The 72,089-nt window shown below is 38.4% G+C and overlaps 2 protein-coding genes across 2 annotated transcripts; one reads left to right on the top strand and one right to left on the bottom strand.

The window, feature by feature from the left end:
- Positions 1-38,767: 38,767 nt before the first annotated feature.
- Positions 38,768-50,988, bottom strand: LOC145140030 (cell differentiation protein rcd1-like). The gene is made up of 6 exons (XM_079073651.1): positions 50,824-50,988; positions 50,264-50,332; positions 39,431-39,563; positions 39,231-39,340; positions 39,053-39,157; positions 38,768-38,971 (listed from the first exon to the last, which is right to left on the bottom strand). Exons 1-6 carry the CDS (start codon positions 50,986-50,988, stop codon positions 38,768-38,770), a joined length of 786 nt encoding a protein of 261 aa, XP_078929777.1.
- A 3,417-nt stretch (positions 50,989-54,405) lies between these two features.
- On the top strand, positions 54,406-54,975 carry LOC145140029 (uncharacterized). Its single transcript, XM_079073650.1, has one exon. The coding sequence runs from the start codon at positions 54,406-54,408 to the stop codon at positions 54,973-54,975; it is 570 nt and encodes a 189-aa protein (XP_078929776.1).
- Positions 54,976-72,089: the final 17,114 nt, after the last annotated feature.

Raw genomic sequence — 72,089 nt, 5'->3', positions numbered from 1 at the left:
GTTAGTAGTCTAACGGTAAAAAGACAGACGAAAACGGACATCGGATGAAGAAGTTATGATTTTATAACGGAGTTTTTCCTGTCCCGGCCTACTAAAAATAATATAATAAAAATAAATTCAAAATTAGCCAACGGAGTCTAAATGAAAGTTGTAGAGCTTAGTCTCACCTACGCGTGAATATAAAGAACGTCAAAAACGAAGTTCGTATGAGGAAGATATGAATTTCTGAAGTTTTTAAATAATTAAAATATATTTATTTAATTATAAAATCGGATAATACCAAACCCGTGACTCATCCGGCCCTATCCACCCGGTACGCCCAGCGTACATGTCGACGGAGGATTACGCCCAGCATAATTTGGGGTTACGCCCAGCGTAACTCGGGGTTTCAGCCCCTACAAATAGAAGTCGAGGGTTGCCGATCTTTTTGCCAAATTTCTTCCTTTCTCTCTCATTTCTGCATCGTTTTGCGTGCAAGAAATACCGCGAAGCCCCGATATCAATACCGAGACCCGAAGCAAGTCCCGAAGCCCGGAAGATCCCAAGAAGTAAAGTTTCCGAGCCGAAACTCTACCCGTGAGAAGCCCGGTTTTCAAGAAAGCTTTCCGGTTTTGTCGGAAAAGATTATTTTAATAGACGAGGTGCTGTCCGATCATCTTCTGATCAAGTGAGTGTATATTCGTTTTCTTCTAACACATAGATATGAAGTATTCTTTATAAAATACGTGCTATGTGTTTATATATTATTTGCTTATTTGAACTAGTTGTTGAACGGATTTTTTGTACAAGTTTTAAGCTGTATATAAATGTATATATTTTATCTACTAATATGTTGGGTAGAACATGGGTAGACAGTTGGTGTGTGATGAAATAAAATGATGAGAGGCCTCGATGTGATTGTGATCTAGTCATTCAGCAGAATATGGATGACGACCACGGACTTTTCTAGACAGTTCTGTGGAATGCTGGCAGGCTCATAACGTGTAGGTGTTGGTGAACTTGGGTGTTCATTTGCTGTATTCTATCCCCCTCATGGTTACCTTAGGACATTCAATGCTGAGGAAACCCATCTGCAGTAGTGTCTGTCCCGATGAAAATCCTAGATTAGTTCCCTTATAATAGTTGTTGTCATAGGGACGTAAAGTGAGGATAACGGAAATGGGTAATCGGGTTATTGTTGGTTGGTGAAATTAAATATAATTATTTATTATGGGATGAAAACCCTATATGCTCACCAGGCTCCCAAGCCTGACCCAACTCAGTTTCTTTGTATTACAGGTAGTGGCGCGAGAGCATAAGTTGGAGAACTTGTGAAGATGTTTTTGTTTATAGACCAGTAGTTGTATAAAACTGTGTAAGGTCTATGTTTTATTGTTTATGCTTTTGTATCTGTATCGGAACATGACATCCCGAGTTTTGATATATAATGAAAATACATTTCTTTAAGAAATGCTTTGAAAACCTTATTTTATCATGTATTGTTTTGGGACAAATTCCACAACTCTTTTAAATCAATGGATTTACTCTGAAACTATTTTAAAAGCATAAATGAAACCGGTCTTTTCTGGCCGTGATTTTGGGGATGTCACAGTTGGTATCAGAGCATTAGTTTAAGCGAACTAGGAATTTGTAGGATTTCTAGACTTAAACTTAGAATGCTAAGTGAAACTGTGAGGTGTGTGTCTGTCATGTTTTAGACACGAGCACTAGTTTATTTTAGGAAAATTGCCTAAAATGCTTTTATGTGCTAAATTTTATATGTTTGTCATATATGATATTATTTGCTCGGATCTATGGTTTGTTGCCAACCGGATCTGGAAACCTTATGTGTTTAGGATTCTAAGCGTATGACTACGATATTAGAACTAACATGTAAACGTTTCAGAGTGATAAGGATGATTTAACTATCTATCGTGATTAAGGATCTAAATTCACCTTATTCGGTGTGTAGATCAAAAATGGTAAGAACCAGAAGTGGAGTTGGAAACGTGAACGAAGACAGGAATCAACCACCTGTGGTTGAGCGAGTACCTGTTGTAGCAGCAGCACCTGAGCCAATAACAATGGCTGGTGTACAATTGATGATTCAAACAATGTTGGATCGTCAAATGGAAGAAACGAGGCATCTGCTTCGACAGAATCGTGAAGAACTGTCAATTCACGTGGAAGAGCCCGAAGTTAATGGAGGGCAGTCTGAAGGAGAGAACTTTAGTGGGATAATTGGTCAAGACAACCCACCGATAGTTCGACAAAACAACCAAGATGGAGGGAATAATGGACTGGGATGCAAGTACAAGGACTTTTTGACTTGCAAACCATCGACTTTCACTGGAAAGGAGGATCCGATCGGAGTCATGGATTGGATCTCTGAAATGGAGCTAGCTTTCATGACGTGTGGTTGCAAGGGCAAGTTGCAGACCACTTTCGCAGTACGTCAGTTCAGGGGTGGAGCTGTTCGTTGGTGGAACACTCTGGGGAAGACCCTAAGCCCTAATGAGCCACTGCAACTGACTTGGGCAGAGTTCTTGGTGCAATTCAAGCGCAAGTTCTGCTCGGCCCAAAATCTACCGAAGTTGGAGAACAAGTTCCTGACATTGACGAAAGGCAGCATGTCAGTTGACGATTACACAAACGCCTTCACAGACAAGATGGAGTTTGCCTTGCGCATCGTCCCCGACGAGCTGACAAAAGTGGATCGGTACGCAAAGGGACTCCCATGGGAGTATGCGGTGCCAGTACGTCAGGCACCTATTCTTGAGGCAACTATTTGGGTTGCCAAGTCTGTTGAGGACATGATCAAGGGGAGAACCGCCAGCAAAGTTGAAGTTGGTGATAAGAGAAATTTTGAGGGAACTTCAGGTTCCAGCAAGAAAAACAAATCTTCGAAGTCTAATTCGAAGAAGTTTAGAGACGAATCGAAATGGTGTGAAAAGTGCAAGAAAAAGCACTCTGGGAAATGTAGCGAGGATGTGACCTGCTACAAGTGTGGAAAGACGGGGCATTATGTCAATGAGTGTCCGTCCAACAAAAGAGTGTGCTTTGGATGTAACGAAGAGGGGCACATTTTGAAAGACTGTCCGAGAAAGAAGGAGGCAGCAAAACCCAATATTCCCCCAAAGCCTAAAGCAAGAGCATTCCAGATGACACTGGAAGTTGCGAAAGATGAAGCTGATGTCGCTTCAGGTACCTTTCTCGTAAACAATTTGCCTGCCCAAATTTTATTTGATTCTGGAGCCAACTACTTCTTTATATCGCATGAATTTGGTAGAAAACTAGCTTTGCCTGTTGATAGACTAGATAATGCTTTATTAGTCGAAGTTGCTAGTGGCAAGTTTGTACCTGTTAGCCATCGTATGAAAAACATCTTAATCGACCTGAATGGGAATAAGTTCCACGAGGAATTATTGCCTATCGAACTTAATGGTTTCGACATCGTGATGGGAATGGATTGGCTTAGCGCCAATGACGCCGAGATATTGTGCAGAAAGAAGATAGTCAAAGTAAAACCGCCAGGGAAAGAGTCATTTATGGTGTATGGGGACAAACGCATGGTAAATTCTGGAATCATTTCTCTAATGAAAGCCAGAAAGTGTTTGGCGAAAGGATGTACGTCATATTTGGCATTCGTGATTGACGCAAAGAAAGAGAAAAAGGAGGTGTAGAACATTCCGGTGGTGTGTGATTATCCGGAAGTATTTCCCGAAGATCTTCCTGGATTACCGCCTGATAGACAAGTGGAGTTTAGAATAGACTTGTTACCAAGGACGACGCCTATAGCAAAAGCACCTTACCGATTAGCACCAACGGAGATGAAGGAGCTGATGATGAAACTTCAGGTGTTATTGGACAAAGGTTTCATAAGACCTAGTTAATCACCCTGGGGAGCTCCGGTGTTATTCGTGAAAAAGAAAGACGGGAGTATGAGAATGTGCATCGATTACAGAGAGCTGAACAAGGCAACAATAAAGAATAGATATCCGTTGCCGAGGATTGATGACCTGTTCGATCAACTACAAGGTTCAAGTTATTTTTCAAAGATCGACCTGAGGTCAGGATATCATCAGCTGAAAGTAAGAGAGCAGGATATAGAGAAGACTGCATTCAGAACGCGATATGGACACTACGAGTTCTTGGTTATGTCGTTTGGACTAACCAATGCTCTCGCAACATTCATGGATTTAATGAACAGGGTTTGTAATCCGTTCCTTGATAAATATGTGATAGTGTTCATAGACGACATTCTGATTTACTCGAAAAGCCAAGAGGATCATGGCAGACACTTGCGAGAAGTGTTAGAAGTCTTGAAGAAGGAGAAGCTGTATGCTAAGTTCTCCAAATGTGATTTTTGGATTCGAGAAGTCCAATTCTTGGGTCACGTGGTCAACCAAGAAGGGATAATGGTTGATCCAGCAAAGATTGAAGTTGTGATGAAGTGGGAACAACCAAAAAGTCCCACGGAGATCCGAAGCTTTTTAGGATTAGCCGGATATTACCAAAGGTTTATCCAAGGCTTTTCTTCGATCGCTACTCCACTAACAGCTTTGACTCACAAAGGAGCTACTTATGCTTGGAGTGATAAGAACAAAGAAGCATTCGAGTTGCTAAAGAAGAACCTATGTGAAGCACCGATTCTTTCTCTACCCGATGGAGTTGAAGACTTCGCTGTCTATAGCGATGCGTCTGGTGTTGGGTTGGGTTGTGTTTTGACCCAAAGAGAAAAGGTGATAGCATATGCGTCTCGACAGCTGAAAGAGCATGAAAAGAACTACCCCACTCATGATTTGGAGCTGGCAGCGGTAGTTTTCGCTCTAAAGATATGGAGGCATTACCTCTATGGCTCGAAGTGCAAACTTTTCACTGATCATAAGAGTCTCCAATATCTCTATAATCAGAAAGAATTGAATATGAGACAACGACGCTGGCTAGAGTTACTTAAGGACTACGACTGTGAGATACTTTACCACCCTGGTAAAGCAAATGTTGTCGCTGATGCTCTCAGTCGGAAAGTCAATCTTGAGAGAAAAAGGCCAAGAGCGTTGAGAATAGAAGTTGTCTCGACCATTGTGGAAAGTATAAAGAAAGCTCAAGAGGAAGCTTCTAAAAAGAATGACCGGAAGGAGGAACCTTTGGGCAAAACGTTGGTGTTTGGTACAAACGGTCAAGGACTGAAGGTATTCCAAGATCGTATTTGGGTACCTAAGTCAGGAGGAATAAGAGATCTTCTGATGGAAGAAGCTCACAAAACCATGTACTCAATTTATCCTGGCAGCACTAAAATGTATAGGGACCTGAAACCCTATTACTAGTGGCAGACGATGAAGCTTGATATTGCAAAGTACGTGGCGGAGTGTGTGACAGGTGCGCGGGTCAAGGCACAACATCAGAAACCATACGGGAGTTTAGAACCTTTACCTGTGCCGATGGGTAAATGGGAAGACATTGCCATGGATTTTGTCACTAAATTGCCCAGAACAAAGAATGGTCACGACATGATTTGGGTGGTCGTTGATCGCTTCACTAAGAGTGCGCATTTCATAGCAGCCAATGAGAAATGGTCTATGGATAAGCTTGCGAATTCTTACGTGAAGGAAATTGTGAGGCTTCACGGTGTTCCGTTAACGATTGTTTCAGATCGTGATAGTCGTTTCACCTCGCGATTTTGGAGAACTCTACAAGAGGAATTGGGTACCAAGTTGTGTTTGAGTACAGCTTACCATCCACAGACTGATGGTCAGAACGAACGAACGATACAAACACTTGAAGATATGCTGAGAGCATGTACCCTGGAATTCCAAGGTAACTGGGATGAACATTTACCTTTGGTAGAATTTTCCTACAATAATAGTTTCCACTCGAGCATAAAGATGGCACCTTATCAAGCTTTGTACGGACAGAAGTCTCGTACGCCGTCTTGTTGGCTTGAGGCTGGGGAAAAGCAGTTTATGGGACTGGAGATAGTCCATCAAACTGTTGAAAAGTTGAAAATAATTAGGGAGAGAATGTTAGCAGCTCAGGATCGTCAAAAGAGCTATGCTGACAAGAAAAGACGACCGATGACTTTTGAATTTTGAGATTCGGTTTTGCTTAAAGTCTCGCCGTGGAAGGGACTTATAAGATTTGGAAAAAGGGGAAAGTTAAGTCCAAGGTTTATTGGACCGTTTAAAGTTCTTCAGAGGGTTGGGAACCAAGCTTGCAAGCTGGAATTACCCGAAGAACTGAATGGAATTCATAACACTTTCCATGTGTGTTATTTGAGGAAGTTCACGGGAGAAGTTCCCGATATAATTCCAATTTCTGAGTTAAGAATTGATGAGAACAAAAGGTTAATTGAAGAACCAGAGGCAATCGTTGACCGAAAGACTAAGAAGTTGCAACGCAAGATGGTCGAGTTAGTGCTTGTCCGATGGAAACATACGAATGGGCCAAATCTCACCTGGGAAACGGAGAATGACATGATGAGTCGCTATCCGCATTTGTTTGTTGATGTGTGATTCCGGGGACGGAATCATCCTGAGGTGGCGAGAATTGTAACGCCCGTGTTTCTAGGCTAGGCATTAATGATGATGTAATAGTCTTGGTTAACCTTTGTAACTCTTTTTGAAATAATAAGAATGTATTATTTCAGTATTATGTGCTTATTGCTTAATTGTGTGATTTAAATGAATTAAGGATAAAAATAAGCGATAAAATAAAATATTAGATAAGCCCGATATCTATGAAGGAAGTTGTAGTGGTCGTGGCAAGGTTTTCAAATATATAAAGAATGCCGAAATCCGAGTTATAACGAAGAAGTTATGACCTGTCGAAGTTTCGCGACAGAACCGGCACGACGCTGTATGACGTAAAATATGAATTTAAGATAGAGCGATATTTAGCCTTAGTGATCTAAACGAACGTTGTAGATTTTGTCAAACTGAGAGCGTGCATAAAAGGAACGTCTAAATCTGACTTCGTATGAGGAAGTTATGATTTTTCTAAGTTTCAGCTTAGCAGTATGCAGCCCGAAGTTCGAATATGAGATCGAGTGGTTTCTAGCCGAAACAATCTAAACGAGAATCAGAGATCTCGTCGTTAGTAGTCCAACAGTAAAAAGACAGACGAAAACGGACATCGGATGAAGAAGTTATGATTTTATAACCGAGTTTTCCTGCCTGGCCTACTAAAAATAATATAATAAAAATAAAGTAAAAATTAGCCAACGGAGTCTAAATGAAAGTTGTAGAGCTTAGTCTCACCTACGCGTGGATATAAAGAACGTCGAAAACGGAGTTGTATGAGGAAGATATGAATTTCTGAAGTTTTTAAATAATTAAAATATATTTATTTAATTATAAAATCGGATAATACCAAACCCATGACTCATCCGGCCCTATCCACCCGGTACACCCAGCGTACCTAGATGTACGCCCATCGTACATGTCGACGGAGGATTACGCCCAACGTAATTTGGGGTTACGCCCAGCGTAACTCGGGGTTTCAGCCCCTATAAATAGAAGTCGAGGGCTGCCGATCTTTTTACCAAATTTCTTCCTTTCTCTCTCCTTTTTGCATCGTTTTGCGTGCAAGAAATACCCCGAAGCCCCGGTATCAATCCCGAGACCCGAAGCAACTCCCGAAGCCCTGAAGATCCCGAGAAGTAAAGTTTCCGAGCCGAAACTCTGCCCGTGAGAAGCCCGGTTTTCAAGAAAGCATCCCGGTTTTATCGGAAAAGATTATTTTAATAGACGAGGTGCTGTCCGATCATCTTCTGATCAAGTGAGTGTATATTCGTTTTCTTCTAACACATAGATATGAAGTATTCTTTATAAAATACGTGCTATGTGTTTATATATTATTTGCTTATTTGAACTAATTGTTGAACGGATGTTTTGTATAGGTTTTAAGCTGTATATAAATGTATATATTTTATCTACTAATATGTTGGGTAGAACATGGGTAGACAGTTGGTGTGTGATGAAATAAAATGATGAGAGGCCTCGATGTGATTGTGATCTAGTCATTCAGCAGAATATGGATGACGACCACGGACTTTTCTAGACAGTTCTGTGGAATGCTGGTAGGCTCATAACCTGTAGGTGTTGGTGAACTTGGGTGTTCATTTGCTGTATTCTATCCCCCTCATGGTTGCCTTAGGACATTCATTGCTGAGGAAACCCCTCCGCAGTAGTGTCCGTCCCGATGAAAATCCTAGATTAGGTCCCTTATAATAGTTGTTGTCATAGGGACGTAAAGTGAGGATAACGGAAATGGGTAATCGGGTTATTGTTGGTTGGTGAAATTAAATATAATTATTTATTGTGGGATGAAAACCCTATATGCTCACCAGGCTCCCAAGCCTGACCCACTCAGTTTCTTTGTATTACAGGTAGTGGCGCGAGAGCATAAGTTGGAGAACTTGTGAAGATGTTTTTGTTTATAGACCAGTAGTTGTATAAAACTGTGTAAGGTCTATGTTTTATTGTTTATGCTTTTGTGTCTGTATCGGAACATGACATCCCGAGTTTTGATATATAATGAAAATACATTTCTTTAAGAAATGCTTTGATAAACCTTATTTTATCATGTATTGTTTTGGGACAAATTCCGCAACTCTTTTAAATCAATGGATTTACTCTGAAACTATTTTAAAAGCATAAATGAAACCGGTCTTTTCTGGCCGTGATTTTGGGGATGTCACACACTTTCACCGGCAGGGCCCTTAGTTGATGGAACGGCCACGTAAAATCACTGACAGTCGTCATGGCAAATTCCATAAGTTGGGAGGACTTGAAAACCATGATGCTGAAGGAGTATTGCCCGAGGGGTGAAGTGCAAAAATTAGAGCAAGAACTGTGGAGTCTCAAGATGACGGGCTCTGACCTTGCAGCCTACACTGCCCGATTCAATGATCTAGCACTCGTCTGCCCAACGACGGTCACTCCGGAAAGCAAGAAGGTGGAGCGATACCTCTGGGGACTATCTTCCCAGATTCAAGATAGCGTGTTGGCCTCAAGGCCAACCACCTTTGACAGTGCCAAGGAGTTGGCACAACAACTCATCGATCATCGGGCCAGCCATGTCAATGTGACAACGACCTCCGATCAAGCAAAAGGAGGGAACAACAAGAGGAAGTTTTGGAAAAATAAAAAGAAGCAACCGACGCAGGACCCCGCCAAGAAGCAACAAACTGTTGCCATCCATGCTGCCACTACTCCTTCCACTCCAGCACCACTGAGACAATATGCTGGAACCCTTCCCAAGTGCAACTTTCACAACGGTCCTTGTCGGGAAATGCACTGCAACAGCTGTAACAAAAAGGGGCATACCGCCCGTTTCTGCAGGGCCTCTGCCCAACAAGCCAACCCGGCCGCCAACGCTGGAGCAAGCCGAGCCTGTTACGGCTGCGGGGAAACTGGGCACTACAAGAGGAACTGCACAAAAGCTAAAAACCCAAGCACCGGCGGTGTCGGAAGGATCTTGGCCTTTGGACAGGGGGAAGCAAGGGAAGATCCCACGGTGGTGACCGGTACGTTTCTCCTCAATAACTCATATGCATGCATATTATTCGATAGTGGAGCAGAGAAGAGTTTCGTTAGCCACAAATTCAAACAATTATTAAAACAAAATCCCCAATCACTAAAAGATACATACGTCATAGAAATGGAAAATGGAAAAACAGAAAGCACTAACGACATATACTCAGGGTGTACCCTCACTCTAGACAATCACTCATTCAAAATCGATCTATTGCCGGTTTCAATAAAAAGTTTTGACATCATCATTCGCATGGATTGGTTGAGCTCAAATCGTGCCGACATTCTGTGTTACGAAAGGGACGTTCGCCTTAATCTGCCGAGTGGCGAAACTCTCGTCGTCTACGGCGACAAACCCAGTGCAAACCTACAAATCATCTCTTGCGCCAGAGCCCAAAAGTATCTCCGCAAGGAATACCACGCCTTCTTAGCCCACGTAGGGGATGAGAAACAAGAGGTAAGGGACGTCAAGGACATTCCAGAGGTTTGTAAATTCCCCGACGTATTCCCAGAAGACCTTCCCGGAGTTCCACCCGCACGACAAGTCGAATTCCGAATCGACCTAATCCCCGGAGCTACCTCCGTAGCCAAAGCGCCCTATCGCCTGGCGCCAGCCGAGATGCAAGAACTATCCAGCCAACTAAACGAACTGCTGAGCAAAGGGTTCATTAGACCCAACTTCTCGCCTCGGGGAGCACCAGTTATGTTTGTGAAAAAGAATGATGGATTGTTTCGCATGTGCATCGACTACCGCGAGCTAAATAAGCTTACCATCAAAAATCGATACCCTTTACCCCGAATCGACGACCTATTTGATCAACTCCAAGGAGAATCTTACTTCTCAAATATTGATCTGAGATCGGGATACCATCAACTACGGGTTCAGGAGGAGGATGTTCCCAAAACGGCATTCAGAACTCGGTACGGTCACTATGAGTTTGTAGTAATGCCCTTTGGGTTAACAAACGCACCCGCAGTGTTCATGGATCTAATGAACCGGGTGTGCTGGCCTTACCTAGACAAGTTCGTGATTGTCTTCATAGACGACATCCTGGTCTATTCAAGGAGTAAGGAAGAGCATGGCCAACATCTACGACATGTATTGGAGACACTAAGGGCGGAGAAATTATACGCAAAATTTTCGAAGTCTGAATTTTGGATCCGAGAAGTGGACTTCCTCGGTCATGTGGTTAGCGAGAAAGGGATACACGTGGATCCCTCCAAAATCAAGGCAATCGATAACTGGTCAGCACCAAGAACGCTTACAGAAATCCGCCAATTCTTAGGCCTCGCTGGCTACTACCGGAGATTCATCCAAAACTTCTCCAAGATTGCCAAACCACTTACCACCCTAACCCAAAAGAGTGTAACTTTCAGCTGGGGAGAGAAACAAGAAACCGCCTTCCATACATTAAAACAGGCCCTGTGCAGTGCCCCGATTTTATCCCTGCAAGAGGGAACCGAAGACTTTGTGGTCTACTGTGACGCGTCAAACCAGGGCCTTGGATGTGTGTTAATGCAACGAGGAAAGGTCATTGCCTACGCATCAAGGCAATTAAAAACGCACGAGGTCAACTACACCACACATTACCTCGAATTGGGAGCAGTAGTATTCGCCCTAAAGATCTGGAGGCACTACCTTTACGGAACAAAGTGTACTATCTTTATCGATCACAAAAGCCTTCAGCACATCCTCAATCAAAAAGAGCGCAACATGAGGCAGAGACGATGGGTAGAATTACTGAATGATTACGAGTGTGAGATACGTTATCACCCAGGTCCAATGTGGTAGCCGGCGCCTTAAGTCGAAAAGAATACTCGGGTCGTCGAGTAAAGTCATTAACCATGACAATCCATTCGCACCACTCCATGCAAATCAAAGAGGCCCAGCTGGAATCTTTGAAGCCTGAGAATGTGACATGTGAGGCATTAAGAGGAATGGATAAGAATCTAGAAGTCAAGGACGACGGAGCTCGCTATCTCATGAACCGAATTTGGACACCGAAATTCGGCGGATTCAGGGACCTCGTCCTAAACGAAGCACACAAAACTCGATACTCCGTACATCTCGGTTCGGACAAGATGTACCTGGACCTGAAGAAACTCTACTGCTGGCCGAACATGAAAACTGAAATCGCTACCTACGTGAGCAAGTGTCTAACTTGCGCCAAAGTTAAGGTAGAGTACCAAAAGCCTTCGTGTCTACTACAAGTATGTGAAATCTCTCCCAACTCTCTCCAAGTATGTGAAATCTCTCCCAACTCTCTCCAAGTATGTGAAATCTCTCCCAACTCTCTCCAAGTATGTGAAATCTCTCCCAACTCTCTCCAAGTATGTGAAATCTCTCCCAAATCTCTCTATGTACCTTCCTCAGTCGAAAACAGTCCAAAACCGAAGGAGAAAACCCAAAAGGAACCCTCTTGGTCCGAAACCCTCTTAGTCGGGAACCCTCTTGGTCCGGAACCCTCTTAGTAACCGGAAAATTTCGCACCTCCCTCAGCTTCGGAACTTCCTCACTCCGGAATAAGCCTCTCATCCGGACCACATCACTTCGGAGTCTTCAAGTGCCTCGGAACCTCGCACCGGAAGAACAAGTCCTGCTTCGGAAATTCAAGCCGGCTTCGGTACCCTCCGGTCTGGACCTCCGGAATTGAGCAAATGGCTTCGGAATGCCCCAATTTACTCCAGATTTTTGCTAAGAGGCTCCGGAACTCCCCTAAGCACTCCGGAACCCTCGCAGGTTCGCATCCTTCTCCCGGTTTTCGACCACTTTTGCGTTTTAAGCTCGTTTTTCATGATTTTCGCGTGGGATTTTCACCCAAACTTATTTTTTGACATATAAGACCATATATATATATATATATATATATATATATATATATATATATATATATATATATATTCCTATTTTAATCACATTTTGGGGGAAATCTCAACTTAAGAACAATATCTAGTGGGTGAGATATTGAGTTAGAGTGTTGATTTTTCCATGAAGTGTGACTCAAGCTAACCCCCATACCCACATAGGACAACCCTCAGTCACTATTCATCCATACCTAGTCAACTATTTGTCCTTCCACACCCCTCCTCCAGCTGGATAGTTGATCAAAAGTTGGAAACTCTGATCTCTCCTTCCACTTTACTCACTCTCTCACCAAGAAATAAACACTTCTCTTTCATTTCCCTCTCTAAGAACTCGAGACTCCAAGGCTGCCTTTGAGCTTCTCAACCTCATTCAGTTAGTATTCTCATCCTACATTGAACATTCTTCACTCCTTCACTCAGATTATGAATCTCTCATAACAAATGTCACCATAATTGTTCTTAGATCTTCAACTCTCCAAGCTCCTACCAAGTGTTCTTGACTTGGAAACCCTTTCTCTTCAGCATTCATCTAAGGAAATCACTCAAGGTGAGTTCATACCCCTACATTTTCATGTTTTCTTCAAGTTTTAGGGGGGGGGGGAATACAAGTTAACACACCTTAATATAACTCAAACTCATACTTCAGCTTTTCACAGAAAAGTTGAGTCCCATTTACGGACTGGTTTGTCCATCTTAAAATTAATATCTTTCAAAACTGTTTCATATGAAAGTAGTTCAGGTTTATACCTTTCTAATAACTACTTGCACATCTCCATACGATTTTCCTACAATTTATGATGATTTTTATACAACTGCCTATCACCTCAGAAATGAATCCGGACCAGTCAGTGAATATGAACATTTTCACATACGTTCGAGACTTCTACAAATCATAATAAAAATTATGGATAAACTAGACAAATTTTCTAAACTCTCAGAGTTTACGGATTCAGTTTTCGACTTCGTATGATTTTTCTATGATTTTTCTAAAACAGTGCAGAAAGGTTAAAAACTAGTTCACAGCTTACAACTTTCATAACACTTTGTAACATGTTGAGCAAAGTGTTTGTCTTTGATGACTTCATAATTTACATGTGTTTTCTGTTAAGTTACATTCAAATAACAGAAATTACTCCCTGAATCGTAAGAGTCCTTTAACATTACAAACTTACAAGACGAAACATAAGAAGCATATTTATGTATTACTAAACATACTACATGTAAACTTGTTAATGTAAGTTGTGAGACAATTCTTCAATTGTACTCTTAGAGTACGGGTTAAAATTCCTGAAAGTTATAACCAGAGTCTCTTGTAGGGATATCGTGATAATTGTGTATAGATCTATATTGGGATTGACACCCCACACCTTGCTGCTAGCTACAGCGGGACCTGCAGGTCTACGGGTGACAAAAGTCATAGGATCTTGACGTCTGAAAAACGTTGTAGCAGGTTACTTCTAGTTATAGTATGGTTATAACGACTTACATAGGGAGTTAACAACATTTCAAGTTTACAGGAAAATTCTACCTTAGAAAGGGGTTTTATCTATTTAAAACTGCATACATCGTTTTAAGTACGAAATACGCACATACACTCGGTCTTGGGATTTAAGACTACACGGTTTTTATAAGGAAAATATTGGATTTTTCTTGTGTATACAATACATTTACAAATGAGGGTTTTTTCCAACACTAAAATCAAAAGCTTATGAACTCACCAACTTAATTGTTGACACTCTTTCAAAACTACTTGTATTCTCAGGAAGCCAGTGAAACAGGTAACCAACTGCTTTTGAGGATGGGGCGCAAGACGTCAATTTATACATTTTTGTCATCATAATGTAATTGATTTTGAAACATGTAAACTCATACTATGGTGTAACTTTTTCAATTATATTTATGATGGTTGTTTTTACTATGAGCACTATTATACTCGTTGTTGTGATACTATACATGAAGTCATTTCCACCCCCGGACGTTTCCGCCATCCTTGGTTTGGGGGTGTGACACAACCAGTCACGCCTTATAAGTGTCTACATTACCATCCATGTCGGTCTTCTTCTTGAAGATCCATTTGCACCCGACTGTCTTACGACCTGGTACATTGTCAACCAAGTTCCAAACTTGATTGTCATACATGGACTGTATCTCGCTGTCCATAGCCTCTTTCGATTTAGCAGCCTCAGGGTCTGCCATGGCTTCCGTGTAGTTGTTAGGTTCATCCAGACTTACCAGTGTATTATCACCAATCAGTGTATCACCTTCCGTAGTAATATGGAAACCATAGTAATGCTCAGGTGCATTCCTAACTCTTGTGGAACGCCTCAGAGGTACAGACTCGTCTGTCGGATCAACAGGAGTTTCCTCCTCAGGTTAAATGACTCCAAGCAAACAAGATTCACAACTATCATATGACTTTAGGTCAAATGACTCCAAGACTCCATCCTTTTGGAGTTGGCCTATGCGTTTCTTGCTTACATGTCCAAGACAACAATGCCATAATGATGCTTTATCCAAGCTAGTTGAAGAATCGATACACAATACATTATTTCCTAGGTTATCAACAACCGACACAGTTTCATACACACCATCACAAGGTAATGCTTTAAAATAAAGTACATTATTAAAGAAAGCATTAATACCACCACATTCATTATCAAACGAAAAGGTAAAACCTTGTTTGTACAAACCATGAAAGGAAATAATATTTCTCTCCATTTCAGACGAGTAACAACACTTATTCAAATCTAACACTAACCCACTACTTAGCAACAAAGGATAAACTCTAATCTTGGTGACAGGTGAAGCTTTCCTATTCCTCATGATCAAGTTTATCTTCCCATGCTCCACATTCTTACTTCTTCTTAGTTCATGCAAATCAGAACATATGTGAATACTACAACCAGTATCAAGGACCCAAGAATTAGAATGGGGTGAGTTATTAGACAATATAGTGTAAATACCTGCATGGTTGGGTTTCACTTTCCCATCCTTAACATCTTGCAGGTACTTCGGGCAGTTTCGCTTCTAGTTCGACTTTTCATGGCAATAGAAGCATTCAGCCTCTTTAGGGTTAGCAGAAGGAGTGACAAAACCTTTCTTGGTTCCACTTGAAGAGGAGCCATCAAGGTACTTTCCCTTGGTACCCTTCGAAGGGCTCTTCCTCGTCTTTCCTTTGCCTTGCCCGATTGCCAAAACAGGGGCTGCGGTAGGAGTAGGAGTATTAACAACCGACTTACCTTTAAGACCACTTTCTGCGGTCTTCAAAAGTCCTTGAAGCTTGCTGAGTGTAACTTCCTCCTTGTTCATGTGGTATGTCATTCGGAATTGATCATAACACGAAGGTAAGGAGTGCAAAATGATATCAATTGCCTACTCCTCTGGGAAGTTCACATTCAGTTTCAGCAAACGGTCCACATACCTTTGTATTTTCTGCATGTGTCCCGTGATGGGTTCATCATCCTTCATTCGATTTGTTATCATGGAAGAGATGATTTCATACCTCTCTTGACGAGCACTTTGATGGTAGCGATCCATCAAGTCCTTGTCGAGGACATATTCCTTGTCCTCATACCGAGTGACCATCCTGATGTTCCTGATCCAATCCATAAAGTTGGATCCATCAAAGATGACTCTCCCACAAAGGTTCATGAGAGAGAAGGAGTCGGTAGGGTTTGAGCCAGAAGCAGCATTGTTGGAAGACATCTGAAAAGAAGAAAGACAAGTTTAGATTAGATATAAAGATAGTCCTTAATAAGACACCCAAATGTAATATTAAGGCTAGGACCCAACACAATATTTTATAACTTAGAAGAGGGATGCCGTAATCCAAGCTATAAAATATTTGAAGGTAGGTGAATGACGATTCACCAATTTTCACCATGAAAACGAAATAAATTATTAGGTTTTAATTGGTTTTGAAACTCCTAGATTCTTTGAGATTCATTGAACTTTTCAATGGCATGTTTCAATCTCGAGTGTACCCTTCAAGTTTTGTGACTAGGATGCCGAGGATCACAAAACAAGGTGTGAAGTAACCATGCAAATTACTTGCTACTCTTAATGTTTATCACTCAATCGATGTGCCGGTTAACCATACGCGCTCCACCGACCTATGATAAACCCTAAGCCACCCTTTGCCTACCTTGTTAAGTCCAAGTTAGTGTGCCGGTTACATACTCTCCACTAACGACTTAAACAAAGTGCAAAGTGTAATTTCATGGGTTAGCACCTTATTCACATTTTCCTAAAGTAACTAAGATTGGGAATTTATAAAAACATTTAGTTACTTTACATTCATCATACTTTTAATGAGCATTAAATTCATTGTCCTACCCGTTCGGCTAACGACCCTCCACCAGTCAAGGAAGCGGTGGGTGAGAGTGGACACCCATTAAGCTGCCATTTTATAGGCAACAACCTTATACCCCCCCTTATAGACCGGCTTCGTGAATGAGGCCTACTAACGGTAAAATGACTTGTTCTTATACATATATATATATATATATATATATATATATATATATATATATATATGTATATATTATTAACTTATAATATTATAAAGTATAATGGTTGAATTTTAACTTTTAAAATTCTAGAGGTTGGAACTAAATTTTTTAAAGTGACTTTACATGTTCCAAAACTTGAGGGCAAGTTTTGTAACTTTCAAAACTTTTCATCTTTCGTAACTTATGATTTAATGGTTTATTAAAATGAGAGACTTTTCATTTTATGTAACCTATGTGTTTCTTTAATGGACTTTAAAAGAGTGACTTTTGGTAATCCATAACTTGAGGACAAAGTATGGAATCCATTAAAACACATAATGATCAAGAATTAAACTAACAAGCATGTTGCAAATAATTCCTATGATCTTCTAAACTCATAAGTGTATGAATGTTCATATCAACAATTTCAAGAATCATAAATAAACCATACAAGACTTGAAATTTTTATAATAGCCATTGAAAATGGATTAGCATAACCATTACACCATCTAAAACAAGTTTTATAAGACCAAAACAGTTTAGGGTAATGTTTCTAGTCCATTTCCAGCAGCAAAACTCGAAAATATGCACTCTGGGAATTCTACTCGTCGAGTGCATGAACCTACTAGACGAGTAGGATGATTTTAGGCATGGAATCGTCGAGTCCCCCCATGGACTCGGCGAGTTCACTCAGTAGATTGCATATTTTTCGACTTTTTTCAACAATTTGCATCAAGTATCAAGAAAACAAGCCTAGGCTCTGATACCACTGAAGGGTTTTGAGCATTCTAACACTCCTAAGGTGTACATGCAACCCTAGAAACCTTGGATCTATGTTTTACTAAGATACATGCAAATTTGATTTCCAAGGTTCTTAACCTATCTAGCATGGCATGGGGAACTTGAATAAAAGGAAGTAAGAAAACATACCTTTCTTGTTTCTTGGATTCCTTGAGAACCTTGTGAGCCTAACACCTCAAGTGTGATGCCTCAAATGTCTCACACAACACCACAACACTTGGAATAACCTTGAGAGAAGACACTTATCACTCAAAATCATCTAACCATCTTGTTCTTCACTTAGTAGCCGATTTTGCTTACCATAGGGCTTCTTATATAGTGTGCCACATGTAGGGTTACTCCATGTAAACCCTAATGTGCATGGCTTTTCATATTCCATGATCCATGGGTTTATAACCTCCATGGACTATCCATGGAGCACCTTATGGGTTTTAACCCAATTCATATAAACCATGGATCATTAGTCCACTATACAAGAATGGATGATTTACACAATCAACCCCATATATTTAATTAGTCTCCTTTTGATCACTTAATTAATTCCAAATTAATTCTTGATCAATACTAATTAAATAATAATATTATTAATATATTAGAACTTATAATATATTAATAAACCTTAGGTGTCCTTTCTCTCATTTGGTCTATCCAAGTATTGCAATGCCATGCAACCCAAATGGACCATGCCAACCGGGTTAAGTACATACCAGAAATAGTTATGGACTTAGACACCTTATCCAACAATAGACGCATCACAATACACCATCAAATCATCCAATCCCACGAGTAGTGCTAAAATCGGGGCCTCACATAATCTCTGTCTCAGGGTCTCAAAGGTCAATTGTTGATCCGGGCCCCATCGAAAAGTCACATTCTTCTTGGTCAAGCGAGCCAATGGTACGACGATGTTGGAGAAATCCTGGATAAATCTCTGATAGTACCCCACTAGGCTCAAGAAGCTATGGATCTTAGATGCATTCTTCTGTATTTCCCATCGCATCACTGTCTCAATCTTGGCTGGATCAACCAAAATGCCCTATTGGTTGATATGTGCCCCAAAAACTGCACCTCACGCAACCATAAATCACACTTTGAGAACTTGGCATAAATCCTTTCCGTCCTCGGTGTCTCCAATACCTCTCTCAAATGTTGCTCGTTCTGCTCCTTGGTCCTAGAATAGACCAAAATATCATCGATAAAGACGATCACAGAGCGATCCAACATCGGTCTACACATCCTGTTTATGAGGTCTATGAACGCTGCTGGGGCATTGGTGAGCCCGAATGGCATCACCACAAAATCATAGTAACCGTACCGAGTCCTGAGAGGTGTTTTCGTTATATCCTCATCCCTAATCCTCATCTGATGATACCCCGACCGAAGGTCAATATTGGAAAACCAAGATGTACCCTAAAGCTGATCGAACAAATCATCGATCCTCGGAAGTGGATAACGGTTTTTCACCGTTAGCTTGTTCAGCTCCCGATAATCAATGCACATCCTGTGTGACCCGTCCTTCTTCTTCACAAACAGGATCGGTGCTCCCCACAGAGAGCTTCTTGGACGCATAAATCCTCTGTCTAGCAAGTCCTGAAGCTACGTAGACAGCTCTTGCATCTCAGGCGGAGCTAGCTGGTATGGTGCCTTGGCTATCGGTGTAGCACCCGACACTAGATCGATGCGAAACTCTACCTGCCTCTCCGGAGGCACCCCTGGAAACACCTCAGGAAAGACATCCTGAAAATCCCGTACAACTGGTACACTGCTCAAATCTATCATGGTCTCATCCCTCGTGTTCGAGATATATGCCAAAAATACCGAACAACCTTGATGAAGTAGTTTCCTAACCCTCGCAGCTGAACAGAGGGTTGTTCCCTGCGAGGCCCTCTCCCCAAGAATAACCAGTTCTCCCCCACTTGGGGTTCGAACTCTCATCAGCTGGCGTTCGCAGTCTATAATATCACCATTCGCCCCCAACGAGTCCATTCCGACGATCACCTTCAGTCCTCGCAATGGTATCGAAACCAAATTGACAAGGAACCTCTCCCCAAACACATTTAGGACACAATACCGATATACTCTCACAACACTCATGGTGCGGTCACCCATGATCTCAACCTCAAGTGGGGAAACCACAGTCCCCGGAGCATCCTGGAATTTCTTATTGTGCGCAAGAGACACAAACGATCGGGTATCTCCTGAATCGAAAAGGACGTGAGCCAACATACCATTGACCATGAAGGTCCCTATACAAGCTCATATATATATATATATATATATATATATATATATATATCAAATAAATTTCGACAGGAAAGAAAATAGGTTATGTACCAGCCACGACATTTGGTGTTGGCCGAGCCTCCTCGGTAGTCAGCTGAAATGCACGACTCTTCACCGCAGGGGATTCCGCCTTGGCAGGGCGGCCATCAGTGATCCTCATTGTGGCGGGCACAGGCGCCGCCACTGCTCCTCCTCCTCCATGCAACCTCGGACAATCGGCCTTTTTATGGTCGGTCTGGTTGCAGTGGAAACAAATCAAGCCCTTCTTGGGGCAATCCCTGCTCAGGTGGCCCAACTAGCCGCACACGTAATATCCCGAGCCTACTGTTAAACGAGCCCCACTATGCGGCTTACCGCACCTAGCACATCGACCCCGGCCCTGCTGGCCCCTGCTAGAAGAATCAGAGGTCTTAGGCCTTTTAGCCTGACCCACAGCTGTCTGCACCTGCTCTGGCTTCCGCTTGGTGTGGAGCTCTAACTCAATCTCCCGTTCCCGGGCCTTCTCCACCATCTCATTAAGGGCTTTGCACCCTGTAAAGCTCACAAACTCACGGATATCGTCCCTCAGCATCGAATGATATGTCGTCCTCCTCATATCCTCATCCGCAGCATACTGCGGGATCAAAAGTGCTCACTCCCAAAACTTGGCGGTGATCTCCGCCACAGTCTCGGTGGTCTGCTGCAAGTCCTGGAACTCCCTCACTCACCGTTACACCTCAATGGATGGTGCGAACTCCTGATCAAAATGGCTGACAAAATCTTCCCATGACATCTCAGCCACTCCGGCTGATCCCACCTGGTGGGTCACTTCCTCCCACCAGTCCCTGGCTCGGTCCCTCAACATGCATGAAGCAAACCCCACCTTCGCCACCTCGGGGCAAAAGCTCGTGCGTTGGGCATTATCCATGTCTGCCACCCAGCGTCGACTAGCGATGGGGTCCCGGACCCCGAAGAACTCAGGTGCCCCACACGCCTTGAACTCCCGGAACGAAGGAGTTCGGGCTTCCACATGGCCCGCAACAATCTCGGCTCGGAAAGACCTGAGCCGATCCTCTATGATCTCCATCATCCCCTCCTTGACGGTCCCGAAAATCACGGGAGTAGCTTCAAGGATGCCCCTCATAAGCTCGACTGCGATAAGCTCGCGCAACCTCTCGTCAATTGGCTCCGTACCGTAGCTTGACCCGGATCCTAATCCTGATCTCCCTGCTCCATGACGCGTCACCACCATTCTGAACTGAAAAGAAATACCATACCACAGAATGATCAAAATATTCAAAAAAGGGGATCCCTCCACACCGGTCTCCTTAGAGCTTCAAGATCTAACATTGGTTCGGGTACAGGTTCTATGCTTTCAGTATTATGGGCCCACTACTACCTTCAACACCTAAATGTACCTTCCCAAGGCTCTAGCTGATAACTCTAATTTATTCCAGACAACATATCTCATAAACTACAACATAACTCAATCTAGGCTATGTTAAGATTTGCTCAGTCCCAATATAATCAGAATCCCAGCAGTCATAACAGGTTGCCCTATGCATGCAAATTATACACAGAACAGGATCAAATAGACTGTCGAATAACATACTCTACCCTAGGACCACAACCAGACAAGGAGCAGGAAATAAGGCCAAATCAATTATTCTAAGGCTATAAGATCCTAACCGTATACAATTTTGAAAGCATACACATAGCAAAATCCATCCAATTATCAAATTACGAATATCAGTATAACATGGCTAACATATTGGGGAACCACTTACTTGAGCTCGGCCGATTACACGCATTGCACTCTCCCCTTTTCGGTTTAAGAAGTTTTAACTGTTAATTTTTGAAAATAATTTTTACCATTTCCTCAGTTTGAGTTCTGACACACCCGAGAGTGTGCCCGAATCCCTCAAACCAAGGCTATGATACCAACTTGTAACAACCCAAATTTTCACATAAAATTTTTCATTTTAAATAGTAACCCATAGCCATAAATCATAAAATTCCAACCATGTTTATTTTCAAAAATCAAAAACATCATATAAATTTATTTACAATATCAGCGTGTCCCCAACAAAATGACAGAGAGTGCATGCCGCACTATCAGACCGGGCTCTTGCCCTTAGATCCTGAAGTACCTGAAACAATCAAAAAACTGTAATCTAATGCTTAGTGAGTTCTCCAGAGCATACCCCACACACCACACAATCACATAAACCATATCAACCACTTAAACCATGCATACAACATACAAGGATGTCGTGGACTCCTTGCAGGGTCTTACTCCAGGATGTCGTGGGCTCCCCCAGGGTCTTATACTTATGTGTCATGGGCTCCCCCACATGGTCTCAACTACTTGCCATGGGCTCCCCCATGGTCTTTACCTGGAATACCATGGGCTCCCCCTATGGTCTGATATCTAACTGTCACAGGCTCCCCCCGGGGTCTTCACATATCTAGTGAATAAACTACTAGCACATTCACAAATACATGCATACCAGACATATCTGTAGTGAATCCACAATAAACACTACAACTAACTAAATGGACCGGCCTTGGTGCCTTAGACCCATTGGTATGGTGAGGAGACTCACCTCAAGTGTGAACTGTAGCTGAATAGGTCCAAGCTCATAGTATCAACTCTGTCAAATCCCTAAACATAACCAACTCTTAGATTCAACCCAACCTTCCAAGCCCTTAAAGTCAACCTTGGTCAAAGTCAAAGTCAAAGTCAAAGTCAAAGCTCCGAGTTGACGAAATTCATTTGAGTTACCCATCAGCTCGTCGAGTCCACCCCAAGGTCAGAATCACGATTTGCAATCCAACTCGTCGAGTTACCCATTAAATCGTCGAAGCCACCCCCAAGGTCATAATCACAATTTAACGATCCAACTCGCCGAGTTCTCCTGGTGAACTCGCCGAGTTCTTCAGTTTGCCAACCTTCTTTACCCATTAAGCCATTTTGCTTGCATCCAAAGGCCCCATCTTCAGATCCTTATCCATAGGGACGTCTAGAAGGGTAAAGTTTCCAACTTTACCCTCAACATTCATCCATGAGGCTACAAACTCAAACCCTAAGTCCTTTAAGAAGGGTCTTGCGCCATTAAGCCCTTAATCTCTCATTTCCACATCCCAAAACACAGATCTGATGTCCAAGGGTGGACAAATCACGTAAAGTTCCTATCTTTATGGCCATGCATGCTTGAAACATCCTCTAGGGTCCAGATCTACCCTGTCAACCCCCTAGAATCCTCCTATTCATGGCTAACTCGATCCAAGACCCAAAACCCAAACCAAAGCTACAAAAATGAGATCTAATGAGTTTCATGACAAGGTTATAGTTTTATACCTCCAAGATGCAACCTTTGATGTAAGATTTCTAGATCCAAGCTCTCTCCTCCAAGCTTGATGCTCTTTTCTTCATAACTTCCTTCAAAACCTCCAACAAGCACTCTAAGAATCAAAGCACAAGGGAGAGGATGTTCTAGGGTTTCTTCTGGACAAGGGGGGCTGGTAAGGAGGCCAGCCCTAAGAGTTAATTTCCTTAAATAGGGTGCAACACCCGGAAAATTAGGGTTTTCATTTCAAGCGTTAACTCGTCGAGTTGGGGCTCCCCAACTCGTCGAGTAGGTATCCTCCACCGCGTCCAAAAAGATTCCTACTCGCGAGTTGGAGTTCCAACTCGTCGAGTTCCATTCCAAAACCCTAAAATGTTGAATATTGAAATAATACCTGAACCAAGCATTACAGTTTTGGGATTTGTTAGGCCACTAGCCTTTTGGAATTTGGGCCATTTTGAGGTTTTAGGCCTTCTCGGATTTGGGTCCATATTGGACTTTGGGTTTCCTTTAGAAATTGGGCCACTATTAGGCTTTTAGTTCCATTGAAGTTTGGGCCTTGATTATTAGGCCAAGTGAGGGAGGGGTAAAGTGGTCTTTTACCCTGGGTGTTGGAAAATGTTGCAAGTTAGCAATGTTAATTATAGAAAACAAAAGTTTCAAATCACAAGTTGCAGGGTTTGAAAAGTTGTTTTGCTATAATTAAGGGAGAGGAATTCATACTTCATTTTAATTCTAAAAAGCTTAGATTGGGTTTTTAATCAATTTTAGTCAAATATATATGAATGTTATGTTGGAATGGTTCAACATAAGGAAATTCTATATATGGAAATGTTAATTGCGTTCTCAAATTTTGATTATGATTACGGCATCCCTTTTCATAATTCGAATTGTGAGAACATGGAAAATATAAAAATTTATAGCAAAAGACTGATTAAGTATCGTGTCTTTATGTTATACATTATGAATCATGTCCCATATGCTTCGGGTATAGGATCGATTACATATGCTATAATATTCTTGTGTTCTAATTTTCCAAATGCCTAGGGCATTAAGAGGGAAAAAGGAATAGAACCGGATTTGACTAAAGTGGTTAAACAACTGTTAAGGACAATCGTGTTCTAATTTTACAAATGCCTAGGGCATTAAGAGGGAAAAAGGAATAGAACCGGATTTGATTAAAGTGGTTAAACAACTGTTAAGGACAATCTAAGGTTCGCCAAAGATTGGTCGCTTAAGGACAGTTGGAAGTATAGTAATGGAAGGACCATATTGAAATTATTATGAATAGATAGGAGTCTATTAATAATAAATTGTCGTATGAAAAATATGGAATGTTTCCATATTGGGAGTTGAAGAATAGATGAGAAAGTTAGAAACTTTTATGCAAGAAGGATGTTTAAAGGAATGTACTTTGAATTTGAGACTTCATTTCCATGGAATTGTCCTGTAACAATCTCCAAAGGAATATTTTGTAATATCATTGGTCAAGTCTCTGTGACTTTTGGTACCTAGAAATTACAAAAGAATCATGGCATGATAGTTTAGAATGTAACACTTTCTAGCAGTGACAAGAATTTGGAATTCTTACACTTGCAATAAGGATTTGAAATTGTGAAATGAGCATCATTGAAATATTTTTCAATTGATCTATTTCACAAAGTAAGGACCATAGACAAACATAGTGTGCATGCTTGGAGCATGGCATGACTATGGTTTTAATACAAGTATTAAGTTGATTATTCGAAACATTATACAATGAATAATGAGTAATCAATATGGGAATCAAAAGTTTTGGGACCATATAGGATTAGTATTATTCTTGTGTTTCACTTTGCATGTTTTTACTTCCCGAATAACTAGGTTATTCAAACCATCCACAGTCTATCATACTTTGGAAGTAGGTATTGAGGCAAGACTGTCATGAATGGGTCTGTAGAGGTGTGTTTTGGTCATAGCACAAGTTTGCTACAGTGTTCATGAGTGCTCCTGGAATAAGATTTGAGTATTGGATTCAACCCACGCTCATTTGAATCACTTCATGGATATTATCACGAGTGATTATGAGACGATAATATCTTATATTCTTCAAACGGAGACATGTGAGTTGTAGTTGTAAGTCGGTTGCACATTGACATATGTAAACGCACCAGTAACTTGGTTGTTATAAAACATATATCGTTGTGTGTAATTTGATGAGTAAGTATAAGCGAGCATTTGGTTCGAAGTTTATCCGTTCCTTTTACCCCATGTGGATAAAAGCGATATCTGTGGGCCCCTCGATGATTTACTGATGACACTCCTAAGTGCTTGGCCAAGCCTGACTGATTTGATTTGTTCAATTAGTCGGTCGTCATAAATCAAAAATCGGGAAGCAACAGATGGATAGAGAGAATGATTATAATCCATGTCTCAGCCCATATGATATCCAAAATGGAGGAATATACGATCCCTTATCTAATGGACACGTCGTTGACTAGATCAGAGTTCGACAGCGGCTTTTAAGAGCTACGATTGCTAGTCGGGTTGGAGTCATGCTTGCAATAATAGTTATTAGACTTATCCAAGTGGGAGACTATTGGATTAGGTGTCTAAGCCCATAACTATTATTGGTATGTACTTGACCCGAGAGTAGCATGGTCCATTTGGGTTTCATGGCATCGAAACAATTTGGATAGACTTTTGTGAGAAGAGGATATTTATGGTTTATTAATATATTATAAGCTCTAATATATTAATATTATTTAATTAGTATTGATCAAGAATTAGTTTGGAATTAATTCTGTGATCAAAAGAGACTAATTAAATAAATGGGGATTGATTTGGTAAATCATTCATTCTTATGAAGTGGGCTTATGATTCATGTTGGGCTAAACCCATGTGGTGACCCATGGATACTCCATGGAGGTTAAAACCCATGGATCATGAGGAATGTGGAAAGTCATGAGTTACATGGTGTAACCCTAATGTGCACACTATATCAGAAGCCTCATAGTTCATGAAATTGGCACTAAGGAGTGACTGGTGATAGACACATGAGGGCTAGTCGATTTTTGAGTGTAAATGATCTTCTCTCAAGTTATTCCAATTGTTGGTGGTGTTGTGTGAACCATTTGAGGTGTAACACTTGGTATCGTGTTTTATGATCATCTTAATGATTATGAAAACCATGTCACAATTGATCCTCTAAGGATATCTTAGTGCATTTGTATGGCTAAGAAGAGGAATCGTGAATTGTTGAAATGGTTAAATCAAGAAGATAAATCATACTTCGTTCCAAAATCGATTCTTAGTTCAACACTCCAAGATCGAGCCTCGAGTGACATAATCTTAAGAAATGTTTATAACACTTATCAAATGTAGAGTAAAATGTTTTCTACTCTTGTACATTTGAAATTAGTAAGTTGTGATGTTTTGGATAAAACAAAGACCAGCTAAGGCCGATTGTGTGAAGTGTTTGTATTGATAAGAAACCCAACTGACTCTTGAATATTTTTTTGTCAAGTAATGTTCCTTGACAAAGTGAATCATATATGTCAAGAGGTCAGTGGGAGTCTTAAAGATCTTGACAAAACCTATTGTTAAACACTAGCACACGACTTGAGGTTTGTGACCTATCGTGTTGACATATTCTTGTTTATGTGCCCATTCCAGTTAAAGTTGACTATGCATATGAGTTCTGAGAGTTCTCAATTGGTTACATAACAACCTGGAAGCAATAGTAGGCCCTTGTGCTGCCAGGTGGCAAGAAATTAAGAATGAACAAGTTTAGTCCATATGAGTTTGGATTTTGTCACTAACCTTGTCTTGTGATTATGGTTTTGACAAATTCACATGGATAGGAACACATACACCATAAAATCTAAGTGTCATAAGGTTTCTCTCCGATTCATGAAAATGATGGTGAGGAAACGTTTTCACTAAGTAGATCTTAAGGAGATGGAATTGTGATATTTGCATTATCAAATTCGATTATGATTACGGCATCCCTTTTCATAATTCTAATTGTGAGAAATGGAAAAGGTCTAAACATTTCAGACTTATAGTCGTAAGTTCTAAAATTGTTTAGACACACATGTGAGATGTCTAAGGAAAGGTGTACAATTTTGAGAAGCCTAGATAAAGTCTTATCGAAGCATCTCGTATCAGAAATCTGAACTTTGGTAAGAGAGTCAACAAATATTGATTTCTAGAAGTCCATCTGATTTCTGAGTACATGTCAAAGCTAGTAGGAGCATAAGTGTTATGCTGGTAAGATAATAATTATAATGCTAGTGGGAGAAGATCATTTACACTCAAAAATCGACTAGCCCTCATGTGTCTATCACCAGTCACTCCTTAGTGCCAATTTCATGAACTATGAGGCTTCTTATATAGTGTGCACATTAGGGTTACACCATGTAACTCATGACTTTCCACATTCCTCATGATCCATGGGTTTTAACCTCCATGGAGTATCTATGGGTCACCACATGGGTTTAGCCCAACATGAAGAACTATGGATCATAAGCCCGCTTTATAAGAATGAATGATTTACCAAATCAATCCCCATTTATCTAATTAGTCCCTTTTGATCACAGAATTAATTCCAAACTAATTCTTGATCAATACTAATTAAATAATATTAATATATTAGAACTTATAATATATTAATAAACCATAAATATCCTCTTCTCACAAAAGTCTATCCAAATTGTTCCGATGCTATGCAACCCAAATGGACCATGATACTCTCGGTTCAAGTACATACCAATAATAGTTATGGGCTTAGACACCTAATCCAACATAAACAAGATTCTCGGTTATGTTTTATGGCCCAATTATTAATTTGGGTGTTATTTGATTGGTTTGCATGGAGATTCTCCGGTTCAGTAGCCCGAGCATCTGTTTGACTAACAACAGATTGAGGTGAGTTTGCTCACTATACTGTAGAACACTAGGATATGTTATGTGCTTGTAGACTTTGTGACTCATACTGTATGTGTTGTATGCATGTGTGCCTGTTTGCTATATGTATGTGGGGTGAAATAGACCAGGGGGTGAAATAGGCTCGGTACAGCCTTGTGCTGACATATAAGTTGAAATAGACTTGGGGGTGAAATAGACGTGGGGATGAAATAGATCCGTCACAGCCTGAAGCTGGCATATGAGTTGAAGTAGACTTAGGGGTGAAATAGACCCGGTACAACCTTGTGCTGGCAGATATGTATGGCATGCGGTATTTTGAGGAACCCACTAAGCTTCGTGCTTACGATTTATGTTTAAAATGTTTTTCAAGTACTCCCGGTTCAAGAGGGAAGGGACCGACTTGATCGTATCGCATCCATCCATGTTTTCACACTATATGATTTTGGGAAATTGTACTCTGATACCTATTTTTACTCTGTTATACTTTTAAGTGAATGAAACGATTAAATGGTGTTTATGTTTGAACTAAAAATGAAATTTTTACCTTATAATTTTGGGGATGTTACAAGTTGGTATCAGAGCTTTGGTTTGAGGGATTCGGGCATACTCTTGGGTGTAACTGAACTCAAACTGAGGGTTTGGTAGATTTTTCAATAAAAAGGAATGTTTTATAAAAAGGATATACTAATAAAAGAAAGAGGGTGGTGTGTGAAATCAGTCGAGCTCAAGTAAGTGATTCCCAGAATACCCATACATGTTTATTATGTTATATGTTATGAGAATTGCATGCTAGATTAGGGCTAAGGATCTGCTTAGGATTTCATACTAAGAGATATTCCTTTATATGCCTGATTGTTTGAGCTTTTATAATTGCATGCTAGTATGGATCTTAGATGATTGGATGGATGTGCCTGAGATGTGTTGCCTTGTCGCCTAAGAGGAATTGGATGTTATACTAGATTTGGAATCTTTCTTGGTAGAAAGTGAGTTTGAGATGTCCTCTGTTTGGTTATGACATGGAATGTTACTGCATGAATGTTGCTTGCTTTGTACTTTGTAGGACTCTTGATGATGTGAATTGACTATTAAGTGAATATGTTAAGTCACCTATTGTATAGGTTAAATAATCTTAGAGTGACTGATTTGACCCTTCTGTGCAACTCTTTTCCGAGTCTAACCGTTGTAGGGATGAGTATCCTACTCGAAGGATTATCTAAGTTGTGTTGCATGTGATTGTATTCATTAAGTAGTTAATTGACATTATTAGGATTTCTTCAGAAGCTGATGGTAGGGTGAGGTCGAGAACCTAGGAGAGTCGAGGATGTGCTGTAGTAGGTTGGCTTGCACTGTTTAGCGATGTGTATTCATTTAAGAACGGGTGTATGAGAATGGATAGGACGGACATGGACATGAGTAGTTACTTAGAGGACCCGAGATGATTCTTGAGGAAAGTATAGATAGGTGTGGAAGGTAGTATTGAGCCCGTACTACTGGAAGCACATGATCCGTACTCGACTTAAGGAAAATTTTAGGGATTCTGAGGAACAGGTTAAGCAAAGATGGCATGGTTTGGCACCATGATTCGTTGTAGTGTGTTTCCGCCTTTATAGGTTTATCAGTTATGGTCATTCAGGCTGAGGATGGGTTGGTGATTGTTTGGGCCTTAGTGGACATGTTTTTTTGGGTTTCAATGGTGCAGACCCATGTGAGTTAGTTGATATCGAGGTTTGGAGGGCCTTGCTCAAAGTAGTGACAGTTGAGTCGTGAAACTCAAGAAGGAAGAGATTGTGATGATTGGCTCGAGGATTGCAACCGAAGGTTAAGTGATTGGCAGATAGATTAGGATGTCACTATTTCCAACAGAGGTTGTGTTCTTCTATCTTTCTGTGTTTGGAGAAAAGAGAGAGCAGTCATGTGATTTTCAGAGTTGGGGTGTAGACCCAACATGGGGTTAGATAGTACGGTTTTTGGCGGCAAGTGTGGAAGTGTGGGAATGCACAAGAGGATTCTTGTGGTATTGTTACCTTGAGACGAGATCAAGGGTCTGATTTTATTGAAATATAGTTAAGTCAGGTGCTAGTTGATTGTTTCAGGAACCATGGGAAGTGAATCGGTAACGACAACCTTCATTGTCTTTGATGTATCCCGACCATGAGAATGATGCCTCTTGTATTTATGAAAATTTCTTGCAATGAATTGGCAGATGGGGATTGGTAGGCGAGGTGTGTGGTATTTCATTCGTTTTCAGATCAAGGATCAGTTCTATGAATGGATTGTCATAATTATTGCTTGTGCACATATGTGGGATTCTTGAAGATTAGAAGCGATTTGATTTGTACGTTTTTGAGGTCTCCGTCTAAGATTCAGAATACCTTTGAGTTTGATTGGTCTATTTTTAGAAGACCATCTTACGTTATATACATTCCAAGGGCCTGGGATGTTATGCCTCTGGGTGAGCCGGTTTGAGTTTTAGTCTGTTTGCAACGTTATTTGGTGGTGGTTCGAACCCTAAGTGGGGGAGGGATGGACATTCTGCTTAGAGGATCATCAATTTCTTCGAGTTATGGTTTCATAAGAATGGGTCATAGGGATTTTTGTTTCGGGTATGCGCAACTTTAGTTCAGGATTTGGTCAGGACGAAGGTGCAGAGCAAGTTTCCATCTAATTTATGTGTTGAAGAATGCAAGAGTCATCTTCGTGGAAAGAAGCTGTTGGATATGGAACTCATTGTAAATAGGTGTTCCTTTCGGAAGTTTCGATAAATAGGTCAAGAGGTATTTGGGCCGCTCAAGTTGAGTATCGGTTGTTAAAGGATTTATCAGCTTGTTGTATAGAATTATATCTATAGTCTAGATTGGGTAGTTGGTGATCAGTCAAATAGTTCCAGAGCTTGGTATGTTTAGTCTCTCATTGGCTTTGTCTAGTAGTGTAGTGGATTAATGGATTAGTAGTCAATGCACTCTCGATCGCTGGTCTTTTCGTTCTTCGTCAACAACATAGGTTCTTCGGAAGTTTAGAGTTGTATCAATTAGAGTTCAATGGATGCGTCGACCTATTAGCAAAATCTGCACATTGTACACTTTTGGTTTCTGAGTATGGGTATGCTCAATGGTTGGTTGTGAAGTTATTAATCATAGCAGGCTCAAGTTTGTTATATGTTATTGGTTGTTGCAAGTTCGGATTCTAGGGCAGTATTATGGTTTTCTTCAAGTGTGTCTTGGGATCTGCATAGAATCCAATTTTGGCGTGTCGGGTCGGCGGGGTTGGTATCTGGATTGACCCGGCCAGAGTTTGACAACATTTCTAATGGCTTTGGAAATTTTATCTAGCTATTGCATATAGGTGGGATCTGTTCAGTTTCAATCGAGGTGTGATATCTTGTATCGGTCGTTCATGAGGATGTTTCTATTAACGATTGAGGTTCGTCATTTTGTTAGATTTGTTGGTACTTCACCCTTTGGGTAAGGTTGTGAGGACGAAAAAATACAGTAGATCATGCATTGGTTATGTGTCTCCCTTTGGGGGTGTACATTATGGTAGTGCCTCGATTATGTTCATGATGGGTACAAGTAGACTGAATAAGATATCATGAGACCAATTGGTTAGTATTATTGGCATGGTTTTCATTTGGGTTATAGCCTTCAAATCGGAACAAGAGTATGGTAGTCTATCTCATTCTCTGGTTGTGTGCGACCATGTTTTCGTCTGATTTTACGTTGGTATCAGCTTGTATTGTGAGAGGAACTGTGCGTGATAGAAGAGTATGGACCATGTTGTGTTCAATTAGCATTAAGAGGGATGTTGATTGGGTTCCTGCAAGTCAGTGAACTGATGGTTGGGTATCTTTAGGCCCCTGTGGTGCTGGTCGCGAGTCTTTGAGCCATTGATGTGATGACGGCAAGATCGGTATAGTACTGTGAGCTTATCATTTAGTGGTTAGCAGGTGTCACGATGTATCGTGAACCAGTGGTTGTATGATTTTTATGGGTAAGAACCTATAGTCATTTGATTAAGACTCTTAGGTCTCGGATCATTAGCTTTCTTGGAATATTTGGGAGTTAGTGCATCATGGGAATCGGGAGGATCAATGACCAGCTGGTTTGGATCATGTTGGTAGTTAAATATTGTTGGGAATAATAGTTGTGCATCAGTAGTCGCTTGCAGAGTGTTTGCATCATGAAACCCGTTTGCTTATGGGTTGTCTATCAGGAGTCTGGTTACCAATGTTGGGTATCAGTTATGGAATCCCGAGTCATGAGGTTCATTGTGAATGTCTCGAGTGATTTTTCAGGTGTGGATACACATAAGCTAATATGGGATTTCGATGCAACGTGAGAATTCCTGGATTAACCATCCTTATGCTCATGGGATTAGCAGGTTGGTGATGACTTGTCAGGAAGTCAAGTGCGTACTTAGGGTTGTTAGGCACAACCTCTGGATTGAGGATTGGGTGAAATTCACTATCGGTATATTTTGAGTATTCCTTCTGCATAGTAGAATGGTGTTCGCAGTCGGAGAATAGGGAGGGTATTATGAATGAATGATCAGTAGTCCTAGGGAATACTTCATGTGGTTTAAATTGATGGGTTCATGTTTTCAAGAAGTTTCCTGCTTTGTGTGGTTATCGCTGTGATTCAAGGTCTTCCATTTGGCAAGAGTAAGGTAGTTGTTTTAGTTCTCAGGCAGAGTAGTTGGGTTTCCTTCTTTGGTTGAGGGCAGAGTGTTAAGGTTCATTCTTTCAGGGGTATAAGTGATTTTGCTAAAATGAGGTTTGGATGGTAGGTTTGGGAGGAAGTCGTTGGTATGGGATGAATCTTCAGTCTTAAAACGGAATTCAAGAATTCCGGGTAGGATCAACTAGTGTGGTAGAGGAACTAGTAATGAATGATTTCGAGGAAGAAATATAACTTAAGTGGGGGAGAGTTGTAACATCCTGTTTCGATTCGTTTCATAATTCAGGGTCGTGACCCGAAGATCAAGTATCATAAGGCTTCGGGCCTTGGGGAAAGAGAGGTTTAGACCCTTTTGGATGTGGATAATGTAGATTAGGTGATTCAAGAGTTCAGTTTGCGCTTCGGAGCCCGAGTGTATAATGGTAATAAGTGGTGGTTCGGGCCTTTTATGAATTTTGGATTTAAGATCAGGAAATTTTAAGGCAAAGGAGAGTTGATAGGATTGTAGAGCTTCTCATTACCTTTCTGTGGCTATAAATAATGTTGAAATCGGAGTTAGAACAAAGAAGTTATGACCGTTCGAAGTTACGAGGATTTTGGGCTAAGCCGGGTACGCTGGGCATACAAGGCTCAAGTTGATTGCGGAAAGCAACCACGTACGTTGGGCGTACGCTAGGCATACAAACTATTGGGACAAACCCTAATCTTTAAGGTTTGGATCCTATTTAAACACTTTATCTTTCTCTTAGACCTTCTTATCATCAGCCTCCTTCCCTATAAAGACTCCCCATGAAACCCTAGCTTGTTCTTGTGTGTTTTTGATCCATGGTAGTAATCTTTTGGCATTTTTGCTACTCTTTGAAGAAGAAAGATCTTGGTAGTGAAACTTTGGTTGGATTAGAGCTTAAGGATCCAGAGTCGTCATCGGCTTTGCTAGAATTTGAAGGTATAAAGCTCTTGATGACTCTAAGTGTTAGATCTAGTTTAAGGCTTGTTTTGAGTTTAATATGGTCCCTTGAGCCATCCTTGTGAGTATGAGCTACTCTTGGAAACTTAGAATGTTAGATCTTAGCATTTATGATGTTGTTAGGGCAAAACAATGTCATCTTGATGGGTTTTAATGAACCATGCAAGAGTTGGTATCCATATTATGGACTTAGATGGATAAAAACGGGTATTGGGTCCATTAAGACATGAAAAGGAGTAATGTTTCCAACTTTATGTATTAAGATTTCATTTAGCAGTAGATATGAGGTATGAGCGTAGTGGGCTTAATGGATTAAGTCATTTGGATTGAGAAGTGGGGACTGACCAGTACGCTGGGCGTACTGGGCTAATAATGAGTACGCCAGGCGTAGGTTTGAGTATGCTAGGCATACTCAGCAGATGTTGACTTTCGTTTACTTTTATAGTTTGGGCCATATTTGGACTATTAGGGTTTTGGGCTTTGTTGGGCCACTAGCCTTTCGGACTTTGGGCCATTGTGAGGTTTTGGGCCTTCTTGGATTTGGGCCCATATTGGAATTTAAGTGCTCTTTAGGAATAGGGCCACTATTGCAGTTTTAGTGCCACTGAAGTTTGGGCCTCGATTATTGGGCCAAGTGATGGAGGGGTAAAATGGTATTTTACCCTGGGAGTTGGATAAATGAACTAGATTCCCGGTTATGGTTTATGGCCCAATTATTAATTAGGGTTTTATTTGATTGGTTAGCGCAGGGATTCTCCGATTCAGCAACCTGAGCATCTGTTTGACTGATAAGAGACTGAGGTGAGTTTGCTCACTATACTGTAGAACACTAGGATATGTTATGCGCTTGTAGTTTTTGTGACTCCTGTTGTATGTGTTGTATGCATGTGTGTCTGTTTGCTATATGTATGTGGGGTGAAATAGACCCGATATAGCCTTGTGCTCACATATGATTTGAAATAGACTCGGGGGTGAAATAGGCTCGGGGGTGAAATAGACCCGGGGGTGAAATAGACCTGGCACATCCTTAAGTTGGCATATGAGGTTAAATAGACTCGGGGGGAAATAGACCCGACACAACCTTGAGCTGGAGGATATGTATGGTATGCGGTATTTTGGGGAACTCCCTAAGATTCGTGCTTCCGGTTTATGTTTAAAATATTTTTTAGGTACTCCTAGTTCGAGAGGGAAGGGTCCAGCTTGATCACAACGCATCCACCCATGTTTCCACACTATATGATTTTGGGAAATTTTACTCTGATAACTAGTTTTACTCTGTTATACTTTTGAATGAATGAAACGATTAAATGGTATTTATGGTGGAACTAAAAATGAAATTTTTATGTTTTAATTTTTGGGATGTTACCAATAAACGAAATGTCTTGCTACATGATGATGTTCATCTTGTGTTTTAACCTTAAAAGAAATTCCCTAATTTCTTTTATGGGGTAGATATCAGGGAATAATCAAGTTGCAAGTGACAAGATAATTCAGAATCAACAAGATTTTGAAAGATTAAGTTGAAACAACACCGCATGCTTTAGATATTCTTGTCATGGTATGCTTAGGATTATAGGCCTAAGAAATGCGTTTACTCAAGAATGAGATTTTGGTTTGACACCTCACTTAAAGTGAATAAAAAGGGATATGGATAAGGTTGGGAAGCAGACATGAACCTGGATGGCATGGTACTTGTTGTTACAAAAGTATAAGATTTAGAGCAATATACAGGGTTGAGTTATCTTATGAGAAAATATAGAAGAAGTACATCATTAGTATGAATGAATTGTCTAGATATCTCCAAGGTAATGTGTCAGTATTTTAACTTGGAGATCAAGTCCAATAGAAAAGAAATTATAGAAATGAGGGTTTATGAAGAGTGATTAGACTTTAAGTACAAAATCTAACAATGGGTTATCTACGATTATAGAAATAGGAATGAAATGGTATGTGTACTATAACGTGTTTTCGCATGTATTCCATATGAGATGATAGTATGTAGACCATGCAAATCTTGTTTTGGCAGGCGTTCAGGCCAAGTTGAAAGTACTATGTTAAGTTTTGGACATTGGTACTATAGGAAGTAAAAAATGCAAGATGAAAAGATATATCTGAAGCTAAGTTCATGGTAATGACTTACTAATGGAATTAGTAAAGAATGGAATGTTGGTGATGTGCGTGGACACGAAAAGGTACACGTTGGCAATATATAATGTCTAAGCAAGGAAATGGTCAAATGGTGACTTATAGGTTGGGGGTACATGATAAGGCTTCTTACATGCCTTAAAACTTTTTAGAACATGATGCGAATGTATGTCTTATAATATTTGATATCATTGATAAAGTATTTTGTTAAAAATATCAAAAGGGGACAAAAAGGTAAAAGTGTCCAGGAGGGTTAATAACCCCTAATGATGTATTATTAATTATTAGGATTGATTTAAATTGTGACAAAATAACCAATATGATATGGATACCAAGGAAGTTGAAAAGTGATGGGATGAAATCCTAATGAGCTGACTCACGAAGTAATTCCGAAGATGAAATCCTTTTAAGGGGTAGATAATTGTAACATCCTAAACATTTAAGAATGGTTCTTAAATAAATAAAGTAAATAAGTTTAAAAAACGATTTATATAGTTAAATCATCAAGGAATAGTCATATCATTAGTTGATATGAAGTTTAGAAAGTTAGAAGTAAAAATAGTAACATTTTAATGTTAAAGGGGAAAAAGTGTCAAATTGGCAAAGTAAGTTGACCAAAGGGTTCAATCAATTAGTATAAGGGACCACAAAAGTTATATAATGGATGGAGAAGGACTTATTATGTCAAAAATTAAGTTTAAGTCAGAAAATATGAGTTTATGGTGGAAATTGGCAAATTGAGCAAAGTTGAAGGACTAAATGATAAACTTTTTGAAAATAAGATGTATTCTCCTTCCTCTCATTCATTAGAATGTATTTTGCAAGAAAGGGAGGAGCTTACATGGTGATTTCATCTTCTTCATCCTCTAGGATTTAATTTAAGAGGTGATTTTGCATCCAAGAGAAAGCAAGAGGAATCAATGACTAATGAGGTATAATCTCTTCTTTCCTACTCCTAAATTTCGAGTTGAATGCTTGGAGAAAACCCCAATGTTGAATTTAGCTTCTTATAATGGTTAGGCTTTTGGTCTCTAACCGCACTTGGGTGATTTCAATGGTTCCAATCTCAAACCAATCATTCCATTAATGGTTTTGGTGAATTGGGTAAAAAGTCAACCATGAACCTAGAATCCCCATTTTGGGAATGTTGTACTTATGTGTAAAAAGTCAAAATGCTCAAGAACATCTGAATCTGACCATACTACATCCGATACTCGTGTTAGTTTCGACCTCAACAATGATGAACTCATTCAAGTCTCACCACCTTCCCGACCAATGGGAAGGGACAAGCAAAAATCAAAGGCGAAGGCAAAGAAACATATTCGGATGAGTTGAAAGAAACTGGTGCCGATATGAAAGGTATAAAAGATAGAATGGACAAAATTTTGCAAATTGCTTCCGAAAGAGAGCTTCGGAAACAAAGAGATAGGGACATGAGAATACTAATGATGGACACATCGAACATGATCGGGGAGGATCTTGAAGTTTCTATAATGATGAAGGTAGATGTCAAAAACCGTTATGCTAAGTAGGTTTAAAATTTCTAGTTTTTTTTTTTAAATATTTTTATTCTTTTATGTGTGTTTTTTAAGGTTATAGGTTTAAGATTTCTAGTTTTTTTTCTAAGCTTCTATGATTTTTTTTAATGTCATGTTACGTTTTTTTAAGTAATGTAATGTACATGATTTTAATTTTTAATTAATGAAATGTTATGTTTTTTATGAAAATTAATTTATTTATTTAATTTTTTTATTTAAATAAAGTGCGGCATCACTCCATGGGTGTGACAATGAACCACACTTTTGTTGTAAAAGCTGACGTGACGCTTACGTGGCAGTGATGAGAGTGTGGTTTCTGTGTGGCACCACTCCCTCCAGTCGTATGACTTTTATGACAACATCAATAGTGATGTCATCTGTTGCCTCTAGTGATGTCACACATGTCCATATTTTTTTTGTAGTGGATGAAAAGTAAAGTGACAGTTTTTTTGTAGTGTTACCTTAAAATTTATAGATTTTAATGAATTGTAGGAAAAATTAAGCTTTTAGAGTTTTATGAAATTTTTTGTATATTTCTTGGTATGTAATGCAAGGTCTCCGCCCATACAGTCACATACAAACCATGTGAGGCATGTAAACAACCATCCATAATATAGTTTTTGAATTTCAACACTTAAAAGTTAAAGGATTACGATAAACATTGAAAGTTAAACTCCAATACTCTCTAACCAAAATTAATGGTTAAAGCTCCATGAGATCGCTTTGTCAATAAAATAGGATTCTTTATACTTCAAAAAAGATCATAGTAGGAGATGTTGCATGAACCGATTGGGCGTCCTATATATGGCCAGCCACGTTGTGGAGCACTTGGTCAGCTAGTCTTCGAACATATGGATCTTCCTATAAATAATAAAGCATAAATCAGTTTCAACTCATATATATCAAATAAGTAATCCTAACTCCTAAGTTATATTTTAGTGTTACAATATCTAATCAAAAAATGACAAGTTAAACTCATAGTATTAACTTATTAAATAATTATATCATTTTACACTACATATGTATGTTTGTTAGTGTGTTTGGCATGCTGCATGCATGCATATAACGTCTTACACAAGCGAAGTTGAGATATCCAGGATCTCTCAGTTTGGCAGGGTAGCATTTGCCCAAAGCATCACAAGCCCTATGCATTTGACACCATGAGTTAGAGCATGAACACGATATTAATGATGTTTAAAAAAACACACTACTAAAGTACTAATATACAAACAATACAAGTTTCCAGAGATCAAAATTTACCCGACTAACCTAGAGACTTCAGATAGTCGCAAGAAACAGTTTAACACATGTTTCAACAACTGCAATGGTGGTTTTATGGTAAACTGGTCTACAACATTGATCAAGACTTGTGCAACCGCATAAAACCTTTCTGGGAATGTGCCACAATATTGTTGCCCCTCTTCGTACAATAGAATCTTACTAACCACAAAAGCTGCAACCTGCATATTGAAAGCAATAGATGGATGGTCAACAACCTGTAAAGGAAATCTATGGAGTAGTCAAGATTATGATTAACATACCGTTTTTGCCAGTTCACCTCCCACTTCTATGCAGCGAAGGCACAATGGAATCACTTCTGTTTCAAGAAGAAAGTGAATGATTTCTGGGCTGTTGGTATCCTCCACCTGCGTAAAAGTAAAATAAAAGATTTGAATGCGGTATTATGAAAGGTACAAGATTGATGTTTTGTGTTTGTACCTTCACAAGGGCACCGATGACACCTAAACTGGTGAGACGTAAGTAGTCGAAATGTTTGAGTCGTTGTTCAGTAGTGTTCATAAAAGGGTAGATGAAAACAGGCATTTTAGCTGCCAAAATGTAAGAATCAAATGAATCCATTATATTAATAATAACAAATTCAACAATGGTGGCTAGCAGAAGCTATGGTTATTTAGTACCTCTCACAATACCCATCTTTGTGTCTGGATGAGATGCCATCGACTGAAGTAAGGCCACTGCATTGCAAACTGTCGTTGCTTCTTTCATACCAAGTGCAGGAGGGGACAGCAACTTGTACGCCTTGCAAAATTCCTGCAACACATGAGTATTTTAGTTTTCTTTATCATTCACCAGCTTTTATATGTAAACAATAAACAATAAAAAAACTGGTTTATTATATAAAGGCAAAGAAAAAAAAACCCGACTACGTACCTAAAGTGAAAAATTGAACTGAAAGTAACTTCCATGAACAAAGAAAATGCCCACTCGGTATACTACCATTTTTATATGGTTTAGTTATTTTATACATAGCAATATATTTTATGTTGGTAATTTGGTATAGTACATTAAATTTAAAATATTTTTTACTCAATTTCTCGTATTCGAAAAGAAAGTACGTTAATTTAAAACTTATATGGCTAGCTAGATTAATCAAATATCTAAAATAATTTTATGGAAAAAATAATGAAAGTTATAGTCAAAATGGAAGTTATGTACATGGGATTGAAATTTATAAAAATAAAAATATATTACATAATTAAAACTAATTTCTTAAGAGGGAAAAAGAAGAAGAGGAAGATAAGTTAGCAATAGTAACTACTGGTTTGAGTAACATAGAGATGGAGACGGGGATATGAAAGGTCCTCACTGAACACAAGAAAACGACTCGACAACAACAACTGGAGGCAGAACCCTCATCAACAAACCATCGATATACCCACAACCTTTTTTTTATTGCAAATCTTATACCAATGTTGCCAACCCATACATCTGGAAAGCATTCCAAGACCTTGGGCATTTAGTGGACGCTTACGTAGCCAATAAAAATGATGTATACAGTAATATCATTGCCTTTGTTGGATTTATTAAAGTCTACAGCATCGATTCCCTTGAGATCATGTTAAACGATGTCAAAATGGGGGGAGCATAAATCCCTACAAATGTAGCATGATTCAGTAGTCACCAATAGAGAGAGAATTAAACAACCAAGTGAAGAAAGCACACAAGTTCAAATGCAAACAAAACAACCAGAACCCAATTAAACTCTCATGTCACTACTTCAATAACATTTAGAGATGTTTTTGTTGGTTCGTTCCCTAGAAGCAACATACTATCAATAAGAGTCTCATCCACTAACGCCACATGCCTTAAAGACTGGATGAAGCGCTCCCTAGCTAGTTGGGGAGGTTCGTAATTAACATGTATAAACTACAAAATATCCACAAAGGTTTAAAAGCTGAAGGACTTGAGAAAATTCACATTCGTTGCAGAGGGGGTTGAAGATCATGCTCAACTTCAAGTGCTTGATGAATGTGTTGGATAATTAAGAATCTGGGATGAATTTTGTACCAAACGCAATTTGGGAAACTTTCCTTATATTAAGCCTTTGAGTTAGAATATGGGTTTGATTCCGTTTAGTATAAATAAGAGGTTATTTAGAAGTAATTTTTGTTAAGTTTCGATTCTTGCTTCTTAATAAAAGCTTGGAGCCCAAGCAACTTTCCAAAATATTATTTTGTCCCCTGTTTGTTCCTTCTTCCTTCCCTGTACTTGAATTGTTATTATGATCATAACAAGTTTCAAATTCAACCGAATGCAAGAAAATTCCTGGAAGAATGTGAGAAAACTTGGAAGATTTGGTTAAGTGAATTAGAGGTTTGGGATGGATTGCCACACAGTTTTCAATGGATAACATGTATGAAGATATTTGGTATTCCTCTACATCTCATGGAGGGAGGATTCGTAGACAATATCAATGGTGCTATACATCTGAATCAGTATTACATATTGTGTTCCTAGTTTTGACCTTAAAACGACAAGATATTATTGACACCATTTGAGTAGGGTAATCCTTAGACATCAAGATTGGGAATTTTGAAGATCATGTTGCCAACCTAGTACTTTTCGGTGATAGAGAAGTCGATCTTATCCCATTAATTTGTTAACTATCAATATCAGGGGAGTGATTGGTTCCTACAAATCAGAATGGATCATAAGATTGAAGAGGGAACCTAAATTTGACTTCTTTTCTATATAGGAAGCTCAATTTAGATGCTCTTCAAGAATTTAGGTCATTGTACTCCACATCTGAATTTTATTGTGTTGATGCTAGTGGTCGATTGGGATGGCTTTTTTGCGTTTGGGGTGTCTCTTCACAGCTAAGCAAGTAATTAAATCACATAACTTTTTGGAAATCTTTAGTACTCTTTGTATACATCTTTTTTTGGAAACGGCAAACGAATTAAGTAGAGCCTACTCGCAATATTTTAACGAGCACCCCGGGTTCGAGCTCCTTCACAGGGCAAACCCAGCCCCCATAAGGATTTCCAGGGAAAAATTCCCCACATGTGGCACCACAAGAGGTAGTTTAAGGGAATAGAACTCTCGACCTCACGCCCCACATGGGTATAAAACCCGGTGCATCAACCCAGCTAGGCTGGACATCACTTGCACACTTTGTATACATCAATCTACACAATCATCCTACACCTTTATGATATTGTTATATAATTATAAGCATTTTAATTAGACGTTCCTTCCATAATAATGTTACCTAATTTAAACATATATTGACAACCAATACACCGTTTTTTTCACTGCATTAAATATTGACAACTATTTCATTTATTCAAATAAAGTCATATAGGTTGGTATGATATACAAAAACATAATAATTTAGTTTATATATTGTATTTTTACTAATCTTAACGGTCTTATTTTTTTCTAATAACCGTAACGCTTTTACTAATTGTACTTTTTACAAATCTCCTAATATCTTATAATTTTTATCTTACTTTATAATTTTTCATAACTATGTTATTTATTCAAGATTGACTGTCTTAATAGTTTTTTTTTTCCAGTCTATTAAATTTTATATTTCATTGTACAACATCATCGTTTGTATGTATTCTGAAATTTCACTTTAAAAATGTTTAATGTTTACACCTTGATATTAATTTTTTTTTAATAAACCCGTGTAATAATTATGGAATATATATCTTGTTTTAATTAACATTTACCTCCTTCATTAAATCAAATTCCTCATTAAACGTATATACTTTTGGAAAGTAATAATTATAATGGGCAGCATTTCCTAAGACGTATATGCTTGATATGTTTTTGGAGGAAAAAAATCAGGATCATTAAAAAATTTTATATAAAGAAAATACATATTTAAATATGGTGAAATTATGGATGAAATTACTGGCGAAAATTATTTTGGAGGGAGTTGTATTTTATAAGGTATAATAATATTACAAAATTCGAAATATGTATATTTGTTGTGTAAATTTATAAATTTTATTGTTACTATATAAAGATAAAAAAGTAGGTTGGTATGATATACAAAAACATAATAATTTCAATGATATTTTAAAATCATGCCAAAATTAACCGGATTCTTATGACATAAAAATTAAAAAAAAACATAATCATCTCTAATATATAAAAGTAACATTTTCGTAATTAATGTCAGTTCCCAAGATAGTTAAATTCTGTTTTGTTAAATGTATGTAATATCTTTTCCTGTTTATTTGAAAAGTTTCAGAAAAGTAGTTAACTGATTAATGTAATTTGTGACAAAGAAAATCGAAATATATGAATACATATATTTGATATAGGAACAAAAAATAATCGAAAAAATATATAAAAAGCAAAAGAAGGTACCAACCTTCTAGTGCACAAGAGCGAATGTTTGAAGCAGAGAATGATGATGGAAGTTATAAGCAATAAGAATGATGTTATAGGAGACGGTTTGAAGAAAAGAAACGATTGAAAATAAGTGTGAGCCGCGGATTCCAGGATGAATCGTATATGTATGTGATAATTTGAATATGATTTTTTGGTATTAATGATTTCCTAATAAAAATAGATTTTATATTAATGGTTTACTAATATAAACGGATTTATATTAATGGTTGATATTAATGCCTTGATTGAAATTGTTTGTTAGTAATATGCTTTTAAAACTGACTATATTAAAATGTTTATAACCGGAAATTCAAGATTTAAAATATGGAAAGCTTTTATTGGAATTAAATATATTCCATTTCAACGAATATAAGTTATTGTTTGACGATTGGAAAGCATTTATTGGAATTAAATACATTCCATATGAGAAAGATGATGTCAGCAATTTGATTTAAGGGTGGAAAAAATAAGATTGAAATACAATCAAGGGTTCAGATTATTTAAGATGATGTCATAAAGTTTCTCTTTTAATAATATTTATAGATTACCATATCATTAGCATATAATTATTATTTTGACTAATTTTTTTATCATTACTTTCTTATATCATAATCAATAAAACTTTTATTATATAATAATTACATTTTTATTACTAACCTTTTTAATATTAATAACTTTAAATTTATTTTTTATTAAAATAAAAAAACAACAATAATTTTTTTTTATAATATAATAAATAATATTATAAAAATTCCAAATTCCAAATAAATCCATTGAAAAAATAGTTGTGATTTTTTAAAAGAAAAAAACAAACCTTAAGAAAAAGTGGCATAATTTTTTTAAAAACCATTCATAATCCATGCTTTTTCGGATAACATTTTGGTTGATAAAATTTATATTTTTCATTTGTGTCTTTAATTTTGATAGACACAAATCGTTAATTGTATACGAACGTTTTATACCTTTTTAGTAAACAGAAATAGTTCTATTGAGTTTATATTAAAAAATAATATAATTTTTAATCATTAGAAAATGCTAACAATAAACAAAATAAATAAATAAATATATAAATGAATTGATTATCTCGAAGTTTGGAGGAAAGTGGGATTAAAAACAAGTCAGTCACCAAATTTTTTATTAACATAAAAAAATGTTATTTTTATAATATAACAATATCAAAAATATTTGAAAAAATAAAATTCCAGATAAATCCTCATTAATTTTTTTATCCTTGCCGTAAACCCACAAACTTAATGCCTTTTATTTTTTCTATTTCCGTAAACCCATCTTTTTTATAACATAATTTTTTTTGACTGATTTTATTTTTTGTTAAACGTAAGCTGCATTCGTCTTTTTAGACTTTTTATTTCATTTCTGTAAACCTAATATCATTAATTGTATAAAAAAAATATGTTACTATCTATAAAAGAAGTATAAAGCCACAATTTTTTTTCTATGCCGGTTGATAAAAAGTATTACGTCAAAAGAGTATGTATATGTATAGATTCAAAAAAGTATGTATATGTATAATTACAATATATTATAAAGTATAATATAATATATTAAATTGAAATATTTTTAAAAGATAACATAAATATCTAATTTATCTTTTATAATATATTATATTTTAAACATTTTAATAAATAAATTATAGTAAACATGGTTTATATATATATATATATATATATATATATATATATATATATATATATATATAAAAGAAAAAAAAACACTACATGTCTATCTTAAGAAATCAAACAGACAAAAAAAAAAAAAAAAAAAAAAAAAAGTCGAAGTTTACAAACAACAACAAAAAAAAGACAAGTGGAGATTTTTTTTACTTTCTCAAGGGGTAAAGTAGAGCTGAAAAAACAGAACCCAATGTACACAATTTTCGATTTAATTATTTTAAAAACTAGATTGGTGTGTGCTAGGGGTGTCACAGAGTGTTGTGTAAAAAGAAATGCCCTTCTAGTAAATGTGTACGCTCCCCAAGGCATTCAAGACAAACAATCCCTTTGGTCGGAGTTTCTCAACCTTAAAATCTCTTTCAATTTCTTACATGCTAGGATCTGAGTGACAGACTAAATTGTAATTTCTAAAATCCTAGTATCAATGGCTTTAACTCCTTCATCAATGGTGAAACTCTTAAAGAATACCTTATAGGTGGTAAAAGATACACCAAGATGAACGAGGATAGGATCAAACTAAGCAAGACAAATTGAACCAATTGATAAACCTTTTTCCTAATGTTTCTCTACATGCTCTACCCCATGAATATTTCGATCACTTCCATCTACGCCTATCCAGTGTTGTAGAACTAGCTATTCGATACTCATTTGGTCGACTGGAGAGTAGCAAGTACTCAGCCTAGACGGATAGTACTTGAATATGGTATTTTATAAATACTTAAATTTTAGGGAAATTATATATATATGAAAAATCATAAGGTTATTAAAATTCATAACAAAGTATGTGAAATATCAAAATATATATATATATATATATATATATATATATATATATATATATATATATATTTGAATGTTAAACTAGTTCAAAAATGTAAACAATTTAATAATGAAAATCTTGAATTTCAGAATTAGAGAGATGAAAACATATACAATACATTTATGTGGTACCTTACTTTAGTTTTAGGATTAGTATGTTGATATAGTATATAACACACACACACACACACACACACATATATATATATATATATATATATATATATATATATATATATATATATATCTTTTTTTTTTTTCACTTTTTAAGTCAGTTTTGACCATTTGACCGAGTTTGCCTGAGTTGGACCAATTGTGACCGAAGTTGACCGATTTCCGAGCTATTTGGACGGTTGTCTTAACTCGCCTCAATAAGACGCCGAGTCTGTGTACTCGGCCGAGTACTTGCCTAAGCTGACCGAGTTTTATAACACTGCTCCTATCCACCATATTGATTAACTTTGGCACTCCATCGTTCAAATTCTACCACAACCGATTATCAAAAGGGAGTAATAAGATGGTTTTTTAAGGGTGGCATAGATGTGTCCATTTCCATCTTGACGGATAAGTTATGTGTTGGTCATTTGAAAGCAATAAAAAAGGCTAGAAGAACCGCGATGAAAGTATAAAAAGAGAATAATATAAAGAAAAACTAGTATGAAAAATGCTATAAATCATCTTGAAATTGGAGCGAAGTGCATATGTCCGCATGTAAGAAAAATCAATAATCAAAGTGCTTGGAAATAAAAACTTCTTGAATTTAAAACCCTACAACTTTAGACTTGTAGCAAACAAAAACAAAAACAAAATCATAAATAGAATAAACAATATCTTGATAAATGATATTTGGGCAATAGATCTCTGCTTAACCAAAGAAGAAGTGTGAAAAATTTTTAGTGAAAAATTCTCGGAATACTTTTTCGTTAGACCAAAACTATCCAAAAATCTTTTCAAAATTCTCTCACAAGAGGAATGCCAATTGCCAATCATTTCATTCACTAGCACTAAAATCAAGTCGTCGCTTGGGATTATGGTAGTGACTGTGCTCGCGGATCCTCCCAGATCGGACGACATTACATTCAAAAATCTGTAACGATAATGGAACATCATTAAGGGAGACCCATCAACAATCACTTTCATGGTTCAAAATCTTTATTGGAAAGCTAAATGCTCTCTTTCGGTGGTAGGCTCATTCTTGAGAAATTTGTGCTCACAGCAGTGTACCTTTATATTATTTTTCATTGTTCAAAGCGCATTTGAAAGTAATTGATTCACTAGAAAGCATCAATATATAATTGCTTTTAGTGGAAATAATAATCCTTCAAATACCAACTGGGTCACATAGAGTAAGATTATGGCTCTGAAATACAGGGACGGTGTCAGAGTGGGGAGTTTAATGGTGACTAATCTTTCTCTCAACTAAATTCTCAAAAATCAATCATACAATCATTGGTCACAATTGATAAATGTCATTCATTGGTCGAGAAGACGCTATAAATGCATTCCTTTAAAAAAAGGATATATCGGGAACTTGGAATAATATGGCTAACATCTCTTTGAATTTTCTGCCATTAATATTGATATTGTATGTCTTCTAAAAATCAAAGTATGGAAATGAAAAGAGGCTATTTTTGGCATGATAATTGGGCTGGTATTGACCCACTGGGCTCTTGGTTCCCAGTTCTATACAAACTAGAATCTTGCAACATTCTACAACAAAAGATCAACCATATGTGATACATTTTGATGAAAATGGTCATATAAGTGACATATTAGAAATGGTATGGATTCAGATCAATTGAGGCATTTGCTAGGAGTAGTAAATCAGGTATGCTATAACGATTAACTAGATAATTGGTTTTGCTAAGAAAATGCTTTTAGAGTCTTCAGAGTAAAATCATTGCGAAGGTCAATTGAAAACGAATGCTTCTAGTTAGTGGAGGAAAAAGACTTATGTTGGGAACTTAGGATAACTCGGCTATAGTTAAAGCGTTTTTTGCTTGGCCAGCTTCATTAGACAAGATTCCGACTATACAAGGTCACCAACATACGAGAGTCAATGCCAACCAAAATATATGCTATTTATATGCATCCTCGAAGAAGTGTATTGACCATCTTCTCATTTCTTGCCTATTTTCAAGGTCTCTATAGGATCTAATCGAGATCTAGTGCAGTTTAGTTGATGATCTCAAGTTTATATCAGTCAAAGATCCCCTAAAACTACCCCATACTTGATTAAAAAAACTCATCATATGATAAGAAACTTATATCCACAATTCTGATCATTGCTTGCTGGCTTATTTAGAGAGCTCGAAACTTAAAATCTTTTGAAGGAAGAACAACCCACCTATAAGTAGTTAATTATAACTACTTGGAGAAAGCAAGGTGTTGCTGTTACATGCATAAATTTCACCTTTTCACATGTTTATATCATGTTTATTTATAGCATTGCATTGCATTTTAGTGTAATTTTACATTTATTTTGCGTTTTCGGACATTATTGAGGATCTATCTACTTTTTAGAATTTTTGTGGATGTTTCAGGGTGATTCGAAGATTTGAGCATGCTTAGGATGTTCAAGGGAAGCTGTCGGTGAAGTTTTAAGATCTTCGGAGCCAGATTGAAGAAATTGGAAAATTGGAAAAAACACATTTTTCAGGAGATTACGCGTGCCATGTAACTTATGCCTTTGCATTACACAAGCCGTGTTTTGGAGATTTATTAGGCCATTTCATCATTACATGGTCTTGTAATGTTACCCTTTGCATTACGTGGGTCGTGTATTGCAGTCTGACAGTTTTTCATGTTTGTAACTTCTGATTTATCTTGTCTTTTTGGCACATTTTGGAACTACTTCGATCATAGACTTCAAGAGGGCAATTTTAGGAGAATTTTTCATCACTTAGCACTTTGGAAACACTTTGATTTTGATTTTGTAAGCTTGTTTGAAGATCAGAACTTGTTGAATTTGTGTTCTAAGTTAGTCATGTGTGTCTAACTTTTCTTAAAATTTCCGGTTCTAGATTCCTATGTATTTATTGTTAAGATTGTGATGTGAACTTGATTTCATGTTTATTATCTACTAATATTTGATTTGGTCTTCATTATGTACTTGATTTGTATTCTTTTCACTTGATCAATGAAACTAGGGTTCATATCATGGTTGTTAGTCAAATTATGAAATTCGTATATATTTTATGATTTGTAATTGGTAACAAACACTTAATTGGTTTCACTGGAATCAAAATTAGTGTAATCAAAGATTAGTGATCTAATCTAAGAGCTTGTATGGATTTTATCAACTAAATGAAATTTTACTTAAAGATCATGTTTTGAGTAAAATACTTTTGTCAATTTGGAGATATTAGAGTTTATTAATATCATAATTACCAAATTAGATTGAACATAAATTAAAGTCACATTACATCTTACAACATAGTACTTGAATAGGATTAGGAATCACAAATATATTTTAAATTTTTTAATTTTAATCCATAATTTGCTTATTTATGAAGTTTAATTTGATGTCAATAAAATCTCCCTACTTTACCAATTGGTTGTATATTGTGTAAATACATGATCAAACATTAAGTCTCGTATCTTTGTGGACCAACTATGTTTGCTCTATATTATCTCATAGTATACAGTCACTACTAGAAAACTGGGCAATTTCCGACGGCCATATCCGTCGGAAATATGTCGCTAAACACGATTTTCGACGGAATTCGGTATGTCGTAAAAAGCCCCGTGGGTAATTATTTGTGATGGAATACCGACGGATTTCCGACGGACAGCGACGGACATTTGTTGGACCTCTTTGACCAAATTAACGACGCAATACCGACGGACCCATGGGTAATTACTAGTAATAGTGATTTGTATTTAATTGTTATTATTATATTTCTTTATTTGTTGGTTTGACACCCAAACAGTTGTCTCATGTTTGGATTAAACATATGGCATGGAAGGACTTCATTAATTAGAATCTTTGGTGTATTTTTCCTTTTCATGCGCATACAAGTAATTTAATTTTGTGCATCCTGGTAGCATTTATATAATTTAACCTACTCCGATGGAATAAAAAAATAAGTTAGCAATATTTTTAATATTTATATGATTTCAGTGACTTCTCATAACCAACAAAAATGGTTTTACGAAAACATTTGGTTTGACTCATGTATCCCGATCTCATTAAATTCTCAAGCATGTTATCTTGTTAGCTATTTCTGATGTTAAATTAGAATTTCACATATTTATTCGTTTTGAAATATCGTGATTTTTGATAGTATTAATCAAAATATTCATAAGGGTGTGTTCAATGAGAGATTTGAATGAATTAATAATCCTAGTTGTCATTTAAATAATGAAACTTTATCATTCGAGATGTAATCTTTTTATTAATTGGAGTGTATGAAGACAAAAATAAATAAATAAATAAATAAAAGTTGATAAACGAAATGTGGATGCTATTTATAGTAGTAAGTTAAATCACTTACCAAGAAAATTATTCATATTGATGCCTATTAGTTTAACTTACAAATCTATAGCATCCAATTCAAAACATATCTTAAACAGCCATGAAAAAATGTGTACCTGTAGTAGGAAGAAGGATACATTCTTAGAATTCCATATTAGCACCGCCATCTCTTTACTTCTTCGTTCCTAAATTGACAAAAAGATTAATTCAAGAACAAAGAATAGCAACAAGAACTAATTATAATTCCACTTCAATTTATTTCTATAAAATACTTGCAACAGAAATTAATGTGAATCTTGATGTTGAACGCTACAAAAATTTCCACAATTTCATTAATGGAATTTCCGATCTATTGTTCCAAATATTTTACACACAACTAAACCCTAAGGAAGATCTCAAACAATGGTTCACAATTCTGTTTTGATCACAACTCGTTTATGTTATAAAATAAATTGAATTGGAATTATGAACAAAACTAATTAGAACTCGATCTATCTATATAACCAGATATATGAAGACATGTCAAAAAGACAAAAAGTTTGAACAGATTAAGTATATTCTAATTTGTATAGGTCTAACAACTTAAAGACATGACCATCGCGATCGCACAAACATACATAAACAACAATTATATATGCAAATCGAATGATGTAAGTACATGTATATGCATACGTACCTTGTTTAGAAGAGCAAGGGCTTCTTCTCTCCTCGAAGGCTGGTGAAGCAAGTCTATGCACTGCTCTATCCTGGTATGCTCGACAACTGCAGATTCTACTCCGGCGGAGGAAGAAGATCCACCAGTGGTTGGATCGACATATAGCGTTTCCGGCAAGTTCTCCATTTTCCTTATGTGTGTTGGATCGCGCAGATACTCTCTCTCTCTCTAAAATTGAATACTTTCTCTCTCTAGATTATGTGTTTTTGGCATGAGGAGAAAGGATGTCGAGTGAGGATGTGGGCGACTACTTATAAACTGATGGGTGAGAGTCAAGCTGCTAAAGTGACAGATTATCAGACTAAAAGATTTGTCCATACCTGCCACGTGTTAGTCATGCAGGTATAGTTATGTAGTAAATCTTATTCACTAAATCTATATTAGTTCTTGAAAGTAGTATATTATAGGGGTTAAATAAAACAATGAAAAGTTATACTCCTAAGGACTAGACATTAACCATTTTTATAATAAAATATTAAAATAAATAAAACTGAAATAAGTAATAATTAAAACATCAACCAAACATGTATATCAAAACAATCAAGAAATCGTAGTGTATCCATAATCATCCGCAACTACATTAGAGTCAAATAAGTGTAAAATCATGGTAAGTGTGTTGCGATCATCCCAAGCTCTTCCAATTCGATCCGGAAGTACGTGAAACATGCCACACCCCCGGCCGAGGCGGCGGAATACGTCGGGCTGTGCGACTTAGTTCATGGATCACAAACAAATTAAATATACATCACAAGTTACAACAATAACAACATAGCGGTTACATTACACTTTAAGGATTGAATACAAAGTTCATAATAATAATAAATTCATAAATTTGTCATAACAGATAGGCCGATATAACAAAAGCTAGATAAAACTAGGTCATCTGAAATCCATGACTAATCTTCTGACGGAAATATTATTTGGTGATATCCTGAGAATACATGTAGTTTTGAGGGTCAACACAAGGTTGGTGAGAGTTTACAGGTTTTCTGCTTACCGCAGTAATGATACTCTTTTTTTTATTAAAGTTCGAAAGTATCTCTTTTGTAGTTAAAACCATGGTTGATAAAGAGTTAAATCAAAAGTAAATCCATACTTGAAATGTTTGTTAAAGAGATAAACCATAAGTAAATCCATACTTAAAATGTTTGATAAAGAGATAAACCATAAGTAAATTCATACTTAAAATGTTTGATAAAGATATAAATCATAAGTAAATCCATACTTAAAATGCTTGATCAAGAGATAAACCATAAGTAAATTCATAATTTAAATGTTTGATAATAGAGAAATCATGGGTAAATCCATATTTGGTAATCAAAGAAGCATGAGTAAATCCATACTTAAAACGTTTGGTAATCAAAGAACCGTGTGTAAATACATACTCAAAATGTTTGGTAATCAGAGAACCGTGAGTAAATCCATACTTAAAATGTTTGGTAATCTGAGAAACCGGATCCGTGGTTTCTACATTATGAGATCTAGTAAATGCTTATAGTGATTCCTATAACCGAACTATGTGACTATACTACCCCCTACAACGCTTCATTGGACGTCGTATAAATGAATAAGATATTTATAACCCGCTGCGATTGATCGGTCAAGAATGTAGCTAGCAACCATAGGTGGGGGTGTCAACTCGTATAGATCTATACATACGTATCTCAGCTCCGAATATTAACGGTTATAGTGGCATGGGTCTTCTAAGTATTTTTGCACTTAGGGTAATGAATAATCTCTCACTCATAAGGCCCTTAACTAGAGTTTGTCATGAAAAGCCGAGTATGCCCAATAAGAAAATCCATAAAAGTGTATAATATGCATTCAAATAAGTGGTAAATCCCATGGTAGTGTACACAAGTACATAAGTGATTTCAAGATAAGAGTTTGATAACTCGTATCTGTATGAATGAAAGACGTGAACTTGAAATACTACAAAAATGGTAACTTTTATAACATATGTTTTGTAATATATGTTGTCAAAAATCATAATATCTTTGTAGTAGAATAATACGTTGTCTTGACTAGTTGCATTATTAAAAAAAACAACTATAACATATATACATAGAACATATTTATCAATAGTTTATCTGTAAATGAAATATTATTTAACAAAATAATATGTATAAACTAGTTTTAGAATCGGTAACTGTTTGTTACGAATGATAAATATATATAGCACATGTATTCTCCCCCAAAGCGTAAAAATATTAAAAAGGGGGCCATAGAAACTCACCCTTGAAGCGTGAACGAGTCTCGAGGGTGAAACTTGTCGTGAAATTTGTTTCGTGACGTTTCGTGCCCTTAAAACGAATCACCGGGTCTATTTATATTACCTAATAAACCAAAAGGGTAGTTTTGATATTAATTATTAATTATAGGGTGGTCTTTATTAAAATAAATAAAGTCTAGGGGTTGATTTTGCCAAAATAAAATTCCATGGACTGATCTTGCAAACAGTTCTTAAACCAAGGGTCCAATATGCACATTTTAACCTAATTTAAGCTTCCAGGACTTGGTTTGCTGGGTTTTTCGGGTGGAGGGGCCATTCTTGGACATTTTAATGCAAGTTTGACTTAGACGAGAACTATTTCTAATAGAGGTTCCAAATACGTACATGTCAGAAATTAGGGGGTTTTATTTTAATTAAATTGAATAAATGTTTGCATAGTCGCTCTTCATTTACGTATCACGACTAGCAGGTTTTTCTTGAGGCGGTCGAATCCGAAAATTTATTTTCCTTGACTGGATTTGATCTTGACACATGTATGACGAAAATGGGAGTGATGGTGGCTTACCGACGGTAGTAGAGGTGCCGCCTGGTCGCGGTTTCACGGTGGCAGCAACATCAATTCGCAGCGGCAATGGATGTTGGTGATTTTAGTGTCACCATGTCATTTTAAGTAACTGGAACTGACATGTGAGCTAATGGGCTTCATAATTTGTACGCTAATATATGTACGAGGTTGTGCGGAGTGCACGCATATATGTACTGGGTTCGGGGTTTCCAAAGGGGCAACGCCCCTTTGGCGGGGTCTAGGGGCAGCGCCCCTAGTAGGGTCCAAGGGGCAAAGCCCCTGGCTAGGGTCCCTAAATCCTCATTAAATCCGGATTATCCTGACTTGCTTCCAAAGCAACGAATGACGGCCCAACCCTAATAAAACCCTAATCTCGTTTAACATATAAACGGCTCTTCTTTCTCAGAAGAGAGTTACGATCATTAACTCTCGTTTTCATCAAACTCTCACAGAATCTCTCTAGGAAATTGGCTTACGATTTCTGTGCCTAGAATCGTAAGTGTCCACTTGGATTATCCTAGGCTGAATTTCTTGCAACTCAGGCATAGGGTAGAAATATCAGTTCGGAAAGTGTTCTCACGATCAAAGTTGGTATCCAGATCTCCACCACAAACCCTATATTTCCTTACATTCGAACTGATATTTTCTGTTCCTGGAGATGGGTGACTCAATCCGCGAGATGACCACAAAGTTTGCTAAACTGGAAAAGTTTGAAGGCGTCGACTTCAGGCGTTAGAAGAAGAAGATGCACTTCATGTTGTCTACTCTGAAAGCAACATACGTGCTGACTACTCCAAGACCAGCGGAGCCGGAGGAAGGTGTTGTTGAGACGATTGAAGAGATAAGAAGGAGACAGAAGTGGGACAATGATGACTACATCTGCAAAGGTCACATTCTGAACGGTATGTCTGATGCTTTATTTGATATCCATAGTGAAGCCTTGTGTGTCAAGGAGGTGTGGGACACCCTTGAACTGAAATACATTACTGAGGACGCTTCTAGCAAGAAGTTTCTGGTCAGTGACTTTAATAATTATAAGATGGATGATTTAAGGTCTGTCACTGAACAATACAATGAACTCCTTGGCATACACGGTCAGTTTAAACTGCACCGTATGAATATGGATGAATCCATTGTTGTGTCAACCATCATTGAAAAAATGCCTCCATCTTGGAAAGACTTCAAACATAACTTGAAACATCAAAAGGAGGAACTATCCTTGGTTCAACTTGCTAGTCACATTCGTATTGAAGAATCTCTTCGTGCGAAGGAAAGTGACAAATCTGAAAAACCCAAGGGAAAAGTTGAATCTTGACAACCCTCGGTTCATATGGTTGAAAATAGACCAAGGAACCAGAACCACAAAGGACATGGCAAACACAAGCAGGAACATGTCCCAAGAAACTCCAACAAAAAGAGAAAGGATCTGGTGTGACAACCCGAAATTTTTAACGTGTGTAAACATTCAAATTTATCAGTGTTAGACTCATTTTGCTTCCAGTTATCACTGTTTTGGAACCTGTTTTGAGTATTCTAACTCTAATGCATCAAAGGGATTAGTATTTGGAAGTGTCAGTTTAAGTTCTAAACTACCTAGCAACCGTAAACCTCCTCAAAAAGGAGTTTACGGTCGAGACCTTGAGCTTACGGTCAGGGTGACCGTAAACCCGCTTACGGTCAGGGTGACCGTGAACCTGTTTACGGTCAGGTGGACCCCCCTTTAACCGAGAACTCTACCCTATATATAGGGTATCTAGCCTTCATTTCACATTTTAAACACTCCAAAGACGTTCCCTCTTTACTCTCTCACTACAATTTCGAGTTTGCTCAAGAAATCCTCAAGAACACAGTTGTGTTTTGGACCGAAAAGACCCTTCTTTGCCTCCAAATCGTAAGTACCATCCTCCTTTACATCTATCTAGTTGCAATCCTTCCTTTTTGGACTTAAGATCATCACTCTTTGCATGAACAAAAGAGTTTAAGGTCCTATGAATCTTCATAGACCGTAAACCCTTATAAAGGGTGTTCTTATAGTCTTTACCCTTCCTAAGGCTAAGCATGGTCCCTAGAATCCGATGCCTTTGATTGAAGCCCTTGAAAACCATCATTGATGAGTTTACGGTTGTATCTCCTTAGACCGTACACCCTTCAATGACCGTAAACCCATGGACCGTGAACCCATGGAACCGTAAACCCATGGACCGAGAACCCATGGAACCGTAAACCCATGAACCGTAAACCTTATGACCGTAAGGTCATTAGACCGTGAACTCCATGACCGTAAGGTCATTGGACCGTAAACACTAAGACCGTGAACACTTGGACCGTGAACTCCAATGGTCATACCTCTTTGACCGTAAAGTCTATAGGGTGGCCATATACCCTAGTTATGCAATCATATGTGATTGTATCCTATAAATCTTAGAGTTTCCTAGCCAATAAGGGTGTTACCCTTCTTATTTAGTCGCCTATACACTAAATTCATACACATACATGTCTATATGTGTCTATTAGGATCATTGTGTGCTCAAGGTTACACCTGACACTCTGCACTCCTCTTCCAACCACACGTCAGGTGAGTTCATACCCCTATATTTTCCGTGTTTTTAATGTTTTCAGGGGGGGAATACATGCCAATCTCAAAGTATTTTATTAAGTTTTAAACTTATTAATACAATCCAACGATTTCTACGTTTAATAACATATTCGGATATTTTATCCCTTTTAATATGTTGAGCATAAGGGAAACTTTTATATTGGAAATCTAATTTCATAGCTTTCAGAAAGGTTTTTACAAAGCAATTTCATATCAATTCTATTAAACTATAATGGGTATAGTTTGGGATAACCCTCTAGGCAGTCTTCACCAAATCAGATTTCATGAATAAATATGTATAAACTATGGCATATTTAGTTTATGTTATATATTTTCTCAGGAGTATAAAGTACTATTATTCAATGTTAATTATTGTTTTATACTGTTTCTCGCTACTAAACTAGATTATACAGAATTGTGAGGCTCTACTTCAATACTGTACTCTTAGGTTTACAATGATAAATCCTTTTAGTATAACCAGAGTCTCCTGGAGGGAGAGCGTGAGATTTGTGAATAGATCTATTCGGGACTGACAATCCCACACCAGAACTGCTAGCTACAGTTAGGCAGGCATGCCTGTGGTGAACAAATGTCATTTAGCTTAACGCCTGAAGAACGTTATAAAGGTCTCTCGGTAATATCAAGTATGGTTATACGACTCGCAAATAAGTATAAACTAACTTTGGTTTACAGACTCTAATCTTCATTTGTTTTATTTTGAGTAATAAAACTACTTTTATATATGTTAATAGTAATAGGGGATTTCTAAACTGGCATCTCTACCTCTAGGACATATAACCTGTTTTTTTGGAAAATATAGGATTTTCCCAGGATAACACTGGCATCTCTACCTCTAGGACAGATAACAAGCTTTTTGGAAAATATAGGATTTTCCCAGGATAACACTGACATCTCTAAAATTGATGGTTTATTTTCTATTAATGGACGTTTGTATTCATTCCATGACTCCTTGGATTGTGCGTATTTAGTACGAACCGGGAAGTCATGGAAGGAATGGGTTTTTCAAACATGCTTTCATAAGAAAATATAGGATTTTCTTGAGAAACACTCTCCAAAAGAATCAAAGAACATTTTTCCACCAAAACTAAATGCTTATGAACTCACCAGCTTTATGCTGATATTCTTTCAAAACTGCTTGTATGCTCAGGGAATTAGTAAACAGGTACTTCCAGGAGTTGGAGAAATCGGAGCGTTAGAGTCACGCCTTTCTATTTACTTTTAATATGAACGAAATTATGTATTAAGACAAATGTAGACCTTTTTCATATATGTATTCAATGTTTGATTGTGTTTACTATGCTTGCTATGATACAATTGTTGTGATACTACACATGACGTCAACCACCCCCGAACGTTTCCGTCGTTCTGGTTTTGGGGTGTGACAGATTGGTATCACAGCCCTTGTTTATAGCGAACTAAGTATACCGAACCTTACATGATATACAACTATAAACACTAATGGGCCTAAGTGCTCTAAACTAAAAGTATACTTTCAAAAATACAAGTAATTTTATTAAAGTATATAAGAATACTAGAGTACCAGAATTCGTGTCATAGGTAGAACAAAACAAAAAGTATTTGGATGTTGGGACGTTGCGGTTAAACCTGGGCAGTTATGTAATCATGTCTAGGGTGAATATAGCCTGATCAACTATATTCAGTCGAGACGTGATCAACATGTGCTTGGGAGTGACTGTGGTGTTGCAACAAGTCTAAAACTTACCTAGATACCAGAAGAGTTCTAGAACCGAACATAAGGATTAAAATACTATAGGAGTATTTTAGGATGCAATAACGACCGAACCGGAAACCTACCCAGGAAAATCAATCATGTAACTATAACACATTGGAAGTATTATAGATTCGATACCTATTCACCTCGCGTAGATAGCATGGCTGGATTCCATCTTCCTGGCGACTCGTACTTTCCCAACCAAGGAGATGGCGGATGGATCGAGCCAGAGCCAGAAGGAAACCATGAAATCCCTTTGGACGATGGCTTTACCGAACCCTTTCCTGAAGAGACTGACTCGGAACCCGAAGTCGAGAACTTACCCCTAGTAATCCCAATACCAAATCCTAACCCTCGAGTTGGATTCGAAGGTCCAACGCCTATGTGGGTCGGGAGTTTGAATAGGTGGAGCCACGAGCAAGACCAACCCTCCCCCATACAACGAAAACCGCAACTTTTACAATCTGAACGGAGGAGGCCCCGCGGACAGGGCCCTTGCAATCTTGATACGCCGAGTGGCTCGCAATGTGGAGCTAGGTATGGCAATCCTTCAGCGAACCATGGAGCTCGAAGCGGATTCGAACACCAGCACAGATCACATTCGTCGCCTCGAGATTTCTAATGCGAGAGCTGCAAGGAACACTGAAGCTCTGCAGCAAGAGTTAGTTACAACCCGAGCCGAAGTCATACAGCTCCGCGCACGCCAGACTGAGTACGAGAGACGCCTGCTTGGTGTGGAGCGTCCATTGGCCGAATTAAGGTTTCACTTGAGGAGTAACCGTCGCCGATAGGGGGATACTCTACTCATCCTTCCTTTTTGGTCTAATGCATAACTTTTATATCTATGTTCTGAGTAGCTCTTTTCCGTAAACATCTCTGTCTATCATGTTGCCAAGGTTTTCTCTCTATTAGTATGACTTAGACCTACTTTTAGGTCAAGGCTTCCGAAATATGTGTAATCTCAGTTTCAGTTATGATGGCAACACCCATATTTCAGTTAAAGATGATCTTTGTCAAAAGTATATCTTAGATCGGTAACACGCAAATTAAGCAAATTTATCAAAGTCCTGCCGCTGTTTGTCTTTAAAACATGTATTATAGGAGATACTCTTACCTTAGACGATCATCCCTTTTTCCCCATCGATTTCATATCAGTCTCCATGAAAAGCTTCGATGTCCTAATCGGCATGGGACGATTGATCCTCCCATCGTGCCGATGTCCTTTTCTTCGAGAAAGCGATTCGTCTCAACCATTCCTCCGACGCAGTCCTCACTAGTTTCAGTGATAAGATTGTTCAAACCGTCTTATCGTTTCCTGCGCCAAAGCCCAAAAGTGTCGGCGAAAGGGATGCTATGCATTCCTGGCTCATGTGGTTGATGAGACGCAAAAAGTTAAAGACCTCGAGAGTATCCCCGAAGTCTTCAACCTTCCTGATAACCTCCTCAAAGACATTCCAGGGATTCCTCCCGAGCGTCAAGTTGAATCCCGAATCGACTTGATCCCCGGAACTACCCTTATAGCTAAATCTCCATATCGTCTAAAGCCGACGAAAATGTGATATCCAGCTAGCGCAATGAGCTGAACAACAAGGAGTTCGTAAGTTTATTGCATGTGAACTTTGTTATGTTCAAATCTTTTTCTATTCTTGCTAGGCCACATCATGGGGATGTGGGTCGAATCAATGAGAGTCAGATAGCAAAACAGGAAATCTTAATGCATAGATAAACCTTTAGGATACATCCTGAGGCAGCCGTTGTTGCTCACAAACTCCCTTTCTTGACATGTAGCAGAATCATGCCTCTGAAGAAACGTAACCAACCTACCGGTAAGACACCAATCCTCCAGATGGACTCAACTACGTTCCAAGCTACTGTCACAGCAGCGGTGACAGCCGCCCTAGCTATTCTAAACGCTAACAACACAAATGTGAGTGGAAGCGTTAATGGCAATCCGAATCTTGGCGTTAACCAATCTCAACAACAAGTGCCTACTAGAAAGAACACGCCTGATCTCCAACCTAACATCCTAAAACGAAAGTTCAAAGGCAACGAATTGGGACAGTCAGTACCTCAGTCGTCCCTGCTGTTCCAACACCAACCATACCCTACTGTGGAAATCTCCCGCACTGCAGCAAATGCAACTACCATCATCATGGAGTCTGTCGAGTGCTGCATTGCACCAGATGCAACAGGAAGGGGCACACCTCCAGCAGATGTAGGACCCTAGTCAAGTTCGTCACTCCGAATATCAATGTTGGTGCTAGTCCAACCTGTTACCTCTGTGGTAATGTAGGACATTTCAAAAGAAATTGTCCTAGGGCTAAGGATGGCAAGGAAGCTCGCTTCGCAAAGACCCCGACCCAACACATCACTTCCACTACCGACGCTAGCATAGCTCAAGTGTGCTGTACATGTGGCGAAATGGGACATATCAAAATAGACTGCCCAACAGAGAAGAACAATGAGGAAACAGGAGGAGTCTGACCTCAGGAAATGAGGAAGCATCAAAGAACCCTGCTATGTTTTGGTACGTTTTCGAAAACCCTAAAAATTGCTCATAATCGTGATTACTTCCTCGTCCAAATTAAATCACGAAATCCTTATAAGGTTTAAAGCCCTAATGAGCAAATTATGATAGCTTAGTGAATATGCTAGAGTCAGTTGTAGTTATACATGACTTGTATGCACCAAACGATCATAGAGAGATCCAGTAAGAACCATTTCATAAAAGTTCATAGTTTCAAAACATCAGAACCCTCGTGTTAGTAGTACCCATTAACTTCGAATCAAACGCAGAAAACACCAGATACTTTCATCTAGGGATACCAATGTGCTAACAAAATGATCCTCCTCGATTAACTTAACACACGATTCTACGACGTTGTCCCGCTTAGTTCGACTGAGTCTATGTTATAACAAACCCTTTTGTCTTAAATCGTTCGATCGCAAACTCCCGTCACTCGTAACGACAAATTGGATGCGAACTTCGAAAACTCATCAAAACCCGAAAGTATTCATATGAAGAGTACCACCCACGAAGACATGGACAGGGTGAGAGAGTTATCCGGACGATTGGAAATACGTCGTGGGACACTCAACTACTCTTAGTTGAACTTTCTCGCAACAAACGGCGACCTTTTCAGCATCAAGGCTGCGCAGTTCGAAGTCCTCTATGGTTGTAAGTATAGATCCCCTCTGTGCTGGGCTGAGGTGGGCGACACGCAACTAGTCAAGAGTCAAGTCCACGACAATACTCTCACAAGTCCTGAGAGGCAACTGAAAGAGATCGTACGAAAAGGCTACGCCGATAAGAAGCAAAAACCCTCGGAATTTCAAGTTGATGACCCTGTCCTTTTAAAAGTCTCACCCTGGAAAAAGCCTGATACGCTTCGGAAATCATAGAAAGCTAAATCCAAGATACGCTGGACCATCTGAGATCCTTGCTAGGATCGGTTCCGTAGAGTACAAGCTCCAGTTACCTTGAACGCTTAGCAACATTCATCCCGTCTTCCTCGTGTTGAACTGGAGGAAGTGTCTGTCCGATGAGACACCTGCGATTTCCCCTTGACAACCTCAAGTTAGACGAGAGTCTACACTTGTGTGAGAATCATATGAACTCACGGATCGAGAAAGCAAACGAACGAAGCAAATTCGCATCCTGATAGTGAAGGTTCGCTGTAATGCCAAGTGGGGACCTGAATTCACTTGGGGAGCGCGAAGATCAGATGAAACATAAGTATCCGCATCTCTTTCCTAATTCGTGATTTGTATTATATGTTCAAATTTCGGGACGAAATTCCCTTTAACGGGGGGATGATGTGACAACCCGAAATTTCTAACGTGTGTAAACATTCAAATTTATCAGTGTTAGACTCATTTTGCTTCCAGTTATCACTGTTTGGAACCTATATTGAGTATTCTAACTCTAATGCATCAAAGGGATTAGTATTTGGAAGTGTCAGTTTAAGTTCTAAACTACCTAGCAACCGTAAACCTCCTCAAAAAGGAGTTTACGGTCGAGACCTTGAGCTTATGGTCAGGGTGACCGTAAACCCGCTTACGGTTAGGGTGACCGTGAACCTGTTTACGGTCAGGTGGGCCCCCCTTTGACCGAGAACTCTACCCTATATATAGGGTATCTAGCCTTCATTTCACATTTTAAACACTCCAATGACGTTCCCTCTCTACTCTCTCACTACAATTTCGAGTTTGCTCAACAAATCCTCAAGAACACGGTTGTGTTTTGGACCGAAAACACCCTTCTTTGCCTCCAAATCATAAGTATCATCCTCCTTTACATCTATCTAGTTGCAATCCTTCCTTTTGGACTTAAGATCATCACTCTTTGCATGAACAAAAGAGTTTACAGTCCTATGAATCTTCATAGACCGTAAACCCTTATAAAGGGTGTTCTTATAGCCTTTACCCTTCCTAAGGCTAAGCATGGTCCCTAGAATCCGATGCCTTTGATTGAAGCCCTTGAAAAACATCATTGATGAGTTTACGGTTGTATCTCCTTAGACCGTACACCCTTCAATGACCGTAAACCCATGGACCATGAACCCATGGAACCGTAAACCCATGAACCGTAAACCTTATGACCGTAAGGTCATTAGACCGTGAACTCCATGACCTTAAGGTCATTGGACCGTAAACACTAAGACCGTGAACACTTGGACCGTGAACTCCAATGGTCATACCTCTTTGACCGTAAACTCTATAGGGTGGCCATATACCCTAGTTATGCAATCATATGTGATTGTATCCTATAAATCTTAGATTTTCCTAGCCAATAAGGGTGTTACCCTTCTTATTTAGTCGCCTATACACTAAATTTATACACATACATGTCTATATGTGTCTATTAGGATCATTGTGTGCTCAAGGTTACACCTGACACTTTGCACTCCTCTTCCAACCACACGTCAGGTGAGTTCATACCCCTACATTTTCCGTGCTTTTAATGTTTTCAGGGGGGGAATACAAGCCAAACTCAAAGTATTTTATTAAGTTTTAAACTTATTAATACAATCCAACGATTTCTACGTTTAATAACCTATTCTGATATTTTATCCTTTTTAATATGTTGAGCATAAGGGAAACTTTTATATTGGAAATCTAATTTCATAGCTTTAAGAAAGGTTTTTACAAAGCAATTTCATATCAATTCTATTAAACTATAATGGGTATAGTTTGGGATAACCCTCTAGGCTGTCTTCACCAAATCAGATTTCATGAATAAATATGTATAAACTATGGCATATTTAGTTTATGTTATATATTTTCTCAGGAGTATAAAGTACTATTATTCAATGTTAATTATTGTTTTATACTGTTTCTCGCTAGTAAACTAGATTATACAGAATTGTGAGGCTCTACTTCAATACTGTACTCTTAGGTGTACAGTGATAAATCCTTTTAGTATAACCAGAGTCTCCTGGAGGGAGAGCATGAGATTTGTGAATAGATCTATTCGGGACTGACAATCCCACACCAGAACTGCTAGCTACAGTTAGGCAGGCATGCCTGTGGTGAACAAATGTCATTTAGCTTAACGCCTGAAGAACGTTATAAAGGTCTCTCGGTCATATTAAGTATGGTTATACGACTCTCAAATAAGTATAAAGTAACTTTGGTTTACGGACTCTAATCTTCATTTGTTTTATTTTGAGTAATAAAACTACTTTTATATATGCTAATAGTAATCGGGGATTTCTAAACTGGCATCTCTACCCCTAGGACAGATAACCTGTTTTTTTGGAAAATATAGGATTTTCCCAGGATAACACTGGCATCTCTACCTCTAGGACAGATAACTTGCTTTTTGGAAAATATAGGATTTTCCCAGGATAACACTGGCATCTCTAAAACTGATGGTTTATTTTCTAGTAATGGACGTTCGTAGTCATTCCATGACTCCTTGGATTGTGCGTATTTAGTACGAACCGGGAAGTCATGGAAGGAATGGGTTTTTCAAATATGCTTTAATAAGAAAATATAGGATTTTCTTGAGAAACACTCTCCAAAAGAATCAAAGAACATTTTCCACCAAAACTAAATGCTTATGAACTCACCAACTTTATGCTGATATTCTTTCAAAACTGCTTGTATTCTCAGGGAATTAGTAAACAGGTACTTCCAGGAGTTGGAGAAATTGGAGCGTTAGAGTCACGCCTTTCTATTTACTTTTGATATGAACGAAATTATGTATTAAGACAAATGTAGACCTTTTTCAGATATGTATTCAATGTTTGGTTGTGTTTACTATGCTTGCTATGATACAATTGTTGTGATACTACACATGACGTCAACCACCCCCGAACGTTTCCGCCGTTCTGGTTTGGGGGTGTGACATCTGGTTTGTTGGAGGTGCAATCAAGTTGGGCATTGCAAGCATGATTGTCGTGTGAATTTAGGCAACAATGGTGCTGGAAACAGTGGAGCCAATGGGAAAGTGAACGGGTCTTCGGCCCAAGTTAAAGGAGGTCAGTTTTTGACTAACTTTGATAATTCTGATCAGAATTATGTTTACTATGTTTCATTTATCCCTGAATCATTCTATGTGCAGGATGATGATGTTGCTAGGTGGATCGACTCCGAAGCAACGAACCATGTATGCAAGGATAAACGGATGTTTGAAACATTAACTCCGCTTGAAGATGGGTCGGTGCTGAAAATAGGAGACGATTCTTTTATTCATATTCGTGGTTTAGGTGTCGTGTGTCTTGAATTTACTTCTGGAAAGACAATTAGGTTATTTGATGTTTTGTTTGTTCCCAAGATTCGCAAGAATCTTGTTAGCTCTAGTTGTTTGAATTCTAATGGTTTTAAACAAGTTATTGAGTCGGATAAGTTTGTTTTATCTAAGGGTGGAATGTTTGTTGGCTTTGGATATTTAAATAATAGAATGTTTCGTTTGAATACTGTTGACAAATTATTACTTGTTCAAAATTCTGCATTTGTATCTTCTGCTTCTAATGTTGATAAATCTATGCTTTGGCATGTAAGATTAGGTCATGTCAACTTTAGAAGGATGCATGAGATGTCAAAAGATGGATTAATCCCAACCTTTGATATGACATCTGATAAATGTAAAACATGCATGCTTACAAAAGTAACAAAACAACCCTTTCCTAGTGTCACTAGAAATTTGGCTGTTTTGGAACTTGTACACAGTGACTTGTGTGATTTTCACTCCACTCCTTCTTTGGGAATTAAAAAGTACGTAGTCACCTTTATTAATGACTGCACTCAGTTTTGCTATGTGTATTTGTTACATTCTAAGGATGAAGCCTTAGATAATTTCAAAATACACAAAACCGAGGTGGAATTGCAATTGGGCATTCCGGTTAAACGTCTCAGGACTGATAGGGGAGGTGAATATATGGATCCCATATATTTTCAATCAGTAAGTATCATTCATGATACCACGACACCTTACACACCCTAACAGAATGGTATTGTTGAACGCAAGAATCGAGTTTTAAAGGAAATGATTAACTCAATGTTATCATACTCGGGATTGAGTGAAGGATTCTAGGGAGAGGCCATGTTAACGGCCTGCTATTTATTAAATAAGGTTCCAAATAAAAGGAACAAAACTGTCCCATATGAACTTTGGTTCAAGAAAAAGCCGAATTGAGTTATTTTCGGGTTTGGGGATGTCGGACAGTTGTAAAACTCACCGAGCCCAAAAAGAAAAATTTGGGAGAACGTGGAATTGATTGCATATTCATTGGATATGCTGAATATTCCAAGGCATATAGGTTTTATGGAATAGAACCTAATGATTCGGTTTCAATTAACACTGTTATTGAATCACGAGATGCAATTTTTGATGAGATGCGGTTTTCATCGATTCAAAGACCTAAGGATCTGACTTTTGGTGCTAATAAAGAGCAAAATTCTGAAAGTCAAGATGGTGGTATCGTGCAAGAACCACAAGAGCTTTGTAGAAGCAAAAAAGGCCAAATTACGAAAAATTTCGGATCCGACTTCCAACTGTATTTGGTGGAAGGTTCAAGGGATGAATTTAATCTTGAATACTCCTATTGCTATAGTATTGAAGATGATCCTAAGACATATCAAGAGGCCAAAGAGTCTCGTGATAGTGCCTTTTGGAAGGAAGCAATTGATGATGAAATGTCATCAATTCTTGAGAACAACACATGGGTGTTGTCTGATTTGCCTCCAGGTTCTAAACCTCTTGGTTATAAATGGATTTTCAAAAAGAAAATTAATGTTAATGGGACTATTGACAAATTCAAAGCCCGGTTAGTCATTCAAGGTTTTAGACAAAAACCCGGTATTGACTATTTTGATACGTATGCTCCAGTTGCACGTATTTCTACTATTAGATTGTTGGTTGCCTTGGCAAGTATCCACAATCTGGTTATTCACCAAATGGATGTGAAAACAGCCTTTTTAAATGGTGATCTTGACGAGGAAGTTTACATGAAACAACCAGAAGGTTTCATTATGCCTGGTAAAGAGCATATGGTTTGTAAACTTGTCAAATCTTTGTATGGGCTGAAACAAGCGCCTAAACAATGGCATAAAAAATTTGATGAGGTGATTTTGTCTTTTGGTTTCAAGAAAAACCAATGTGAAAAATGTGTTTATAGTAGATTTGATGATGCTACTAGAGCTGGAGTGATCATTTGCTTATATGTAGATGACATGTTGATTTTTGGTACCGACCAAAATCAAGTTGATGAAACAAAGAAATTGTTATTATCCAAGTTTTCCATGAAAGATTTAGGAGAGGCTGATGTAATTCTTGGAATAAGAATTAAGAGGATGAACAAAGGATTGGTAATGACTTGAATTCATTATATTGAGAAAATTCTCAAGCGGTTTAATTTTACCGATTGTTCTCCTGTGAGTACTCCTATGGATCCAAGTGTGATTTAATGCCAAATAATTGCATTCCCATTTCACAATTGGAATACTCTAAGGCTATTGGTAGGTTGATGTATGCCATGACAAGTACCAGACCTGATATTGCTTTTGTTGTGGGTAAGTTGAGCAGGTATACTAGCAATTCAAGTGGTCAACATTGGCAAGCGGTAAATAGAGTGTTTAAGTATCTCAAAGGAACTATGGATTATGGTTTGAGCTACTTAGGGAGTCCTTCGGTTTTAGAAGGTCATTCGGATGCAAGTTGGATAACCAACATGGAAGACCATTCCTCAACTTCTGGTTGGGTATTCTTGCTTGGGGGAGGTGCCATTTCTTGGGCTTCCAAGAAGCAATCTTGCATTACAAACTCGAGAATGGAATCTGAGTTTGTTGTGTTAGCAACTGCTGGTAAAGAAGCAGAGTGGCTGAGGAATTTAGTCTATGAGATTCCTTTGTGGTCTAAACCGATAGCACCTATTTCTATCCTTTGTGATAGTGCAGCCGCTTTGGCTAAGGCATATAGCCAGGTTTATAATGGCAAGTCTAGACACCTAGGTGTTAGACATAGTATGATTAGAGAACTAATCATGAGTGGTGTGATTTCGGTTGAGAGTGTGATATCGTAACAAAATTTAGCAGATCACTTGACTAAAGGTCTGACAAGAGACTTAGTGCACAAGTCTGTAATCGGGATGGGATTAACGTCCATTTAATTATGTACTGATGAGACACCCAATTCCCTCCTAATATAATGTTAGGAGTTGAATTCAATGTGGAAAGCTCATACTTATATATTGGAACACATGAATTATTCATCCCAGGTATGTGTTCGGTTCTGCAAGTTAACTCGGTTGAAGTTTAACTTCTTAATAATTCCTTTGATAAATGTATATGCAGATACATGGAAATGAATTACCTACGTGATTGTGAAGTGTAGCCGCATTTCAAGAGGTTGTGGACTTGACCTTGATACGATCATGAGAGGATTGGGACATACGACTTTATAATAGTGTCAAGTTGTATTTTGCTAGAAATTCAATAAACTACTATGCATTTTAATTTCTGGTATTCAAATGGGTTGATGGGTTCAATTCTTAGAACACCCTGATTCTCGAGTTTTTACGAATGTATGATACTAAGTGGAAATTCAATCGTTTCGATATTTTCATTATGTACTAGTTTGGTTTGTTTGATAAGGTTATGTTTGTTCAAGGGTTACACTAAAATGGGGGAGGATTATTGGTGATTTTAATGTCACCATGTCATTTTAAGTAACTGGAACTGAAATGTGCGCTAAGGGGCTTCATAATTTGTACGCTAATATATGTACGGGGTTGTGTGGAGTTGATGCATGTATAAGATCAAATTAGAAGCCGGTTCGACGACTAGTCGGGGGTCCGGGGGCAGCGCCCCTTTGGCGGGGTCTAGGGGCAGCGCCCCTAGCAGGGTTCAAGGGGGAAGCGCCCCTGGCTGGGGTCCCTAAATCCTTGTTAAATCCAGATTATCCTGACTTGCTTCCAAAGCAACTAATGACGGCCCAACCCTAATAAAACCCTAATCTCATTTAATATATAAACGACTCTTCTTTCTCAAAAGAGAGTTACAATCATTAGCTCTCGCTTTCATCAAACTCTCACAGAATCTCTATAGCAAATTGGCTTACGATTTCTGTGCCTAGAATCGTAAGTGTCCACTTAGATTATCCTAGGATGAATTTCTTGCAACCCAGGCATAGGGTAGAAATATTAGTTCGGAAAGTGTTCTCACGATCCAAGTTGGTATCCAGATCCCCACCACAAACCCTATATTTCCTTACAATGGAGTGGGTCAACGATGGCGGAGGGTGGAGGAGTTCAGGTGGTGCCTTGGTGGTCAAAGCTACAACGTCAGGCGGTGGCCAGACTAAGGCAAACGCAACAGCCGGCGGAAGCAGCAACATCGGAGTGTATGGTGGTGGTGCTTCACGACCGGAGGAGGCGGAGGGGCTGCCGCAGTCGGTTGTGGTGGTTCCCTTTGCCGGTAGAGTAAGAAACGAGAGAGAGAGAGAGTGTGTGTGTGTGAGTGACGAGGGAAAGGTGACAGGTGGTCGGAATAGGGAGTTCCAATCACTAACAGCGGTGGTGGGTGGTGAAGTGGGTTTTGTCGTCGGCGATATGTGACAGTCGACTGTGGTCGACGGGTTTTTCCCGTTTTCTCCTCAAGTCTGTGTCACCGATTCGAAGGGGAGGGTGTTGGGTTGGGTTTGATCGATGAAGACAGTGGGGGAGTAGAGGTTGGTGGGCAGCTACGGTGGTGACGAGGTGGATCAAGGTGGTCCTCGGTGGTATTGGGGTGTTTCTTGGTGTCGCCGGTGGTTAGGGGGGTTGAAGCAGCAACGAAGGGTGTTTGGATGGTGTTTCTTCGATGTGTGGGTGATGGAGGTTGCTGCCTCCTTTTGGGTTTCACAAATAAAAACGGGATGGTCGTTTATGGGGAAGAAAAGAAAGGGAAGTGTAGAGAGATAAAGACTAGAGAGAGGGAAAAGATATACTGTATATTGCAGGGGAAAGAAACAAAACTCATAAACCATGATGTTGACTCTTCATTGGATCAAAGGTCAAAGGAATATATTTGACCTTTTTTTTATTCCAAACATAAGTCACCTCGATTTACGTGACGCTGGTTTCGGGGTTCTTAAAAATATTTCAAAGGTGCCTGGAGACTGCCACGGTTGCAGTGATTTCAAATATTTAAACAAAATTTTAATTTGATATACTGATCACCGTGAAACAGCGTTCGAAGTTTCTCGTCTAATTGGTCTGAAAAGTCTGCTTTTTTGACTTTTACAAATATTTTTACTAAAAATATTTGGAGTAGTAAATAAGATATTAAACCGTAGTCTGAGTCCAAAAACGCTCTCAAAATTTCTATCTGAGGTGTGCAAGTGCCTCAACGGATCAATACGGTTTATGAAATCAGAAAAAGTTAGTGTTATACCGGTTTGGTTTTCTTAAAACGGTCATATCTTTTTCATACGAACTCCATTTTGGACGTTCTTTATATATCCATGATCAGGGAAACATATACTATGAGTCTAGAGTATTTTCTTTGCTCATAGACGATTAATACAAAATTTCAGCTTTTAGTCGTTAATTAGAGTTACAGTTTGTGCTTTAAGTTTCATTCGACATTTTCCATAATTTGAGATAAGATACCATTTCATATCTTATTGCAATAGAAATGACCCTATATTTCTACTAAAATTTGCATTAAAATTCAATCGGTCAAGATACAAAAAGGTCTGTCGTGAACTGACCGTTTACAAATTAAGACCTAAATTCCGGGATGTCACATTACCTCCTTGTTAAAGGAATTTCATCCCGAAATTATATCGTTCCTACAAATATTTCGTTCCACTAGTAAAGAGATCATCACTGAGCGGTTGTGGGTACTTCTGCTTCATTTGGTTTTCGCGTTCCCAAGTAAACTTTGGCCCTCTATGAGAGTTCCATCAGGCTTTTACTATAGGTGTGCGACCTTTAACCTTTCCCTGATCTGGACAATCTTCTCTATGGTTTCCTGAATGATCTCGGGGCCAGTATGTAATGTATTTCCAACATGCTTTCTAGGAAGTTGGATATCTCCAACGTTTTCCAGCATAGCGGGGAACGACATTTGTGCCCATACAAGGCCTCAAATGGGGGATTCTATATGTTGGTATGATAACTATTGTTGTATAAAAACTCGACTAGCGGTATGTGAATATCCCATGTACTACCGAAGTCTATCACACAAGTACGGATAGAGTTTGTATCATTCTTTAATTTTGTCCATCCATTAGAGGATGATATGCAATACTGATGTCTACTTTTATTCCTAGAGATCTCTGCGACGTTTGCCAAAACCTGAAAGTGAATCTGCTATCTTGGTCCAAGATAAAAGATATTGGTACTCCGTGCAGTCTGACTACTTACTTGATGTAGGTCCTGGTGAGTTTCTCCATTTTTCAGTTTCTTTGATGGCTAGAAAAATGAGCAGACTTTGTCAGACAGTTAACCACTACCAAGGTGGTGTCATAACCGCTTGAAGTCTTTAGCAACTTCATTATGAAGTCCATAGCTATATGTTCCCCTTTCCATTATGGAATCGATTGTTGTTGTAGTAATCCTGGTGGTTTCTGGTACTCTGCTTTGACTTTGGTGCAAGTCAATCATTTACCGACATACGTGGCAATCCCTGCCTTCATGTTGGGCCACCAATAATGCTTCTTAAGATCAAGATACATATGTAACATACACGTTCAGTTTTTGTGTTATGTAACTTTAAAAGTAAATAATATTATGAAATATTATAAGATATTAAGCTTTGAGTTCGAACAAGATAGTTTTTACGAGAATTGAAGTAAAACTATGTTTAGAATCACTCGGAAAAATGGAGCCCGTATGCAAAAGTTATGGATTTTAGAAGTTTGGGACACAAAATTCGAGAAAAATGCTAAAACCAAGGAATTTCGAATGGCTCAAGTTCGGCCACGTCACCTCGCCCGCGAAGCCGCCTTGTGTCCGCCACGTGCTAGCTGCTGATTCGACCGAAGATGCGGCCCAGTGAGAAGTCGACGCGCCTCGCACCCGAAGCCGCCACCTGCCTTCCCCGTGTCTCGGTCTCGCATCAGGTGCGTGTGCAGCCCTCGCATCCGATGCGTGTCTAGGCTTCGCTGCTGACATGTGTTTCTCCTCCCTCCGGATCCGAAGCCTCCCCTATATAAAGGGAGGTGCGAGACCTCCCGGGTAATTTTGGAAAATCCTCACTTTTTCACTCCTAAATCCTCTTTTAAGCTACTTAGCATCCCCCGAAGCCACGGGATCATACCCAACACCCGAAATACATTCCGAAGTGCCCGAAGACCCCGAGAAATTTATCTTTTCGGTTTGAAGCTCAACCCTTGCAGGGCCCGGTTTTCAATAAAGCTCCCGGTTTTCAGCGAAGAAAGCTATCTATTATAACGAAGTGCTGCCCAAATTACTATTTTAACCTCCAGTTAATTCACGGTGAGTTCAATATATAGGAACAATTGTATGTTGTGTTATATGTGCTATGTGCTTTTCCGTGTTATCATCTCGTGTTATTATTTTCATTATTATGGTAGCAAAGTTGTACCTTTGACCATGTGATCAGTGAAAGTACTTAGATTCACGATGGT

The sequence above is a fragment of the Lactuca virosa genome, chromosome 9 (assembly GCF_052849685.1).
Source record: "Lactuca virosa cultivar CGN04683 chromosome 9, Lactuca_virosa_CGN04683_v6, whole genome shotgun sequence".
Classification (NCBI taxonomy): Eukaryota; Viridiplantae; Streptophyta; class Magnoliopsida; order Asterales; family Asteraceae; genus Lactuca; species Lactuca virosa.
Note: the sequence above shows the minus strand (reverse complement) of the source record. Positions and strands in the feature narration are given on the sequence as shown.

Coding starts and splice junctions, on each gene's coding strand:
- LOC145140030 (XM_079073651.1), bottom strand. CDS start 50,988: ATGGAGAACTTGCCGGAAACGCTATATGTCGATCCAACCACTGGTGGA. Junction 39,158..39,230: donor TCATCGGTGCCCTTGTGAAG/GTACAAACACAA, acceptor ACTTTTACGCAG/GTGGAGGATACCAACAGCCC. Junction 38,972..39,052: donor GAGGTGAACTGGCAAAAACG/GTATGTTAATCA, acceptor TTCAATATGCAG/GTTGCAGCTTTTGTGGTTAG.
- LOC145140029 (XM_079073650.1), top strand. CDS start 54,406: ATGCACTTCATGTTGTCTACTCTGAAAGCAACATACGTGCTGACTACT.